This window comes from Taudactylus pleione, unplaced genomic scaffold, assembly GCF_031769625.1.
Source record: "Taudactylus pleione unplaced genomic scaffold, aTauple2 ptg000010l, whole genome shotgun sequence".
Classification (NCBI taxonomy): domain Eukaryota; kingdom Metazoa; phylum Chordata; class Amphibia; order Anura; family Myobatrachidae; genus Taudactylus; species Taudactylus pleione.
Window position 1 is genome coordinate 10,184,233 of NW_028284413.1, and position 72,089 is coordinate 10,256,321.

General features: G+C 42.9%; 1 protein-coding gene across 1 annotated transcript; it reads right to left on the bottom strand.

Moving 5' to 3' along the window:
* Nucleotides 1-533: 533 nt before the first annotated feature.
* Nucleotides 534-53,694, bottom strand: LOC148542689 (intestinal-type alkaline phosphatase 1-like). Its single transcript, XM_088467442.1, has 10 exons — nucleotides 53,679-53,694; nucleotides 52,524-52,639; nucleotides 47,117-47,291; nucleotides 37,349-37,521; nucleotides 34,905-35,039; nucleotides 6,895-6,964; nucleotides 6,596-6,730; nucleotides 5,098-5,289; nucleotides 1,471-1,587; nucleotides 534-787 (listed from the first exon to the last, which is right to left on the bottom strand). The coding sequence occupies exons 1-10, from the start codon at nucleotides 53,692-53,694 to the stop codon at nucleotides 534-536; spliced, it is 1,383 nt and encodes a 460-aa protein (XP_088323568.1).
* Nucleotides 53,695-72,089: the final 18,395 nt, after the last annotated feature.

Consider the following 72,089-nt stretch of genomic DNA (forward strand, 5'->3'; position numbering starts at 1 on the left):
AATAAATAAATACATTTAAATAATAGTATCTATTCATGGAAAAATGATTTATTCTAGTAATAAATAATTTTTTTCTACATAACTAATGACTTCCTGAGATGCCAATAATGACTGAAGGACAGAAGCGGTACTTCTACCATCCCTGTCATTGATAAAGCTACTGCCAGCAATATAAATCCTTCCTAGTTCACATTTAGTGGCAGAAACTGATGACTTATTACATTCAAAATATTTGATATGCTCATGAATAAATTAGACCAGAATGTTTAGGAGAAGCGCATATTTTTAATAAGGAATCATATACAAGAAAATTACATAGGTTTACAAGACCCAAGTAAATATATAGAAAAATGTAGCAGTTGCAATAGCAATGATTGGGAAAGTAAGCCGATACCGTTTGCTCATTTAATAGTCAGTGCTGCAGCTTTTTTGTGCACAGATGTATTTCCAAAAGCTGTTAATATATGAAGTTTAGAAGCTCTAATCAAAAATTTCAGAATCACAGGACGTTATTAAGAAAGATATTACTGATCTCACCACAAGAGGGCTCCACATACAGTGATCACTAGCAGCATGGTGGGAGAAGAATTAAGTAAACCTGAATTTGGAGGACAGTCTGTATAGGGTTCCAGACAGGCTGCATAGGCCATGACATGGGCAATGTAACTCTGCTCATGGATGCCATGGAAGAGATGGGCTTGGGGTCCTTTAGCCATAATGGCCACATCTTCCCCTCCATGCGTCTCTGATGAAAGCGGAACAGCCGACTGCTGTTTGTAATTTCCTTCTATGGGAAACAAATATAAATGTGAAGCTGATAACTATGTTTATAAAAGAAATCATAACCAATGCCATGCAGTTCTACAAGATAGAATAAAAGCATATTACATTTACAAGGTAAAGTGTTAGGGAAGTGTAAGACTTTAATTACACATCTACAAGTGTCCACCTGAAGCATCACTGTCCAACTGTCTGCTCACAACCCTGAAGGACAGTGAGCATTTCCCACTATGAGCCTGATTCAGAGGTTTATGCAAGTCTTCGATGTTTAATGATCTGTACATGCTCATATGCATATCTGGTCCTGCAATGTCACTGGCAGTGCCCCAAACACCACAGCATGATTGATATCTTGCTGTCTTTGGGGGGCAAAATGATGGTATGTCAGCCCCATTTTATGGGCATGGCACAGCCAGGGGATACGTCCTTGGCCGCAGCTTCACTGGCCCCAGCAGCGTGGTTTTGCTAGACATCCTGAGTAATCTGAGGGTTACTCAGATGTCCCATCTTCTCCTCAGATGCAGCATCGTATCAGAGAAGCCGGCAGTGTTAATCTTTTCACTTACGACACCTGCTGCAGCTTTTGCATATGTAAGCACAGGCGTTGCGTACAAAGACACAATGATGGTGCCACTAATGTAACACTATGAATCAGGCCCTATTAGCAGTGAAGGAATAATGAATCCATACCTATGTTAATATTGGTAATGTTTTCTCGTAATCCATTTACAAGCTTAAACCCAGGTCCATTGCCATACAGCAGGCTGGTAAAGGGATTTCCATCCATGGCTCTATCTGGAGCTTGTCCTGCCAAAAAAATACAGAATAACCATTTAAATGTGTTTCTGTACAAATATAAAAAAAATAAACTCAAGACAAAAACAGTTGATTAATTTACATATGCAAATATTTGTTTCTAAATGATCATTACAGTAGCTCAAAATATATTCAGAGTCAGAAATCATGACATTAAGCTAATAATACAAAATAAACCTTCCCTAATGTAAGTTAATGAATGTGGCGTAACTAGGGTTTTTGGAGCCTAGGGCAAGTTAAAAAAATTCCCCTTATGCAGTGCTCCTGTAGTAGTGCCCCTTATTCAGTGCCCCCACTAGTGCCCCTTACACAGTGCCCCCAGTAGTGTACCCTTATACATTGCCCCAGTAGTGCATCCTTATACAGTGACCCCAGTAGTGTACCCTTATACAATGCCCCCAGTAGTAGTCCCCCTTATACAGTGCCCCCAGTAGTGCACCCTTATACAGTACCCTAAGTAGTAGTCCTCCCTATGCAGTCAACACTAGGCAGTGCCCCCAGTAGTAGTCCCCCTATGCAGTGACCCCAGTAGTGGTCCCCCCTATGCAGTGCCCCCAGTAGTGCCCCTTATACAGTGCCCCCAGTAGTAGTCCCCCCTATCCTGTACCCCCAGTAGTGCCCCCAGTATTGGTCCCCCCAGTAGTGCACCTAGTAGTAGTCTTCTCTATGCTCTGCCCCCATTATTGGTCCACCCTATGCAGTGCCCCTTATACAGTGCCCCAGTAGTAGTCCTCCCTATGCAGTGCCCCCAGTAGAGGTCCCCCTATGCAGTGCCCCCAGTAGTGCCCCTTATACAGTGCCTCCAGTAGTAGTCACCCCTATGCAGGGGATGCAGTCAGAAAGCAGACGGTCAAAATGCCGACCGCTGGCTTCCCGACTGTCAAATTCCATCCGGGTACTAATGACAGGGATCAAAATCCTGACGCCTGTCATTATACCTATGCCAGGAGCCCGATGCCCGGTATACCGAATGAAGGTAAGCCGGACGGCGGGTGCGGACAGCCTAAGGGTTAGGTTAGGTCTCCCGGGGGGGGGGGTAGGGATAGGTTAGGGGAAGGGGGGGTTAGGGTTAGGCACCCCGGGGGGAGGTTAGGGTTAGGCACCCCCCGGGAGACTTAGATTTAGGCTGCGGGGTCGGGGGGGTTAGGTTTAGGCACTTGGGGGGGTTGAGGTTAGGCACTAGGGGAGGAGGTTAGGGTTAGGGGGGGTTAGGTTAGTTATACTTACCTAAATCCCCTGTCGGAATCTTCACTGCTGCTGGTCTGCCGGCATCGGGATTCATACTGATTCCCCATGCAGTGCTCCCAGTAGTGGAAGTGCCCCCAGTAGTGGTCCCCCCTATGCAGTGCCCCTTACATATATCATACAAAGAAACTCACACAAAAAAACAACACTTGAATCCCCGCTCTTGCGCCCGCCACCATCCGCTCCTCCTTCCTCCCCCTTGGCACTAAGGGAAAGATGTCATGACGTCTCTCCCATCACCCATTGCGGGAGCCGGAAGGTGGAGCTCATGAGTGATCTCCAGCCCGGCTCCACCAGTGGGCGCAGCAGCCAATGAGAGCCTGTCTGACTCTCATTGGCTTCTAAAACAAACGCACCACCACCGGGTAGTACAAGTGTACTACCCGGTTCCTGCGGCAATGTGTTTGTTACTGTGTAGTGTGGTCTGTACTACACTGACTTGAAACCCTGTCCTGGACCGCGGCCGGCAGCGCGCTCCCCCCCCCCCCCGCCGCCATTCAGATGGCGCCCAAGGCACGTGCCCTGCACGACCCCCCTAGTTACACTACTGCTACAAAGTTACATTAATTATTATAACTTAATCAATTAAACACAAACAGGATAATGACAAAGTTGTACATCTATAATTTAACTAATACAGAGGTTTCCCAAACTCAGTCCTTAAGACACTCTAACGATCCAGGTTTTAAGGATAACCATGCTTGGGCACAAGTGACTTAATTAGTCAATTTGATTTAACCATCTGTGATCAACCATGGATATCCTTAAAACCTGGACTGTTTGGATGTCTTGAGGAATGAGTTTAGGAACATCTGAACTAACAATTGCATGGAATATTCAATGTGAACATTTGAAGACTGCAATAATGAACAATCAATACTACGTGATTATTCCAGAATTCCACCCAGAATTCCATATTTACAAAAATGCCAAAGGATATAGTATATATATATATAGTAAATATATATGTACCAACCCCTTAGAAGAAGTCAGGAGGAGACAAAACGCGTTAAGGAGCTCTATTCTCTTGCCACCTGAACTTATTTCTCCTGAATGAAGATAAGCATTTTAACATATTTATTCCCTTTTTTGCTGCTCTAAATTTATTTATTATAGTATATTCTATATTATAGAATATTCCATACATTATAGTATTCTGGTATTTATGGGTTGGGTTGGCTACAATGGTTTGTTTATGGCATCCATTTACCCACGTATGCACTTCCGGGTTTGAGCTGTGGGAGGTGACTAGTTGATTGATGTGGCTATATAAATCGGCTCATTTGGCAGGTGAACTCAGGGTCTCTGAGGTGGAACTATGTTGGTGATTATTATGTCTTGACAAAGGTCAGTCCTGACCGAAACATTTACTTTTTACTATGCACTATGTGAGTAATTAAAACAGCTTTTCTACAACTGGTGAGTGCCCATTCCGTTTGGACTCTGTATATTCAGGACATTGATGTCCTTAGTGGAGCATCCCATACTTTGACATCTATATACAGTGAGTGCAGCTTTTAGGATTGTTTATATATATATATATATATATATATATACACATTATACACATACTGTATATACACATAAACATATAGTTTGCTCCAGCACTCACAGAATTCATATATCAAAGCGTCAGGTGCCTTCAGAGTACTACACAACAAATATCTACAGCAGGTGCGGCACTCACGGCAATAAATCACTCCTTTAGACCATCAAATTGTCACAGAGAGAAACAAGGGTGCCACACTGTATTAAAAGTGATTATTGTCCCGGGACCTACTGCTGGATGCCTTCTTCTGAGAGCTATCTATGGATAATCTTGTGTCTAAAGAAACTCCATTGGGTATTTTCTATGGCTCTCTTTGAATGTTTATTGTCTTTTATGTAATAAACAACATGTTATACTGTATCACATGGTTATGGGCCCTTCTTTTTTAAGTTTGTGATCTTGCAGGAATTCTCAGAAGATTCTCATGTCAATTTCTTGTGGTTCCTAACCACGGGGTGTTGCATCAAACCTTGGAGAGAGATAAAACAACAACCAATCAGCTCTTAACTGTCACTTTACAGGCTAAACAGTTAGGAGCTGATTGGTTGGTACTTTATCTCTCTCCAAGGCTTAGTACATCTACCCCTTTATACACTTAATATATCTCCAAGGTTTGAGACATCTCCCCACAGTCCTCACGGTAAACTAATAGTCCAGGTTTTAAGGATATTAATAAGTTATACCAATTTCGCAATGGAACCACTCACCCAAAATACTGTTGCCACGGTCTGTGTAGCCACCAAAGGTGAAGACGTGGGAGTGGTCAGCGGTCACAACGGTCAGTGTATCAGATTCTGAGGTCAGCTGCCCGCCCCTCTGAATGGCTTTGTCAAACTCAACAGCCTCAGTCAATGAATTTCTTGCATTTGAGTCATGGTGACCATGGTCAATTCTACCACGTATAGAAAACATGTTAACAATGTTAGCATGTATAATACTTTAAGTATCATTGGACCATAGCAAAGAAATGCTGCGATAATAATACGACCCAAATATACTGTTATTATTAAGGATTTGTCAACCATTAGCAATGAACCTGCGGGGTCGATGACATAAGCGCCATCACGTGCTGAGCCGGTGCTTTGAGATGAAATCATCTCCAAGCACCAGCTCTCTCTATGCTGAGCACGGGACATGATTCGTATCAACACGGGTTACCCGTTCACATTGCACCGTAAGCCGGGTTGAACACGCATTCAACCCTGCTCGTTACCCGGGTTGAAATGCCTGGGTTATTTTAACCTGGCCCTTTCACAATGAACAATAACCTGGGTTGCTGCGCGTTCACATGCAATAGCTTGGGTTATTGCTGGCAGAGCAAAGGGCAAAGGGGTATTAGTTGCATGTTAGCATTTGTGGGAAAGGAAGCATTACATGTGTTCTGCTGTTTTAATAATAGAAAATCAAGAGAGGGGGGAAAAGCAAACTTTCTGCAACTATCATCCAGCTGTTGACTAAGTTGCTACTCAGGGCTGTAACTAGGGGTGTGTGAGCGGTGCAGCCGCACAGAGTGCAGGGCTCTGTGGGTGGCACCGTCACTGCCCTGCGGCCCTTGCCTCTGGCTAGTAGGGTGCATGGAACAATAACCTACAGCGAGTATCGCTGCGGTAGGCACCCTGCCATGCAGGGGCGTAACTAGACCTAGTAAAATTTCCACTGGCACCCTAGGTCCCCGGCCCCCCCTCGGTCCATACCCCCCCCTCCTCCCCCTCCTCACTCCCCTCTCCTTGACTTACCTGCTCCCTGGTTGCTCTGTGCAGGGCAGACACAGGTCCTCTCCCGTTCGGCTCCATCACTCCTCACTGACTGATGCTGGGAGGAGTGGGCCAGGCCTGTCAATGAGGCAGGACGGAGGCGGAGCCGACAGGAAAGAGGCGACCACAGAGAGGGGTGCCGTGACCTCCGAGCAGGTAAGTCAAGCAGAGGGTAGTGAAAAGGTTGCGGAGGGGAGTGTGGGGAGAGGGGGGGGCGGATCGAGGCCTGGCAGCCATACCCCCTGCGCCTACGGTAGTTACACCACTGCTGCCATGTATACAGCTGCACGGAGCTTCTTGAAGTTGTTACTTCTCAGCTTTTGTGTTCAGATCTATCCAAACCCAGTTATATACATACTCCGATTCCTTGCAGACCAGGTCACTTATTGTGACAATAAGTAGTTATCAAAAATTGTTTTAGTTCAGCTTTCTCCCCACACAATATACTTATCTTCTACAAAGAGAAAGAACCCGTTGGGATTCTTGCTCAGTATCTTAATGGCCTTCTCAGTCATCTCAGTGAGGGACGGGTCCATGTTAGGATCACGATCAAGCTCATACTTCATATCTCTTGGCTCAAAAAGACCTAAACAATTTCAATCATATAATGTATATAGCAATTACACAACAGTGCCGGTATTATAAAAGTTATGATAAGTACAAGTCATGTATTATCATCCCATATCCCCAGAGATTGCTATAATATATATCGTACTGTATGTACATCATATCATCATGATATTACACTACCAATAAGATAATCAGTTCCAGTTTCATCCACAGCATCAAGTTGTTGTTTGTTCCACACATATCGTGACCCCTGCAAATAAACAAAAAAGTGACATACAAATGTCAGCTACATGCTGTTTCATTACAGAACTCAGAAATAGTTGGTTGTCAATTGTTTTGAGTATGGGATACCAGCGCTCAGAATCTCGATATCGAGAACCCCCTCCCTACCCCTAATCCTCTCTCCCCGGTGCCTAAACCTAAGCACCTCCCCCAACCATCGGGATTATGACCACATCCCTTTCATAGTGCCAGACACACCAACAATGCATAAGTATATGTATGTATATATCTATATATCTATACATCTATAAATATATATATATATTTATTTATTGTGTGTGTGTATATACATATATATATATATATATATATAAACACATCTATATATACTTTTCTAATGTAATATATTAAATAGGTGCTCAGGATTCCTTTAAAACAGGCTTGTCAAACTCAAAATACCAACCAGGCCGAAAATTCAAGGTCAATGTGGGCCGCAACAAAAAAAAAAGTCATATGCAATTTTGAAAGGTTTATTAACTATTATTAATAAAAAAAACAGTTCAGTGCCCCCTGTAGTAGTGCCCCTTATGCAATTACCCCCTGTATTAGAGCCCCTTATGCAATGCCCCCTGAAGTTGTGTCCATTATGCAATGCCCCTTATGCAGTGCCCCCAGTAGTGCCCATTATACTGTGCCCCTTATACAGAGCCCCCAGTAGTGCCCCTTATGCAGTGCCCCCAGTAATGTCCCTAGTAGTGCCCCTTATGTTGTGCACCCAGTAATGCCCCTAGTAGTGCACCCTTAAGCAGTGCCCCCAGTAGTGCCCCTTATGCAGTGCCCCAGTAATTCCCCTAGTAGTGCACATTATGTTGTGCCCCCTGTAATGCCCCTAGTAGTGCCCCCAGCAATGCCCATAGTAGTGTACCTTATGTTGTCGCCCCAGTAGTGCCCCATTTAGTGCCCCTTATGCTGTGCCCCATCCCAGTATAGAACAGGTCCCACTCACATGTGCAGTACTTACCTTTCTTCACAATGGCCGCTGATCACTGCTCCAGTACACGCCGTCATCACTCTCACCCCCGCGTAGACACTGCCGCTGACTGGATCTAATTAGATCCAGAGCGGCAGACGCAGGCTCCTCTCATCGTGTGTGACGTCATGACATCACCTGTGCGCTGCATCACTGAGACGCTGGCCTCTGAAGAGATCAGAGGCTTCTTTAGTCTCTGATCGCTTCAGAGACCAGCGTTGATAGTTTTAAATAAAGTAAACACTGCCCGATCGGAGCTGAGCTCCGATTGTGGCAGGGGTGTGGGCTGCATATTATATAGATTTGGGCCCACACTGTCGGGCCGCATATAATGTTTATTCTGGCCGCATGTTTGACATGCCTGCTTTAAAACAAAAACAATAAAATCACACACCCAAGTAATAATAAGGTGAATTGCAAATGTATTATTCATCTCCTTTTTTTTTTTTGCAGCCTGAAAAGTAGAGATGTGCGTAGACCACCACATTTTGGTTTTAGTTCTAAATCAGCGTAGTGGTTTTGCTCTGGTTTTGCCAAAACCACCCTCATGTGTTTTGGTTTTGCTTATTGTTTGGGATTTCTTTAAAAATATATAAAAACAGCTAAAATCAAGTAACGTGGATTTGTTTTTGTTCCTATAGTATTATTAACATCAATAACATTCATTTCCAATCATTTCCAGTCAATGTAAACCACCTCACAGCTCACAATATTGTTTTCACCAATATTGGCCAAAGACTGCAGCAAGCTGGCTGGCTAAACTAAGCGACAGAGCAGTGCCACAAACACATGGCAGTTTAAAAGAATATATACTATCACATATATGAAAAACAATGGTAAGTAAGTGCAGCTCCCATCAAGTTAACTTCTCTAGCAAACATACACAAGAGCCTGTTTGTACTGGATTGCAGGTGCTAGTTAGTGTCTGACAAACATATACAGTGACAAAGATGCCTGCAGTTCTTTATGCCCTTCCCACCCACTCCAATTACCTACACCTCTCTGTAATGGTGACTAATATGTAGTACTGCAGCATGAACTACAGCCAGCACCCTCTCCATACACTCTCCTGTGTGAAATGGCACCTGAAATCACAAGGGAGAGACTTACATGCAATCCGAAACACGCAAAATCCATTTTTGGGATCCAAACTTGGCGAGAAGCCCCGAGTCGGGACTCAAGGCCTAATTCAGACCCGCTCGCGAGCGTAGGACGCTCGCAAGCGGGTCGATGGTGCCCTAATGCGCATGCGCACAATGGAGGGAGCTCCGTCGTGCGCATGCGCGAGACCCGCATAGCGACAGCCAAGCTGTCGTTCCGGGTCTCGCACCAAAGGGGGCGTGCTGTCGATGGTGAGTGACAGCACGCCCCCTTTATTGGGCGTGCCGGGGGCGTGGCTGCCAGACGGAGGCTGTGATGTCAGTGGGAGTGATTTTGGCTCTGATAGAGCCAAAATCACTCCAGGGCTTGCGGCCACGAGACCCTACCTCAGGGTCTCGTCGCAAGCCCGATGGTCGCGATGGTCTTGACCTTCGCGACCATCATCATGGACGCTCGCATAAGCTGTGGGTGGTAACCCATAGCTATGCGAGCGTCCAAGAGGCCACTCCATTTTTAGGTAGGAGGGCCCTGATTCAGAGCGAGCGCTCTGGTCAGAGCGTCCGGCTCTGAATCAGGCCCTCAGTTCTACTCGGTACCCCAAAGTGAACCAAGCCTCGACTCGGTTCAGCTTGGAAGCCCAAAGTGATCCAAGCCAGGACTCAGTTAGACTTGGAAGCCCAAAGTGATCCAAGCCAGGACTCAGTTAGACTTGGAAGCCCAAAGTGATCCAAGCCAGGACTCAGTTAGACTTGGAAACCCAAAGTGATCCAAGCCAGGACTCAGTTAGACATGGAACCCCAAAGTGATCCAAGCCAGGACTCAGTTAGACTTGGAACCCCAAAGTGATCCAAGCCAGGACTCAGTTAGACTTGGAACCCCAAAGTTTGGGCGTGTTCAGTCTTAACAAAACCAAACTACTCATCTCTACTGAAAAGTTGTACCGTTCATATTGTTAAAGCAATTCTGTGCTGACACAGGTCAAAATGAGATCAAGAAACGCTCGTCTCATGGGAATATATAAGCGCTCAAGACAGCATGCAATGTTTTCTGAGCATGGCCCATTGACCTGTTTGTGTCAGCAATTTCAACCCTACACTTTTGTAACTAGAAAAGCATCCAACTAAGAAGTCTTATGGTAAAAAAAAAATAGGATTATATGTAATTGTTTGGAATCATTCACTTGCATACTGAATATTACAGCTAATGCCTCAACACATTTTCAAAGCTCATACTTCACTACAACAGTGCTGCAGTTCTCTTCCAAACATAAGTGCTGCAGAGAAGCCTACTGTATACTGTATATACTTGCATGCAGGGCCGTTTCTAGGGGCAGGCGACCCGTGCAATCGCACGGGGCGCGCTGCCTCCTACCCCTGCTGTAGAAACAGCATGTTAACTGCCAGGCGCCCGCTGAGATTCAGTTACCAGCGGGCACCCGGCAGAGCAGCTGGAGACGGAGACGGAGGCTCCTGCTTCCGGCTTCCGGCTCCCACAATGTGCACTATGGGAGGACGTCATGACGTCTTTCCCATAGTGCAAAGAGAGGAGCAGCCGAGCGGAGCGGACGCCAGAGCGGGGCTGAAGGTAAGTGTTACTGTTTTTTTTTTTTTTTTTTGTGTGTGCAGGCAGCCTGGACAATACTTGGGGGGAGGCACTACTACTGGGGGCACTTCTGCTGGAGGAGCCACCACTACTGGGGGCACCTGGGCACAGCTACTAGGGACATTACTCTGGGGGCACTTCTACTGGGGGAGACACCACTACTGGGGGCACCCGGGCACTACTACTGAGGACATTACTCGGGGGGGCACTTCTACTGGGGTTATTGCTTAGGAGGCACCACTACTGGGTGCATTACTCAGGGGCCAGGGGCACTTCTACTGGGGGCACTACTACTTGGGGCTTTTCTACTTGGGGCACTACTACAAAGGGAGCATTACTATTGGGGGCACTAATACAGGGGCATTAATACTGGGGAATTTATAAAGGGGACACTACTACAGGGGGCATTACTATTGGGGGCAATACAACTGGGGACACTACTACTGGGGCACTACAACAGGGACCATTACTATTGGGGGCATTACTGATGGGGGCATGACTACAGGGGACATGACTACAGGGGGCACTACTAATGGGGGCTCTGCATAAGTTACACTACCACTGTGGACACTGCATAAGGGGCATAAATACAGGGGACACTGCATAATGGGCACTTTTGCCTGAGAGCCAGTGGGGAAGCCTAAGACCTGTCAGGATGGAATGGCAAGGGAGGGGGCTGGAATGAAGTCTGTATTATGTGAATCATGTTTTTTCAATGTGTTTTATGTGGTTCTGGATTTAATAATGTATTTGAGGTGGATGTGGTTTTAAAACGTAGTTTATGTGCCTCTGGCTTTTCCAATATTTTATGTGGAAGTGGTTTGTTGCAGTGTATTTTATGTGGATCTGGCTGGGCTCGCTCCGAACGCGACTAAAACCGGGTGTGATGCAAGGTCATACTTCTGCAAATGTCACACCACAGGCATGTACACAGAAATGCGGCGTGGGCTTGTGACAGCTAGGCCACACCCCATTGTGCGCATGCTGTCTATCGTTTGTTTAGCTACATATATTTTTCAGCGCTTTGCCTCTGACAGGTTTGCCACCCCTGGGCTCAGTAGTCACAGTGGCATTTTGACTGCTCGCACTGGGAGCCTCAGACCCTAGAAACTGCCCTGCTTGCATGCTGTGTTTCAAAGTGAAGGCAACAGAAACATGTACAGTATAAAAATATTTGTAGGTCATCTTATTATCAGTTGGGGTATTCGTATTAAAGCATTTGGTGGACTTAACATTTAAGTGGCGCAATCTTGCAACACCTGCGTGTGCCTTACAAGGCTGGCCATCCAGCACCAGCTGATGGGCATAGAGGAACGTGCTAACGATAAAATTATTTTAAGCATTTTGCACTGTCCTGCAGTATAAGAGCAGATAAGTGGATGTTCATGACCAGCAGTAAGAAAATACCCCAATGGAAGCGACATCTGGGTGGGAATTTGCTAAGTAGTGGGTTTGCGATAGAGCCAGGATTTCTGCATTTTCCTGGTGGTTTTGCATCCTGCCAATTTACTAAGCTAAAAACAGATGCAAAACTACACTTTAGAGTAAAAGAATGCAGCCCAATATGAGATCTTTATTCTAAGGTTTCCTCCACACACCTCTCCTGTTAAGGAAATTCCAGAATCTCTGGTAAAACACTTGGGGCGGTATTTAATTAGTTTCACATCGGCGAGAAAGTTTTGCCTGCCCGACTTTTCGCCTACATCGCGTGATTTGGATGCAAAAACTTATTGTGCACACCTCCGCTATTTGCCATATTCAATTACAAACCAGGCGAAAACGCCAAGTGGCGAATGCAGAACAGGCTGAAAGTACTGTCACAATTGGGGAAATCAGTCTGAACCCCCTAAAAAGATGCATCAACATTGGGGATCAATGTAGAAGTGTTCCAATAGCCCTAATAAGGCTATTTGGGGTACTGAAGTTGTTGAAAAATCTTGTTATTAGCGTCCTTATAAAAGTGGTGAAAGCAGTACAAAGCAGTATTTTTTGGTGAAAATAAGTAGTCCAGTCAAATTTGAGGTACTTGAAAATGGGTACTAGCATGTCTCTAAAGTGCAGTTTTTAAAAACTTGAAAAACACACCCTCTGGGGGCGTGGCCTGGCTGTTAAAGAAGACGGACGCACATGGCCGGGGCTCCTGCTGAGAGTGGGGTGAATTACCACTTATAGCCTCCCTGACGACCCCTCCTTTCCCCCCTGTCCTCCTGCAGCCTATGAACATCGGTCGGTGAGGTTCGCGGAGCCAGGCCGTGTTGTTTAACATAGCCGCAGGTTGCAGCCCACTGACCCGCCGGGAGCCGGGACCTCGATATTCGGCCGTGAACCAGGGACGTTCGTGGCAGTGCCGTTACCCCTGCAGCGTGTCTCTTTACCTGGCCCCCTACTTCCGCTGACTACTGGGAGCGAACTTACCTGCTTCTGCCGGACAAGACCTCCTGCATGCTGCTGCCTGCCGAGACTGCCTGCCGCGTCCTCCACATGACTCGGTCTCCTGCCGGGGACATACTCCACGTGTGAGCAGTCGGGCCTTGCTGCAGGAAGCTGAATCTGAGGTCTCTGTGAGTAACGGGAGAAGTGGCTGACTCTCTTGTTGTGTCCTGTGGGCCCTTTGTCTCAGTGGTCTCATTCCCTTATTGCTGCTGCCCAGGGGTGTATCTACCGGTCTGTGCGCCCCTGGCAAAATAATGGACTAGCGCCCCCCTCCCTCCAAATTTTCTGAATAATTATATTCTGTCTCCCCAGCCATCCCCCTTCATTCTCCACAGCCATATCCCTTCAGTGTCCCCAGTCATTAGCCTTCCACTTTTTGTGTCCCCAGAATTTTCTATTCTGTGTCCCCTGCCAACCCCTTCTGTGTCCCCAGGCATCCCCCTTCATTCTCCACAGCCTTTCCCCTTCTCTCTCCCCAGCAGTCTCTTTTCAGTGTCCCCAGGCATCCCCCTTCATTCTCCACAGCCTTTCCCCTTCTCTCTCCCCAGCCAACTCTCTTTTGTGTCGCCAGGCATCCCCCTTCTACTCCTCCCCCCATATCCAGCCCCCGCAGCCCACACAGATACTTACCGTATCTTCCTGCTGTGGTGTGGCTGCGGCAGGCTCCTCAGTGAGTACAGCAATGCGGCGCGCGTGACGTCATGACGTCACGCGCGCCATGTGTAAAGGTAAACTTTATTAGTCAGCTGCTCTGTGCTCAGCTCCTCCACAGAGGACGAGGAATAGGAGGACGCAGCCCTGCAATGGAGGAGCTCCAGCCCCTGGCACACAACGAGCCTCAAGCTATCAGAGTCCCGGGTCAGAGCCATGCCGCTGCCCTCCTCCCAACACTCCCTTTCCGGGCATCCGATCTCCGGGTCCTGCAGCATACCCACACAGGCTCCCTTGCCTGAAAACACCTACATCTCTGCTCTGTCCCCCTTGGAGGCAGCCGCAGCATCGTGGGCCTGGCCTGACACCCTCAGTGCCCCAGACGAGCCTCCCCCTGGCCGGTGCAGGCGGGCGGCTACAGGGTCGTATCTACCCTGTAGCTGCAGGTGACACCACCGGGCAGCGCCCCCCTTTGGCCGCCGCCCCTGGCGAGTGCCATCCTGGCCAATGGGTAGATACGTCCCTGCTGATGCCTTCCCCTTGTATATGAGTGCTGGAATGTGAGACATGTTGGCTGGAACAGGGTTTCCATTTCCACACTGGCTTTCGTGATACAGATGTTGAGGAGTTCTGGAGCAAATTGAATATCTATTGTTTTTCCTTTAATACAGCGTACAACACTGGACTTTTTCCTGGTTTAGCTGGATATGTCATAAAAGGCCTTTAATATCCAAATATGCTGATGCAAGTTTGGCACTGCTCTCGGACGGAGTTCATAGATTACTCCAGAATTGATATATTTGAGATCAGATCTCTCATCTGCCCATTCCTATTACGTTTTTACTCCAATATCTCTGTATTGTTATCTCTATTTCTGAAGCAGCTCTGACCTCCAGTGGCCATATTGTTCTATTTTATCAAATATGTGAGATGATGTGCGTCATGTCCATTTGATACAGCTGAATGTGGTAACCCCAATACCCCTCTACATAATGCTACGATAGCTGAATGATTCTTTATATTTCTATATAATAACTATCAGAATCCCATTTGACTACACACCTGTGAATCCTTGATATAAGAGGTGCTCATCTAATTAGGTCTATCCCCTCATGGCTCCGAAAAGAATTAAAGCTGCCAAATCAGCTCCACCTGTTCATTTCTTTAGCTCTTCCTCCAACCCTACTAAAAACCGTCCCCAACAAACATCACCTGAAATTACTCCTGCTTCTCAGACCTTGACTAAATGAGTAAGCAGCCCTGCAACACATCCTCAAGAGGACTTGGATATACTAGATGGTCCAGTTACTCTGAGATCCATTCACGCTATGCTGAATTCATTTAAGATGGAAATAACTTCAGAATTAAAATCGAACATTCAAGCATTACGGGCTGATATATGTGAGGTTGGAGATCGAACTGACCACCTAGAAACCAAGATGGAAGAGCTCGTCGCATCGCATAATGATCTGATATCAGCTCATGATCTACTTCAAGAGGACCTGAATGCTATGCGTGATAAAGTGACCAACTTAGAAGATCGCTCAAGGCGCAACAACATAAAAATAAGAGTTATTCCAGATTCTGTCACAAATGCAGAACTCTACGATTATGCAACAGACCTCTTTCAGAAATTGCTTCCTACTGCCTCTTCTTCGGACCTCCTTATTGACAGGATTCACAGACTTCCTAAATCGAAACAGGCTACAGCCCATTCTCCCAAAGATACTCTTCTTATGGTACATTTCTTCCACATTAAGGAACGCATTATTAGAGCTGCTCTGCCTTCCTCATCTACAGCTGAATGTCTGGATAATCTTCAGTTGGCAACACTTGCTAGAAGACGTCTTTTCCACCCAATTACGGTGGCCCTATGCAAAGGAAATGTGCAATATAGATGGGGATTTCTTACCAAACTGATCATGTCCAGAAATGGTAAATATACCGTCATACATACACTCCCCGGAAGATGGCCCTGCTATTCTCCAGGATTGGGGCATTGCTATTGACAGTTCTCCTAATCTAGAAAAAAATATAGGTAGGAACCTGCGCTTCAATTTTATGGATGCTGCACTTCAATCCACTGAGGTGGTCACACAACACCTCACAAAATGGCATAAACAATAAAAATGGGAAAAAGGCGCAACCTTCTAGAATATAATAAACAATAAATATAAATAATCCCAATTAAAGTCCACAAAATCACTAGAGAAGTGAAAAATGTCCTCCTTCAATTTTCAGAGTGGGGTAATTCCGACAAATGAGATCCTCATAGTTGACATGCAAAAAAAGGGGAAAATCGCAATATAGCGTAATATATTGATTTTAATCACATAAAAGTTAACACAAAACGTATATCCAACATTTAAAATCCTCCACCAATATCAAAGCAGCGTACCAGAGGTGGCGGTGTATAATGCACACCCATTCACGTATAAGCCAAACAATCCAAAGTCTCCCGGGTACAACCTGGAATGACAGCTCCTGGATGTGCACTCTTTGCTTAGATGTTAAAAATCCACTGGTGCTGTGTTCCTTTCACCAACGCGTTTCAACTCCTATCTGGAGTCTTTTTCAAGGTGTATGTGGTTGTGGTTTAGTCAGTACCTTAAATATCCCCTACTACCCTCTTATAGGTTAATCTGGGTAGGAGGAGTTCAATAATATAATACATTTCTTCAAATGTGCAAATAAAACAATCATGATACCTTTATAAATATAAGCATATCTAAAAACAATTCTATAGATCTACAATAAAAATGAATAATATAAATTGCACTTTCATTCTAAAAATACATCGTTCAGTGGGGACGCGTCACTTCCTGTTTGTACAATACCCGGAAGTGTGCCGCTAATTCCCCCGACTTGAACCAACCTTGTGGCCTCAGCAAGGACCGCGTCAGCCTAGAAGTCCTTCCAGCAAAACAATCCCCTCCGCAGCGTCACAACCGGACGCTTTGCCAGCGCATGCCCGCCGGTACACGGGAACAAGCCTGTCCCATGTGCCAGAAGTCGGGTGCCGCAAGGCATCCGGTAGGGAGATGGTCCATACGTCACATCCGGAAAGAGCACTGCAGCGTGCTGTATGTAAACAATGCATCACTTCCGATGTAAACAGACCCACTCTTATACATAATACATAAACAGGGTAACAATAAAAAACCAGGGAACAATAAAAAATGGTGCTAAAGGAACCATTTAGGTTCAAAATCGACGTTTAATCCATTAGGTGCTAAAGTGCCAATTTCATAAATAGATTTCATCTTTGTTTTAGCTAAAGAAGTTTCCACATCTCTTTTTCTCCAATGGCCTTCTACTTGTTGGATTCCTATCACCAATTTCAAATATTTAACGGAACATTGATGAACTTCTTTGAAATGTTTAGAGAGTGAGTGGTTTTCATATCCCTTTTTAATGTTCCTAATGTGCTCGGCCCATCTTACTCTTAAAGGCCTAGATGTTCGGCCAATATATTGGAGGCCGCAACTGCACTCAATTAAATATACACAATTCTTATTATTACAAGTGATAAAGTCACGAATCTCCTATTGTAAATTTTTTGAATTGGCACAATATTTTTCTATTTTACTTGACTGGTTCTGATGATTTTTGCACATAATACACACACCACATCTATAAAATCCTTTGCTTTTGACTCTCCCCTCTCTTTTCTTATAAATTGCTCCTTTCACTAATTTATTCTTCAAGTTGGGAGCTCTCCTATAGATAAATTTTGGATTCTTAGGGACAATAGATTTGAGTATGGGATCTTCTTCTAAAAGATGCCAGTGTTTTCTTATGATTTTTTCAACCTCCTTATGTTGTCCATTAAAAGTAGTTATAAAAGGGAGAGAAATCTCTCTTTTAACTTTTTCCTTAGTAATTAACAACTCTTCCCTATCAATATTTTATCATTTGTTCTATTACGGGATCAATGTCAGTAGTGGTGTATCCTTTAGATAAAAATTTTGATTTAAAATCTTCTGCTTGTTCTTTAAAAACTTGGACATCTGTGCAGTTCCGCCTTATCCGTCTAATTTGTCCCTTAGGGATATTGTTCAACCATAGGGGGTGGTGGTTGCTCTCAGTACTTATATAGGAGTTACTGTCAGTCGGCTTACAATAATTCCTAGTATGTAAAGTGCTACCTTGTATATATAAGACTAAATCTAAAAAACAAATTTCCTCAATACTGGATTTAAAAGATAAATCAATATTAAAAGAATTGCAATTAAGTCCAGAACAAAACGTATTAAGACTGTCTAAATCCCCCTCCCATATAAATAAAATGTCATCAATAAAACGATACCATTTAAAAATGTTGAGAATAAAATTGTTATTGGTCCATATAAAATGCTCCTCCCACCATCCCATAAAAAGATTTGCATGTGCAGGGGCAAAACGTGTCCCCATGGCTGTTCCCTTCCGCTGTTGGTAAAATTTCTCATTATACCAAAAGAAGTTATTTTCCAGAATAAACTTAATACCCTCACAGACAAAGTTGATTTTACACAACGAAGAATCACTCTTGGTGAGAAAATATTTAACAGCCTCTATTCCATGGGAATGGTCAATAATAGTATAGAGCGAACTAACAGCTGTGACCAATATATAATTATCCTTCCATTTTACTTCTTTTAATTTATTTAAAACGTCAGTGGTATCTTTTAAATAAGATGGAATCTTTAAATCCTCCAGCTGTAAACAGTGATCAATAAAATGGGACAGGTTTGAGGTGGCAGAGTCTGTACCTGCCACAATTGGACGTCCTGGGGGATTAGTACAGTCCTTATGGACCTTGGGGAGAATATAGAATATTGGAATAGCAGGTTTTTCAATATACATATATTTTTCCTCATTTTCCGTTATAGCCCCTTCTATTCTATATTTTTGTAACATACTTTTGAGATTTTTATTTATTTTGTCACTAGGATTAGTTTTCAGAGGTCCATACGTCTCTCTGTCATTGAGCTGCCTCATAACTTCTTTACCATATTTAACAGAGTCCATAACTACAATTCCACCTCCCTTATCGGCGGGTTTTATCGTAATATCTGAATTTTCACTCAGATTTAATACAGCTTGTCTTTCCTTTGGGTTCATATTTCCAAATTTGCCCCATTTAGGTTGGATCCTATTTAATTCTGCCGATACAAGTTTATTGAAACTCTCTACTAAACAACCTCTTTGAAAGATGGGATTGAAAGTGGATTTGGGTTTAAAGATCTCAATTTCTTCCGACCTCTCCCCCTTTTGGCTCAAAAAATACTTCTTCAAGGAAATTTTTCTAATAAATTTCTGCAAATCCACATAGGTTTCAAATTTATTGAGTCTATTATTAGGAGCAAATGTGAGTCCCTTTTTCAAGACTATATTTTCTTCATTAGTCAGAGTGTGGTTGCTTAAATTGAAAATTTTTGTTTCTCTCAAATCATTGGGTGTAGATGTTGGAATATTAACTTTCGAAATATTCTCACTAACTTTAACTTTTTTGCTTCTACCTTTCCCTCTACATCCCCTTTTATTTATCTTCTTTTTCATATTCAGAAATGTGTTTTCTTCCCTCTCTGACTCTTTCCTAAAAAATCTTCCTTGTTCAAAATATCAAATTTGTTTTGTGTGGGTATGGAATAATTCGATCTTGAAGGGTCTCTAGCATGCCACTCATCTTTCACATAAAATTTTTCTTTGCCCTGGTTGAAGTGGTATCTATTACGGTAATTCATCCCTCTTCTTGGTATGGTGTCATGGTGATAGTTCCATTTTCTAACAGGAGTATTATACCTATCATCCCTCCATCCAGTTCTAGGTCTTATCCAATTTTTACCAAAGTTGGAATTTCTCCTCACCCTTGCTCTATCCCCTCTCCGGTCTCTATTGTATTTGGAATATTTCTTAAAACTTCCGTATCTATCATGTTCCAATTCATCACAACTGCATATGGAATCAGCTTCATTATCTGTGTCGTAATTGACAATAGGGTTTCTGAATATATTAGACCCGCTTATATTATCATGGGGTACACTCTCTTTGTTTTCTTCTATTCCTTCCTCCCTTTCCACCTTATCCCTTAGGAATTTACGTTTTTTTCTCAGAGTGATTTCTTTCTCCTTTTTAACAATTCTGAATTCCATATTTCTTTCCATGGTCTCGCAATTTTCTGATCCCCTTAAAGGTTCAATTAGAGCAGTAAAATTCACAATTTGTTCTTCTAAATTAGCTAACTCCTTTCTTCTTTCCTGGACAATTAAGTCCATAAGAGAGAAGGAACAATCATTTAAAATTTTATTCCATCTATTTACAAATTCACCCTTCTCTAGTCTGACAGAGGGTGGTTTGTTAATTTTAAATCCTTCTGGAACTAGTTGTTCACTATGTATTTTTCCATAGTAACACTTTCCCACCATGCACGACTCTCCTTAGATAAAATATTCTCTAATTTTTTCAAAGTTTGGAATAAATCTTCCTCCGTTAAATTTGCATGATCAGTGTCTGTGGTAATATCTTCTTTACTATTAAATACAGAATTAATCAATAGTTTTCTCTGATTCCTATATCCTAGCATGATGCTGCAAGGTTCACAAGAATGACACGGTAAAAATCTAGAAAAAAATATAGGTAGGAACCTGCACTTCAATTTTATGGATGCTGCACTTCAATCCACTGAGGTGGTCACACAACACCTCACAACATGGCATAAACAATAAAAATGGAAAAAGGCGCAACCTTCTAGAATATAATAAACAATAAATATAAATAATCCAATTAAAGTCCACAAAATCACTAGGGAAGTGAAAATGTCCTCCTTCAATTTTCAGAGTGGGGTAATTCCGACAAATGAGATCCTCATAGTTGACATGCAAAAAAAGGGGAAAATCGCAATATAGCGTAATATATTGATTTTAATCACATAAAAGTTAACACAAAACGTATATCCAACATTTAAAATCCTCCACCAATATCAAAGCAGCGTACCAGAGGTGGCGGTGTATAATGCACACCCATTCACGTATAAGCCAAACAATCCAAAGTCTCCCGGGTACAACCTGGAATGGCAGCTCCTGGATGTGCACTCTTCGCTTAGATGTTAAAAATCCACTGGTGCTGTGTTCCTTTCACCAACGCATTTCAACTCCTATCTGGAGTCTTTTTCAAGGTGTATGTGGTTGGTGGTTTAGTCAGTACCTTAAATATCCCCTACTACCCTCTGATAGTTTAATCTGGGTAGGAGGAGTTCAATAATATAATACATTTCTTCAAATGTGCAAATAAAACAATCATGATACCTTTATAAATATAAGCATATCTAAAACAATTCTATAGATCTACAATAAAAATGAATAATATAAATTGCACTTTCATTCTAAAAATACATCGTTCAGTGGGGACGCATCACTTCCTGTTTGTACAATACCCGGAAGTGTGCCGCTAATTCCCCCCGACTTGAACCAACCTCGTGGCCTCAGCAAGGACCGCGTCAGCCTAGAATTCCTTCCAGCAAAACAATCCCCTCCGCAGCGTCACAACCGGACGCTTTGCCAGCGCATCCCCGCCGGTACACGGGAACAACCCTGTCCCACGTGCCGGAAGTCGGGTGCCGCAAGGCATCCGGTAGGGAGATGGTCCATACGTCACATCCGGAAAGAGCACTGCAGCGTGCTGTATGTAAACAATGCATCACTTCCGATGTAAACGGACCCACTCTTATACATAATACATAAACAGGGTAACAATAAAAAACAGGGGAACAATAAAAAATGGTGCTAAAGGAACCATTTAAGTTCAAAATCGACATTTAATCCATTAGGTGCTAAAGTGCCAATTTCATAAATAGATTTCATCTCTGTTTTAGCTAAAGAAGTTTCCACATCTCTTTTTCTCCAATGGCCTTCTACTTGTTGAATTCCTATCACCAATTTCAAATATTTAACGGAACATTGATGAACTTCTTTGAAATGTTTAGAGAGTGAGTGGTTTTCATATCCCTTTTTAATGTTCCTAATGTGCTCGGCCCATCTTACTCTTAAAGGCCTAGATGTTCGTGCCAATATATTGGAGGCCGCAACTGCACTCAATTAAATATACACAATTCTTATTATTACAAGTGATAAAGTCACGAATCTCATATTGTAAATTTTTTGAATTGGCACAATATTTTTCTATTTTACTTGACTGGTTCTGATGATTTTTGCACATAATACACACACCACATCTATAAAATCCTTTGCTTTTGACTCTCCCCTCTCATTTCTTATAAATTGCTCCTTTCACTAATTTATTCTTCAAGTTGGGAGCTCTCCTATAGATAAATTTCGGATTCTTAGGGATAATAGATTTGAGTATGGGATCTTCTTCTAAAAGATGCCAGTGTTTTCTTATGATTTTTTCAACCTCCTTATGTTGTCCATTAAAAGTAGTTATAAAAGGGAGAGAAATCTCTCTTTTAACTTTTTCCTTAGTAATTAACAACTCTTCCCTATCAATATTTATCATTTGTTCTATTACGGCATCAATGTCAGTAGTGGTGTATCCTTTAGATAAAAATTTTGATTTAAAATCTTCTGCTTGTTCTTTAAAAACTTGGACATCTGTGCAGTTCCGCCTTATCCGTCTAATTTGTCCCTTAGGGATATTGTTCAACCATAGGGGGTGGTGGTTGCTCTCAGTACTTATATAGGAGTTACTGTCAGTTGGCTTACAATAATTCCTAGTATGTAAAGTGCTATCTTGTATATATAAGACTAAATCTAAAAAACAAATTTCCTCAATACTGGATTTAAAAGATAAATCAATATTAAAAGAATTATAATTAAGTCCAGAACAAAACGTATTATGGCTGTCTAAATCCCCCTCCCATATAAATAAAATGTCATCAATAAAACGATACCATTTAAAAATGTTGAGAATAAAATTGTTATTGGTCCATATAAAATGCTCCTCCCACCATCTTTAGCACCTAATGGATTAAATGTCGATTTTGAACTTAAATGGTTCCTTTAGCACCATTTTTTATTGTTCCCCTGTTTTTTATTGTTACCCTGTTTATGTATTATGTATAAGAGTGGGTCTGTTTACATCGGAAGTGATGCATTTTTTACATACAGCATGCTGCAGTGCTCTTTCCGGATGTGACGTATGGACCATCTCCCTACCAGATGCCTTGCGGCACCCGACTTCCGGCGCGTGGGACAGGCTTGTTCCCGTGTACCGGCGGGGATGCGCTGGCAAAGCGTCCGGTTGTGACGCTGCGGAGGGGATTGTTTTGCCGGAAGGACTTCTAGGCTGACGCAGTCCTTGCTGAGGCCACAAGGTTGGTTCAAGTCGGGGGAATTAGCGGCACACTTCCGGGTATTGTACAAACAGGAAGTGACGCGTCCCCACTGAACGATGTATTTTTAGAATGAAAGTGCAATTTATATTATTCATTTTTATTGTAGATCTATAGAATTGTTTTTAGATATGCTTATATTTATAAAGGTATCATGATTGTTTTATTTGCACATTTGAAGAAATGGATTTTATTATTGAACTCTTCCTACCCAGATTAACCTATCAGAGGGTAGTAGGGGATATTTAAGGTACTGACTAAACCACCAACCACATACACCTTGAAAAAGACTCCAGATAGGAGTTGAAATGCGTTGGGGAAAGGAACACAGCACCAGTGGATTTTTAACATCTAAGCGAAGAGTGCACATCCAGGAGCTGCCATTCCAGGTTGTACCCGGGAGACTTTGGATTGTTTGGCTTATACGTGAATGGGTGTGCATTATACACAGCCACCTCTGGTACGCTGCTTTGATATTGGTGGAGGATTTCAAATGTTGGATATACATTTTGTGTTAACTTTTATGTGATTAAAATCAATATATTACGCTATATTGCGATTTTCCCCTTTTTTTGCATGTCAACGATGAGGATCTCATTTGTTGGAATTACCCCACTCTGAAAATTGAAGGAGGACATTTTTCACTTCCCTTGTGATTTTGTGGACTTTATTTGGGATTATTTATAGTTATTGTTTATTATATTCTAGAAGGCTGCGCCTTTTTCCCATTTTTATAGTTCTCCTAATCTGCCTGCTAAGTCTATACCTCAAGAGTGGTCTTCAGTGCAGAAGTGAATTGTCCAAGTGAAGTCTTTTTTGATATTTCTGATCCCTAACTGCAGTTGACGACAGTAGACTTACGCTCAATTTCATTATGTTTTTCTTCTAAATAACTACTCTATCTTTAGTCTTTATAATTAATATAATGTTGAGATTGAATCTTACTGTTATGCAATAGGAGATAGCTTTATAGATGTAATATTAGTGGTAGAATATGCCATAAATTAAGCTCTGTTGGCTTATATATACGGGATTCTTTTAGGTAATATTTGTTAGATTTATATAGTGAGGGAATTGTTCCATATATTGGGGTATTGTGTGGGTTTTTAAGCTGAGCCCGCTCTCCAACACCTCTAATTATTCTGTCACAGTGTTTTAGTGACAGAAGCTTTAGGTCCTTTATGGATGCTATTTCTGTCTATATTTTGTTATGGGTATTTTATTTATTTTTTATTTTTTATATTTACTTAATTTTATTTTATTCTTATTTTTCTTTTCATTATTTCTATTTTACTGGTGTTTATATACTTATTCCCTGTCGCAAATACCATTGTATAAGAATGATTATAGTTGTCTCATACCATATTTACATGTCTTTTTCCCATGGTTAATTTCTTAAGTATCAACGCTAAAGGTCTTAACTCCCCGCATAAGAGACGCCTAGCTCTAAAATATTTTGCAAACCAGAAAGCTGATGTAGTGGCAAGTCAGGAATCTCATTTCCTTCTACACTCTACCCCACAGTTCACTAATAACGCATATCCGGACTGCTATACTTCTTGTGGTCCGTTTAAAAGGAAAGGGGTAGCAATATTATTGAGTAGATCCTGTTCATTCAAATTGGAAAACAAATGGGCAGACTGTAACGGTAGATATCTCATTTTAGTTGGGAAGATCGGTCCTAAATATGTAACTCTCGTGTCTGCATACGCTCCTAATACTAGACAACCTCGTTTTCTTAAAACATTTCTACTTAAAATTCAGGAGATTAAAAAGGGAGCCTTGTTTCTTATGGGAGATTTTAATCTTGCACCAGATCCTAAACTAGCCAAATCTTCTTCCCTGGACAAACAGTCACTCAACACAGCCCGTTCTCTTGCTTCCTCCTTTTCGCACCTTCTTGCGGAGTTTGATCTATATGACGTGTGGCGGATTAAAAACCCAGGAACTCACGGCTACACTTTTTATTCTGCGGTACATAAATCATATTCCAGGATAGATTTGCTTTTAACTGATAAATGGTCTCTTCAGTTTATATCTCAGATTAATATTTTGCCAATCACCTGTTCTGATCATGCCCCTTTACTATGGTCCTGGTCCCCTTTTTCTAACTCCCCTTGTCTTAGTCCTTGACGCTTACAGGAATATATTCTATTAGATAATGAAGATTCACATATTCTACAAGAAGCGTTGACTTCTTATATTGAAATAAATTTACCTAATGACACTTCTGTAACAAACCACTGGTGTGCCCTTAAAGCAGTTATGAGAGGTGCTGCTATACAAGCTGCAGTTAAGATTCGGAAAACCACTCAGGCTTATCTTGCATACCAATCTGATCTTTTAAAATTGGAGAAGCAGCATAAACAACAGCCATGGGACTCTTTGGTCTTTTCTGCCCTACTTGAGGCTAGGAAAAAATTAATAACTTACATCTCTCCCAGGTTCAACATGCTATTACTAAACTAAATCAAAAGTTTTATTCCCTTGGTAATAGAGCTAATCGACTACTGGCGTGTAAACTTAGGGGAAAAAATTCTATTAACTGGATCAAATCTTTGTCTGGTCCTAATGGACTTATAACTGGCAACCCTAAAGATATCGCTCAATATTTTGCCTCTTACTACGAAAAACTCTATAACCTCAACCAAGACTCTTCTATTCCTCAACCTTCTGAAACCTTGATCAATTCTTTCCTAGACTCTGTTAACCTGCCTCGTCTCTCCTCTTTAGATTCTGAAGCATTATGTTCTCCCCCTAAAGAAATGTTAGAGGCACAAATTATTACTATACCTAAGCCTGGCAAGGATCCGACACTCTGTCAAAATGATAGGCCTATAGCTTTGTTAAACTCTGATGTTAAAATATATGCAAAACTAATTGCTAACAGATTAAATCCTATTCTTCCTGACTTTCTCTGGACGCAGAGAAAGCTTTTGACCGGCTTCATTGGCTCTTTATGTCTCGGGTTCTTGCTAGGTTTGGTTTCTCTGGTTTGTTTTTGAAAGCTATTCTAACCCTGTACACTTCAGCTCGCGTCTATAGCAACGGTTTCTTTCTAATAGCTTTAGGACTAGACAGGGATGCCCCCTTTCGCCTTTGGTATTCCCTCTAGTCATGGAACCGCTCGCTGATGTCTTTTTGCTGACGATGTACTTTTATTTATCACAAAACCGGACACTTCTCTTCCAGCTCTTCATACTATCCTTCAAGAATACTCTGCGGCTTCATACTACAAATTAAATACCTCTAAAACGGAAGTATTAGCATACAATATTGATCAGCCTGCTTTAAGTTCACTTCAGAGTAGCTATCCCTATGCTTGGCAGTCCTCAAGTCTTACATATCTGGGCATAAAAATCCCTTTAAAACTACAAGATGCCATACTGTATAATTATCAGCCCCTCCTAGAACAATTCTCAGCACTTACTAAAATGTGGGTAAATTATGAAATATCTTGGATGGGACGCCTTGCCACCGTAAAAATGATGTTATGCCTAAATTCCTCTATTTATGTAGAGCCATTCCATTTTTAGTCCCAATAAGCTTTCTGAATACATTTTATTCAGTCCTCTCTCTATTTATTTGGAATGGTAAATGTCCTCGTATGGCTAGAACTCGATTGTGTAGATCCAAGGCCGCAGGGGGGTTGGTGGCTCCCAACCATGAACTCTATCAGTATGCCTGTCTCCTAGATCAGATGAAAGACTGGTTGTCCCCTCTGCCATCTAAACCATGGGTAGCCATCGAATTTTCTATTTGTTCCAATTTCCCCCTACGGGCTGCTATCTGGGTTAAACCTGCTGATAGGCCCTCTCAATTTCTTGCTTCCAGAAGTGTTTCTGATACCCTTAAAGTTTGGGACAAATTGATTGGTGCCCAGGGTGAATTTTCCCTTCCATCTTCCATCTCCATATTGGCACTCTCAAAATTAATCCATGACCTCTCTTTGACTAATTGGCATGAATGTGGTATCCTAACGGAATTGGTATGAAATACCGCCGGCCGCATGGCCAGCGGTTCGATTCCCGTCAGCGGCAGCCCGACATGAGCAGAGATCCCGGCAGCAGAAGCCCGACAGCGCTGGAAATCCCGATCGTGGATAGGGAAGTATAGACTAACCTAACCCCCCTAACCCTCCTTAGGGGTGCCTAACCCTAACCTCCCCCCCAAGTGCCTAACCCTAATCCCCCCTCTAAGTGCCTAAAACTAACCACCCCCTTCCCCGCTGCCTAAACCTAAGTCCCCCGGGGGGTGCCTAACCCTAAGTCCCCCCCGGGGGTGCCTACCCTAACCCTCCCTCCCCCTAGCCTAACCCTAACCCTCCCGGGGGGTGCCTAACCCTAAGTCCCCCCCGGGAGCCCTAAACCTAACCCTCCCCCCCGCGGCTGTCCGCTCGCGGCGCCCGGCATCACTACGATCAGGATGCCGGGCGCCGGTCTTCCGGCGTCGGGGAATGCCGGGCGTCTACATATAGACGCCCGGCATTTCACCCTTGCCGGGATATGACAGTCGGGAAGCCGGCTGCCGGTATTTAGGCAGTCGGCTTCCCGATTGCATACCATCCTAACAGCTAAACATCTATATATAGATCAACAACTTAAATCATTCCAACAACTTCGAGATTAATATGATATCCCTAAGAAAGATTTCTTTAAATACTTGCAGGTGAGGCATTAGATACTCTCCAATTCTTCTTTGTCATGTCCCCTTCCCTCTCCTCCTCCATACATACTTTCTAAATTTGCTACTGCTGATCATAAAGGGGGTATCACTATGTGGTATAATATGCTATTATCGCCTCTAGAAGATGGTAGGCTCTCTATACAATCCAGATGTGAATCAGAACTTAATATTTCTCTGACAGACGAGTATTGGATTACTCTATTTACAAATATTTTTAAAATGTCTAAGTGTTTAAACCACTCAGAAATGTTATTTAAGTTATTGCATGGTCTATATTACACTCCAGTTAAATTACACAATATTTGTCCTGATTCCTCTAAGTTTTGTTGGAGGAATTGTGGAAATGAGGGCACCCTTCTACATACTGTATATTCTGGTCTTGCCCCGTGATCCTTTCTTTATGGATGGAGGTATTTCAGTTGATTACCCAGATCACAGGGGAGGCCCTTCCACAGTTGCGTGAAACTGCTCTCTTACATTATTTCCCCCTTTCAGTGCACAATAGTAATAAAAAATTTATTGGGCATATCTTTATAGCTACTAGAGCGGCTTTGGCACAATTTTGGAGGAGATCTGATCCCCCCCTTCTCTCGACAATAATCTCCAAGATCCAGAGAAGTTTTGAAATGGAAACTTTTGGGTTCAAATATTCTATTTTATCTTCATCCCCTTTGAGTCAGTGGCGACCTTGGTTTGATTTCTATGATGCTCACAAATCAAAGACATCTCCTATTAGTATTGTCCGTGTTTCACATTGATAATACATGTAATACGGTGGTTGTATTTCTTTATCTTTATTAGTGATTGTAATGTGTATGTGTTACTATTTTTCTCTTTATTTTCTTTTTATTTCTTTTTCTTTTATTTTCTTTTCTATCTTATCTCCAATTTTATTGATTTGTTATTATGTTCATTACTACTATATTTTAATTTTTTGCTCTGTATAGTAGATTTCTGTATTGATATATATGATCTGTATTGAAAATTTTTCACTAATAAAAATACTTGAGTTGAAAAACAGACCTTTAGCAAGCACCTGCAATCCTAAAAACACCTGACACATCCCTGCAGACCCCTAAGAAGGCTATTTCACTAGTTTTAATGCTTGTCCCCCCACTTTGTACTTTTTTGCCCTCAAAATGAAAGTACTTTTTTGGGGTGTTAAGTTTTTTCCCTGGATTTTTTGATGCAGTTGTCCTTTGGGGGGCTGTCCCAATGGTTCTAAATGGTTTCCCCATGTTTGTACTTAAAATAAAAATTGTGCACTTCTGTTCTCCTACTGTTCTTAGGCGAATCTTTGTCACCTATTACTGTACATTGCATTGACTTTCTGTGTAGGTGAAAACCGTCTGGAATTGAATTTGGAGATAACTTCCGACCACACGAAAAGCCCTGATCCATGATACATTTCCGCGGAAAATGGCTTTTCGCTTCTAATTGAATACGCCCCTTGGTCAGCACAACTTTTTTAAACAAAGACAGTCTTATTGGAGCCCTCTGTCCCTCAACATCTGCTGACAGGGACATCGTTCAATGTACAGTCTCAACTAACACTTTCCTAGATGGCTGGGAGGGATTCTTTGAAGCAAAAGCATTAATGAGAACATTTTAAATAGAAGGAACAAAAACGCACACTAACCTATAAGAACTGAGAGTAGTTAAATTATCTAGTAAAGCCCTAGTTCCACTCACAGGTATTGTTACTTTGAAAATAATTAGAAAATTGAACACCAGTCTTTTATTAAAATAATATGGGAGGTACACAATCCAAACCCTGTGTAGTTGCTGCTACAGAAATCTGGACCTGCACCTTATAAGAACAAGTTCATATTGCCACCATACCTCCCAGGAGAGGTAAACTAGTCATTGCCAGACTGAAAACTTTCTCTAACCTCCACAAGCCCAAAGCTTGCCTCATTTCACAAAATACAACTAACAAAGGAAGGTGTAGACATACTTCTAAGTTATGTTTTTTTTAATCTCTTTATTTATTACAGGTAGATAGCAATAAATAAGAAAAGAAAAATTATATACAGCCATAAAAAAAAGATAATAAAAGGTGTCAAACTACCCTGTTTGTGATTTTGCATACTTCTAAGTTTTAATCCATCTACTGCACAGACGCAATGGTTTGTATCCAGAATCTGGTTGTTCCATTGGGAGAGCCGGACACTTCTTTATGCCTTTCCTCCCCAGTACTATAACTGTCTTACAGAAAATAAAGGCTGACTGAGTCAAGAATATTCTAGTTTCTTCCTAATTTGGCCACAAAGGACTTGCTCAAACTATATTGTACAAGGGTTCTTACAGAACTACATTGAGGAGACATCAGACTTAGGGAGGTAGTAGTTGCTTCTGCTAATGAACTAACACCCAGGGCCGGATTAACAATGGGGCGGGTGGAGCTACAGCTCCAGGCCCACCCACAAAAATAGGCCCACAGGATCCTCTGCAGTTTTGACATTGTCACCACTAACAGCCGCACCGCAAAGCCATTTACCTCCGGCTTTGCTAGGCTATGCCCAACCAGCCCCGGCCGTCCAGAAGCTCTGCAATGGTTGGATATCAGAAGCACCACCCAGGTGTCCAAAGCACTGCCCGTTCAACCAGCTCTATGAAGCCCCGTCCATTTGTTTACATCTGTCGAAGCCCCTCCCACCCACTGCACTTAAGCCCCGCCTAAAGAGCCCTGCACATTCACTTTCCACAATCCCTCCCTCCTCAGCAACTCATTTGGTGGGCACCTGGTTCCAGGCACTAAAAATATATGAAAAGTGGAGCCACAAAGAACTGTCTCGAGAAGACCTGATTAATGGTAGCTGGCTGAGAAACACATGGGCACTTGGCAGCTATAACCATCTGTGAGGTGAAGTCTACATTAATCTAGCAAGTCAGTCACAGTGTAATGTCTGGTGCTGCTCTTCTTTGTGTGATATGACCTTCCCCTGGGGCAGTCTATCTATCTATCTATCTATCTATCTATCTATCTCTCTCATATCTATCTCTCTCATATCTATCTATCTCATATCTATCTATCTCATATCTATCTATCTATCTCATATCTATCTATCTATCAATCGATATAGGCTTATATATTATTCCTGAGTGCTGCAAATTTGATGTATGTATGGATTTATTTTGGGGGCACCGTCAGACGGTAACTTTTTTACGGGAGTGCCGGACCTGCTGCAGTGTGTATATATGGGATGTACTACCAGTGCCAAAATCCCGGCACCAGTATCCCAACCGTTGGCATCCCAAAAGTAAGTATTGTGGTGCAGGGGGAGGGTAGTGTTAGCTAGCGATGTTAGGCACTAGGGGAAGGGTTAGGCACCAGAGAGGGAGGGTTAGGGTGTGGGGAGGGGGTGTTTGGTTTAGGGGGAGGTTAGGTTTAGGCACTAGGGGAGGAGGTTAGGCACCGGGGAGGGTAGGTTAGGGTAGGGGTTAGAAAAGTACTCACCACAGCGACCTATGGGTGTCGGTATTCAGGCTGTCGGGATGCCGCTGTCTGTATTAAGACCAACGGCATCCCGACAGCTGGGATATCATACCCAACCTGAATATATATGTATATATAAAATAAATATATATACATACACACACATATGTATTTCCTATCCTCCTCTGTCCCACCCCGTCTCTATTCCCACTCCCCTCTTCTTCTGCCATGCCGGCCCCAACATACAGGACTGGGGTTCTAGACCAAGTGGAGTCCAGGCCGAGATTTGGTGCTACCCCCTTCATACACCATCTGCCACCCTAAGCTAAGTACACACTAGATGATATTTTGGATGATTTATCATTTTGGGATGAATCGGAATGACAAATTGTCCACATCATCCAGTGTGTATGCACTATTGCGTGCTCCTGTGCATCTTTCGTCGCATGATCAGATCCGCCTGCAGTGCAGGACAATCTGGATATATGGTGGCCAACACCATGGTTCTGGATACGGCAGGGGAACAATATATCTGCTGGTCATACACCAGATCGTACAGTGTGTTACGAACCGCACGATTTATATCGGGCCATCGCTGAGTACACACATTGTCTAGTGTACTCCTTCTAAAATCCTGGGGATGCTTAATATTTGCAGTGGCACACTATAGGCCCTTCATGAATTTCAGCTCCAGGCCTATGTAAACCTTAATCTGGCACTGCTAACACCCTGCACAAGGGCCAGATACCTTTAGATAAGACAAGAATTAAATGATTGGAAGAACTCTTAAATCTTATGACTCAGGGCCTGATTCAACTTCAGACGGAATTGCAAAGCTGCTCGCAGGCTATAGATATATGATGTATTCTCACAAGCAACTTTGCATTTCCGTCTGTGCCGATATGGTAATGCAGCAGGAGGCATTACGTATCCAAGCTCCGTTGTCCAACGTAGCATCGGATAATCTGCGTACCATCAGTCGGCAAAGATGACCCATGGGGTCACGCTGCCGGCCGCCGTAGTTGAGATGAAGAAGCCAGGAAATCTCCATCAGCCAACGGAGATCCTGGCTTTTTCCCTCCCTCCCAACGGCAGCGACACGGCCCCCTACCCTCCCACAAACGGCAGCTGACTGTCAATCACTGACAGTCTGCGAGCAGGATCGCAGACCCATTCTGAGCATATGCAGAACGGGTCATGCGCCTCCGCTGATTCCCGAACATCAGGAATCTACGCTCAGCAGTGCACTAGCATGAACTGCTGAATCAGGTCCTCAGTCCTTAGCTTGATTATCGATCTAGCAAAAACAGATTGGCACCTTATCCTGATTATGAACAGTTGGGATAGAAGCAGTTACAGATTGAGGCATTCCACCTATATCTCAGCCAGGTTGATTGAGTAATTGGTTTCAAGGTGTCTTTATAAGGCTGTCTCACTGGCTGGTATAGCATGAGTCGCTTAGGTTCTGTTCTCTGTATCTGTTTGGGTCTATTTCTCTCAACTGTTTAAAGTTTAATTATTAATTAATGTCATAAATCCTATTAAACCTTCGCGTCTGGGATCCGTTTAGGCAAGCTTGGCAAAAATATTGGCTTGGCATCTGTTGCTGACTGCCTCAGATGACATATAGCTACCATTCCCAGCTCGACGAGTATAGCTACATTAATGCCAGATTTACAGTTAGACTCTTGGGCCAGTAGCAGTTTTCCTACATTGGGAGATGTTCTGTCTGATAATGGGCTTTGCCCGTTTTCATATTTACAGTCAGCTTATAATATCCTGGACTTCTATAAATGGGCTACAGACATAGGAGTCTCCAGGCATGCAGAGGACGCAGTTGCTAATTTATGGACACCCAGAAAACAGTGTTTAAATGGTCTGACATGTCTGCGTTTTCCTAACCACCTCTGTTTCCTTTCCCAAATGCTGACTACCTGTCACTCAAATTCCAAATGAATCCTCTATGAGTAAGTGATCGCAAAAAATCACTGCACATGCGGCTTTCATGTATGCGCAATTGCTAAAAATAACTCAAACTGCGTAAATATTGGCATTGCGTGCGGGTCTGAATCAGGTCCAATCTCTGCAATTAAGACACTGGATTCAGAATTCCATACCTGCCCCCTTAAGGAAGCCAACGTTCCCAGGATATACACTAGCATGGATCACTTCACCTACTCACAAAGGGGGATTACCTGGTGGTATCGTTCCCAATATATGGAAGTTAAACAGGAGAAATATGTCTGTCATACTAAATGGGAGCATGACCTGTCTCAGCCAATTTCTTAGGGGACTTAGGGTTAGGCCACCCCCCGGGAGGGTTAGGGTAGGGAAAGGGGGGTTTAGGGTTAGGCACCCCTCCCCCGGGAGGGTTAGGTATAGGCTGCGGGGAGGGGGGTTAGGTTTAGGCACTGGGTGGGGAGGTTATGGTTAGGCACCACTAAGGGAGGGTTAGGGTAGGGAAAGGGGATTTCGACCCGTCGGGATGCCGTTGTCGGTATTTGATCCAGCGGCTAAACAGCCACCGGCATTACATACCAATTCCTTTCCAGATATTGTTGGAGAAATTGTAAGCAGGTGGGGACATGTTTCATATTTGTTGGAATTGTCCGCGCTTGCAGCTAATTTGGGCAGAGGTCTTTACGTTAATAAGAGAAGTTACAGGAGTAACTGTACCTGTTGACCAATTAGTAGCTCTGTTTCACTTTTATCCTGGGGAAATGACACCGGGGGACAAGTATATTATGGGCCATATTTTGGTGGCCACAAAAGCTGCCATTGCTCAATTTTGGAGGACCGCTGCTGTGCCCAGTTTACCAGTTATTGAGAATAAGATTCAGGAATACTTTAACTTTGATACTCCTCCTCATTATCCCCTCTTATGAAACGGCTCAGATGGAGTGTGTATCGAGAGGCGCAGGGACATATATAGCATATAGGATGTAGTCATGATGCCGATAGACGGGATGCTGGCTGTTCCCAACCCTATATGGGATGTAGTTATGATGCAGGCGGACAGGATGCCGGCTGATGAAAATGCGGCAACGGAACTAAACATGGGCGCCTAAATCCCGACGCCAGTTTAGATACCAATGCTGGAATCCTTACAGTCGGCATTCCAAACATAAGTATAGTGGGCTCGTGTTAGGTGTTAGCTGCGGAGGGGGGTTAGGTTTAGGCACCACAGGGGGAGGTGGTTTAATATTAGGTTACAGACAAGGGGGGTTAGGTTTAGGCACCACTGGGGGGGAGGTTAGGGTTAGGCACTAAGGGGGGGGTTAGGTTCAGGCACCCTGGGGGGAGGGTTAGGTTTAGACACCAACAGTGTGGGCAGGGTTAGGGTGCAAGAAGGGAGGGCTAGGGTTAGAGGCTGAAGGAGGGAGGGTTAGGATACTTACGTACCCCTGTCGGGATACTGAGCATCGGGATGCTGCTGTCGGTATTTTGACAGCTGGCATCCCAACTGCCGGTATTTCATACCCAACCCCTTGCAAGTATGTGTATCATCGCTACATCTCAAGTGTTCTGCACTTTAGGCCAATATGAACAAAGAAGTTAGATATCCCTTCCCTGGGCCTCAACCCAACCTGTATTCTGTTCCCTTTGCTCTCTTTTCCTTTCTCTATCCCTTTTATAATTTGTAAGTGAAACTCTCAATAAAAAACTAATGTGTAAATAAATAAATAAAAATAAATTACCTCTCTCTTACTCAGCCATATATTTGTTAGGTTCGCACCATCCTTGCGTACACCTTCATTTTGTGAACTAGATGGATATTCTGGGTCAGGTGTCCCCCGAGGACTCATGTAGGCTCTTCCCCCTCCTAATATCACCTGCAGGGAAAAACATGATGAAAACGGTGAATTATTCTGATAGGTCACGTATACAGACACACAAACAGATGAAAAAAAATAAGAGATATAGATATATACTGTATATATATATATATATATGTGGTGGAGACGGCGGTACTCACAGGACTTCCAGTAAGTTAAATCATAGGATGCTTAGACCTAAGCATCCTATGATTTAACTTACTGGAAGTCCTGTGAGTGTCGCCGTCACCACTACATATATTGCACGGAGGATATTACCCCCAGGGAGGGCACCAAGGCAAAGTTTAGTTTTTTAACGTGGAGTGCCGGTATTCTCTCTCTATAAATATATATATCTCATTTACTATTGTGTCCGTCTAGTGCTGGCGCAGTGAGAGCTGGAGGGCCATGCCCCCACCTCCTCGGGGTGATGCAGAGTTAAGTCAACTCCTAAAATAACATATAGAAAGATAGATTATTTCTGTGGTGCTGGCCAGCGGCAAATGTGTGTAATAAACCTTTTCTTGAGGATATAAATATTCCATCATTTCACAATGAGCTATATAAAACACTGTCCATCTGGTAGTATATTCAGGTTTATAAAGGTTATCATTTATTTAATAATCAGAGAACAGCAGAGAAATGTCCTGGAGTTTGTACTTCTATTGTGGACATAAAACATTCAAATTGCTGGATTCAAATAGTTCACTTCAGTTGCAGTGATAATAGTTACTAAAAAGCACATGGCATTTATTTAAACAAAAAATTATTAAATAAAAAAAATAACAAAAGTGTAAAAAAAAAATAAAGCATAAAATAAAATCTAAAAACTAGGTATCTGACATAAATCAATCTGAAACACATTTTGCGGTAACATCTGCTTCTTCAGCCAGCGAAAAAGTGGAGGTAAAAAAGAGACAGTGGGATAAGGAGAGACAGGATTAGGGAGGAAAGAAGAGATTGGAAGCGAGAGGAAGAGAGAAGAGCAACAACAGTTAGTAACCTAGCAAATGCTAGCAAATGACAATTCCGAAATACCAGTACATAAATATGTGAGAAAATTCAGAGGCACTCTGTGAATGATGGTATCAAAGGGAATTTAGGGCCTGATTCAGACCCGGACGATAAGATGCGCTCGCATTGAGCGGTTTTTCGCAATCTGCGCATGCGTATGAGATGCAATGCGCATGTGCGAACCAGTCATTGCGATGGCAAAGTGATCGCCATTAGCCCGCAGTTGGGTCGCTATTTTGAGTGACAGATAGTGCCGTTTGTGGGTGGTAACGGGAAGATGCTTGTAAACGGGGGTGTGGATGTGCGAACGCAGGCGTGCCCGACCGTCAGAACGGCGTTTAATGGGTGTGCATAATTAGCAAAGTAGCGTCATTACAAACGTGACTGGGTTGTATATTAGCCTGAACTGCTCGCAATGTTGTGGAGGGCAAAGGCTACCACAAGCACTGCTAGCAGCTCCGATGGCTCTCGTTGGTCCAGATTAATCCTGCAACTGCCGGAGATGACGTGTTTTGCGAGTGGCAAAGGGGCGTCTTTATACAGGTGCGAGCAGATAGTGCGGTCGCTTGCTATTACTTAGTGGGCGGCTTTACGCGATGCAGTGCGAGCACATGATTTAAATAGCCGGCTCCTTTTAGCCAGCGAGCGGATGCAAATAGCGTCCATGTCTGAATCAGGCCCTCATTCCACACAACAGTAACACAGTACCAACAATTCAAGACCTGTTGATATCTTTTTAAATTTGAAAGAGAGATCTAACAGGTCTTGAAATGTTCCTGCAACTGTTGTGTTGAATAAATTTCCTCTGATACTTTTCCTTCCTGGAGTACCATCTAATTTTACACTGGCACCAAAGGTTGCTGTCTTAAGACAGCATTTTTCATACATTAATATATACATATTTTTTTTATTTGTAATTAATCAATTGTGGAACTTGTAGCTTCCAGAATAGAAGTGTAATGTTTTAGTAACTTTCAAGTAGTGTTATATGGATAAAGTGATACTGTTGCTATTATTAAAGACATTGGGGCCTATGTATCAAAGCTTGATGAAAGATAAAATTGTGAGTGATAAATCACCAACCAATCAGCTTCTAATTTACATTTTGTAGGCTGTGTTTGAAAAATAACAGTTGTGATCTGATTGGTTAATACTTTTTCTCTCAGAATTTTATCTCTCATCAAGCTTTGATACATAGGCCCCATATCTCCTTACCACTAATGAAGACAACAATCTGTCAATTCCTACTAATAAAGTTATATCTGTTTAATCTATTGATGTTTCACCATAGCCCACAAGTTTTTTATAATTACATTAATATCTGTGTTTTCTACTAGCTGGTATGCAATGTCCTTGCAGCCACTGTCAATCATACTTTGAGTCATCTCATTGTCTGAATACCAATCCCTATCGGCACTATGGGCATACGCAGCAGCTGGAGAGGCATGTTGGACACGGGTTGTTGTCACAATACCAACAGATTTACCTGTAAATACACATAATTTAAAAATGTAAACAAAATTGCAGGTATAAAGAAAAGAGGACAGAGCCTGATTAATGTGTCATGAGGCCCTAGCCAAAATGCTGTAAATACAATAAAATAAAAATAGAAACAGGTTACAGAAATTCAGCAGCAACAAACCCACAGGACCTAAAACCATAGCCTAGGTTACATAATGGAGTGGCAGGCATAAATTGGTCAACTCCATTAATACAGTAATGTACACTGTGTAAGATGGGAGAAAAGGCTATTCCATTTTATTACTTTAACGCAAATCAAAGCTGATGGAGTGCTCAACCATTATTCAGCCCCGGTCATCCCTCCTACCGTTAAGTGGGAGTTTTTTTGTTTTGTATTATTGAGGTCTATTCATTATCACTTAATTTCTATAAAAGCAGGTAAAAATTTTAATTTTCACCTACTTTTGTGAAAATTAAGGATCAGGGCTATTCATTATAAAGGTAATGCGGGACATATCACTGATACCTCTGGCTTACCAACCCCAATCTGTCCCGCTGTCCCCATCAGTGGCGTAAGTAGGGCATGGCGAGCGGGGCACATGCCCTGGGCACCATGGCAAGCCCTGCAGAGGGGGGCGCCGCCGGCCAGGACATCGTACCCGCACGCCCTCCCCAGCACCACTATTGTGTCCTGAGTCTGTTTTTTAACGAGCAGGCAAGCCCCTCCTAGGCAGCCTTCCTACCAGCTCTATCCTCCTGACCTGCTGGAGTCCTGGACTAGAGCTGCCGTCTGCGTCGGGTGAGGAGTGATCTTCCCTCCCCAGCGATCTCCATCACCGCTGCCCGCGCACACTACAGGTAAGTTCTTGGGGGAAGGGGGAAGGCTAATAGCTAAACTGCTGCGAGGGGGATTTGGGGGAAGGAGATTGGATGGCTAAACTCAGTTGCCGCGGGGGGGGTATTGAATGGCTAAGCTGCCATGGGAGGTGAGGGGGTGTTCATTTTTTGTGTGCGGGGCTGCTGGCTGCATTTGTGTGCGTGTAAGTGTGTGTCTCTGTATAGGTTTTGTGTGTGTGTGTAAGTGTCTGTATATGCTTTCAGTGTGTGTAAGTGTGCCTCTGTATAGGCTTTGTGTGTGTAAGTGTCTGTATAGGCTTTGTGTGTGTGTCTGTATATGCTTTCAGTGTGTGTAAGTGTGTCTCTGTATAGGCTGTGTGTGTGTAAGGGTGTCTGTATATGCTTTCAGTGTGTGTAAGTGTGTCTATGTATAGGCTTTTTTTGTGTGTAAGTGTGTCTCTGTATAGGATTTGTGTGTGTAAGTGTGTCTCTGTATAAGTATTGTGTGTGTGTAAGTGTGTGTCTCTGTATAGGCTTTGTGTGTGTGTAAGTGTGTCTCTGTATAGGATTTGTGTGTGTGTAAGTGTGTCTCTGTATAGGCTTTGTGTGTGTGTAAGTGTGTCTGTATAGGCTTTGTGTGTGTGTCTGTATATGCTTTCAGTGTGTGTGTGTCTCTGTATAGGATTTGTGTGTGTGTAAGTGTATCTTTGTATAGGCTTTGTGTGTGTAAGTGTGTCTCTGTATAGGCTTTGTGTGCGTGTGTTAAGTGTGTGCCTCTGTATAGGCTTTGTGTGTGTAAGTGTCTGTATATGCTTTCAGTGTGTGAAAGTGTGTCTCTGTATAGGCTTTGTGTGTGTGTAAGTGTCTTTATAGGCTTTGTGTGTTAGCAAGTGTCTGTATATGCTTTCAGTGTGTGTAAGTGTGTCTGTATAGGCTTTTTGTGTGTGTCTGTATAGGCTTTGTGTGTGTGTGTGTGTGTGTGTGTGTGTGTGTGTGTGTGTGTGTGTGTGTGTGTGTGTGTGTAAGTGTCTGTATATGCTTTCAGTGTGTGTGTGTGTGTCTGTGTAGGCTTTGTGTGTGTGTAAGTGTATCTCTCTGTATAGGCTTTGTGTGTGTGTCTGTATAGGCTTTGTGTGTGTAAGTGTGTCTGTATAGGCTTTGTGTGTGTGTGTGTGTGTGTGTGTGTCAGTATAGGCTTTTTGTGTGTGTGTGTGCCTCTGTGTAGGCTTTGTGTGTGTGTGTCTGTATAGGCTTTGTGTGTGTATAAGTGTGTGTATCTGTATAAGCTTTGTGTGTGTAAGTGTGTGTCTCTGTATAGGCTTTCAGTGTGTGTAAGTGTGTCTGTATAGGCTTTCAGTGTGTGTGTGTATATGTGTCATGGTTTATGTGTGTATGTGTCAGCGTGTGTGTGTAAATGTGTCAGTGTGTGTATATTTGTCAGTGTGTGTGTATATATGTGTCAGTGTGTGTCACTGTATGTATATGTGTGTGTATATGTGTCATGGTGTGTATATGTGTCAGTGTGTGTCAGTGTATGTATATGTGTCAGTGTGTATGTATGTATATTATCAGTGCGTGTGTGTGTATATGTGTCATGGTGTGTGTGGGTATATGTGTAAGTGTGTCTGTATAGACTTTCAGTGTGTGTGTGTAAGTGTGTCTGTATAGACTTTCAGTGTGTGTGTAAGTGTGTCTATATAGACTTTCAGTGTGTGTGTGCAAGTGTCTCTGTATAGGCTTTCAGTGTGTGTAAGTGTGTCTGTATAGGCTTTCAGTGTGTGTGTGTCATGGTGTATGTGTCAGTGTGTGTGTAAATATGTCAGTGTGTGTATAAATGTGTCAGTGTGTGTGTATATTTGTCAGTGTGTGTCAGTGTATGTATATGTGTCAGTGTTTGTGTGTATGTATATGTGTCAGTGTGTATGTATATGTGTCATGGTGTGCGTATATGTGTCAGTGTGTGTCAGTGTATGTATATGTGTATGTATGCATGTATATAATCAGTGTGTGTATATGTGTCATGGTGTGTGTGTGTATATGTGTCATGGTGTATGTGTAGATGTGTCAGTGTGTGTGTGTGTGTGTGTATATGTGTCAGTGTGTATCTATGGTAGTGTGTTTGTATGTCTGTGTGTATCTGTGTCAGTATGTATCTATGGCAGTGTGTGTATATGTGTCAGTGTGTGTGTATATGTCTGTGTGTGTCTGTGTGTTGAGAGACAACGCGGGGGGAGTGATGGTGTGCTGAGAGTTGATGCAGGGGGGGAGATGATGGTGTGCTGAGAGACGACGCAGAGAGGGGAGGCGATGGTGTGGCTAAGAAGAGATGACACGCAGTGAGATGATGGTGTGGCAGAGAGACAACACAGGGGGAAGGAAGTTACACAGGGGGAAGGAGTCTGGTTGAATCTCTAATATTCCTACACAAACAGGCATCTTCCGGACAATGTGACCTACATGAATATTGAATACAGACTGAAGACGCCGTCGTCCCAGGGAGGATGTATTTCTTAAGAGTTCCACATTGTGAGAAACCACCGTATAGGTAAGGTGCATATGGAATAGAAAGGAATGTTCCCAGACTGGCAAGAAATTGGTGGCGTGTCATGTTGGCCCGCCCCATTTTCAGTAGCCGCTTGGACGCGCTACACTTATTTTCCTGTGTGTGTGTGGGGCTCCAATCTTAAATTTGCCCTGGGCTCCGAAGACCCTAGTTACGTCTCTGGTCCCCATACACTACTATGGGGACCTAACTTCATCAAGCTCTGAAGCTTTACTGTGGGAGCATTCGCCATCTACGGGTGGTATTTGCTCCCTCACCCCCGCTCCTTCCTTATGGGAAGGAGTACCGGGTTATGAAGAGTAATCCGAAACCGCCCCTTTCCAGCTCCTTTCGCCGGGGCTTTATGCGCCTGCGTGAAGCCCAGTTTCCTGGCCCCCGATAATAAACATGATGAATGGCTCCCTTAATTTGAAAATTTTATTACAAATTTTGAAAATATAGCCTACATGGGAAATAATACAATTCACGACAAATAGAAATAGCATAATACAAATAAAAGGAAAACAAACAAGAACATGTCATTGACAATAGCCATATCCATAACAATATAAAAGATAAAAAGTAGGGGTAGGACAAGAGGCGAAAGGAGAAAGGGGAAATTATCCAGAGACAATAAAAATCTTAAAACATTCTATGGTTCATACAAAATCAAACATATAATATTTATTTTAGAAAAAAGGAGAACATTGATGACAAAGCACTATCCAACAGTACAACATTAAGAGAACCAAAACCCACAGAACATTATAAGGGTACTTTGCTCACAGGGGGGCTCGATGTGGGTCTTAATGAGGAATAATATTCAAACCACAGTCTCCACTTAACCAAAGGAGAAGACGTTGAGGTAGAATATTTAAAACCCAGAATTTCAATGTCATAGCTCTTTTGGACATACCGTAAGTAACTACCATAATGTGCGTATCCACTAGCAGACTGTGAAACGACTGCACGATTACAATGTTTTAATTGTGCAGTCGTTTCACAGTCTGTGCTGTGCTTACACTGAATGATCAGTGGTTCAGTGTAGGGACCCTTCCTCATCCCCGAACATGGGCAATCTGTCATTATCGGCAGATTGACCAGCATGTTTGGGCGATGATACAGAAGATGTCAAAAACGACCAGCGGGCATGCGCATCGCTGGTCGTTTTTTACATTAAACTGCCCGGTTTGTGCCCAATTAATGAACTATTCAACGATAACAATGTTGTTATCGTTCAATCGCTCTGTTTAATCAGGTAGTGGATACCTGCCTTTAGAGCAGGCTGGGGAATTAGGATTCTTCCAGTATTGAGCAATGGCTGATTTTGTAGCACAAAAGACGTGACCAGTTACATACCTACAATGGGTTTAGAGAGAGATGGAATAATGATGAAGTAATGCCGTTTATGCAACCATGTCAGAGTGAGAAATATTCTTTTTATAAACGTAACCAGCATTTCTGATATGGAAACCCTCTCACCAGTTAGTTTGCACCTCACCACGGTCTAAAGATACTTATATCATGCAGAAATGTTGCCTTTTCAAGACATGAAGGACAATTTGAACATTACAGCAAATGCCGGACAAGCAGATATTTATAAAAGTCACACGAAGGAATGCTATATTTGGATTGCAGTTGAGTAAACGATTTGGCACTGGTATTCTCCAGGTGGTCAAGACATGTGGAGAGCCCCGAATCCAACCAAAGAGACAGGGAAAGGGCCGGGATTAATTTAGATATGGCTTGCAAGGATAGCTTGGGTTAAGGGCAACACAATATTGCCGTTGATTTTAATAATAGTATCCCAGGCATGTGCTGTAGATGCTGTAGATGTCGGGATCTAGCCAAAGGAGGTCTGTTAATGGTAAAGAGCCAGACAAAAAGTGTTCAAACTCTACCCACGGCTTAGGGATAAGTTAAACCAGTCTGAGAGCTGGGTGAGCATACTGGCTAATTGGTAAAACTCCAATTTGGGTGCTGCTAGGCTGCCCTAGTCTTAAATCGAAACATGCGGTCAGAAGAATGTCTAGGTCATTTCCCTTTCCATATAAAGGAAGAGGAAGCCATATAAAATTGGTTAAAAAATGAACGAGGTAGTACATATGGAACTGCGCGAAAAAGATAGAGAATTTTGGGGTGGAGCATCATCTTTACAGCAGCCAACCTACTCATCTACGATATCTCGTAACTGAACCATGATTTGGTAAGGGTAGTAAATTGTTTTAGCAGTATAGAATAGTTACAATCTCTAGTAGTTTGAATATCCGCAGGGATTATATCACCTAGGTAACCTATAGAGGATTCTTCCCAGGTATATGAGTACAAGGTTTTAAGGGACTAGAGCAATGTTTGGTCAAAGTGGGAGTTTTTGAAGGATATTGTGCTTCTGCCTATTTACCATAGCCTCCCTGCTGGTGAAAACTAGCAACAGCTATCGCAGGCTATAGTCTTCACCGGGGGATTCCTTCAAATTCTAGTTATAATGTAATACAGCAACAGTACCACCTCTGTCCTCCGATAGCAAATGCCATCTTGGGATGGTTTTCACCATATGTGCCCATAAGAAAAAAATGTTTTCTTATTAAAATAAAGTATTTTTTTTTTTTACATAATTTTTTTTTCTGTTTAACGAACTTTGGACAGGATTCAGAGATGGGCGGATTTGATGAGCTGCACAAAAACAGCAGTGCAATTCCGTCCAACTCAGATGCTAATGCAGAATGAGGTGTCAGACACACCCCAGTTTCCAGGAACGGTGACCAGGCATGTCCGCACTTTGCCCCCAAAAAACCGCAGCATGTCTATCATGTCCCATCAACATCAGAGATGTACGTTAATCATCGGATTAATGTACATCTCTAAATCAGGCCCTCTATCATTAAACTTTGTAGATTCAGGAATTGTAAGTCTGATTTCCAGTGGCACCAGATAAGCCAGCTCATGTATGTGCTATGGGCTTCTATCGGGAGAGGGCTGTGAGAGAATTGGATCACTCCCAGCAACCACTGCTGCACGTGCGTCCTCCTGCCCATGAGCAGAAGGACGCTGTAGGGGCTTCTGGGTCATAGATCCGGAAAATTATCAATCACAAAGGGCTGCTCTTACCAAGAGAGCGGTCCTTTGCGGGGTTCTTCAGGCATACCGGTGTTGCTAACGCCAGCATGCATGCGAAGGGTGGAGGATGCATCGCATCCAGAATGCGATGTGCTATGCTCCCCGCCCCAGGTTTATGGAATGATTTGTAAAGTGGAAGGCGCTTAGGCATTAAGAGGCATTTATTAGTTCTACGGTCCTATAATTTCTTAGGGCTGCTATTCGCCAGAATGTATTATAATTAGAGATGTGCGGTTCGGTTTTGGCTACCCAAAACATGTGAGAGCCGAACATAACAGTGTAAAACCGAACAGCTCATCTCTAATTAACCACTTAACTGGCTAATATATTTACCAAAAACCGGTCAAAAATTGTTGGGTTTTTTATGCTTGAATTACGTTAAGAAGATCAATTAAAACTTATCCAAAATGATTTTATTGAAAAAAAATTTTTTAACTACGTAGGGGAGATGTACTAAGCTCTGAAAAGTGATAAAGTGGAGAGTGATAAATGACCACTCACACTCAGGGCCTGATTCAGAGCTGAACGCTCTGACAGTAGCGCTCCCTCTGAATCAGGGCTGCCCTATTTACATGTGGAGCGGCCTTTTGGACGCTCGCATAGCTGTGGGTTACCACCCACAGCTTATGCGAGCGACCATCGGGCTTGCGACGAGACCCTACGGTAGTGTCTCGCTGCCGCAAGCCCAGGAGTGACTTTGGCTCTATCAGAGCCAAAGTCACTCCCACTGACATCATTACTGATGTCAGTGGGGCCGGACTCAGACGGTAGGCGTTCCCATGGGAACGCCTCCGTCTGGCAGCCACGCCCCCGGCACGCCCACCAAAGGGGGCGTGCTGTCAGTCACCATCGACAGCACGCCCCCTTTGGTGCGAGACCCCGAGCGACGTATTTCTCATCGCTCGCCGGGTCTCGCGCATGCGCACAACATCGACTCGCTTGCGAGCGACCTTTGCTCGCGAGCGGGTCTGAATGACCCCCTCAGCTCCCAACTGTCATGTTACAGGCTATGTTTGACAAATGACAGTTGGGAGCTGATTGGCTGGTGGTTTATCACTCTCCAGTTTATTACATTTCAGAGCTTAGTACATCTGGTCCCCATACCATAAAACTGGCAATTTTTATAGTATACTGTAGTGAAGGCTATCGATAGCTGTACCATTGATGGGCGATAGTTTGGACCATCATTAGAAAACCATTGATAGTGCAGACATCGATGGTTTGTATTGCACATCTGCAGAGCGTGACCATCGTTTTATATCAGACGTTGCCACTGATGGGACGTCATCAGTGCTTGCCGTCAGGCACAGATCAACGATGGTTATGTACCATCTATGTTTGATGGCTGTCCCTAGTATACTGTGCATGAACTTTTTGAAAAAAAACAACAGTTTTTTAATATGTCAAAACTCGATACATATGGATAACCGACACTTTCGCGGGCAGCCGGGACTCTGCTATAAATGTCCTGACAGCTGCTTCTCTCTGCAGCTACAGAGACATTTATAACAGCCGGGTAATCACGAGGGGGCCACTGACTATTCCCGGGGGCTGCTTCTGTCTGCAGCCACCTGGTAATCAAAAGGGGGGGGGGGCTGACTGTTCCCGGCGGCTGCTTCTCTCTGCAGTTGCCGGGTATGCACAGGGGACGGCGTGCTGACTTGCAGAGTGGAGAAGCCGCCGGTTAGGGGTGCCGACTTGATGCCAGAAGGTCCCTCTGAGATCGGTGGTTGCCGGAAAATTATCTTCTGGTAGCCGCCCACTAGGCACATCAGAGTGCGCTACCCCGGCCCAGGCAGGCTGTGCGGCTGAGCGACTGCAGGTGACATCAGAGGTCACACTGCGCAGGTCTACGCCAGCTTGCACCTTCAGCAGCACCAACCCGCCCGCTTAAGTGGTGAGACGGTGAGGTACCAACAACTGGTAAGTGCTGCGGTGACTGGCCTGGTAGTGAGGTGAGTGACACAGTGAGTGACATTGGGGTATAATCTTCGAAAACATCCGTTTTCTGGGGGTTACCTCAAATACTAAGTATCCCCCATATGTATTAAGGAGGGACCGCAAATCCCTCCATTACCGCTGGCAGCCGCATTCCCCTTAGGTTTCTATGGGGGAAGCGATGCTGACAACTTTACCAATATCCGGAATGCGATTCATTCCAGATATTGGCCCCCTCTGCTAGCGCCATCTGAAGATGATGTTAGCCACTGTAGCCTATGTGCTACACTGCGTACTATAAGCCGGCGGAACCCTCCCCGGCTATGGCGGATGTGCATGTGCAGTCCACGGGACTGAGCATACGCACCACCCCCTGCACTGGCCGGCAGCTCTCCGGACACATCGCAGGGATGAGCTTCTTTCGGAACCCATGTCCCTGCATGTCCCTGGATGATACATCCGGCCCATAGGATCGCTTTTTGCAATGCGATCATGGGCGTTACTGGCATGCCCTGATCGCATTGCAAAAGTGATCAGTGATAAATGCGCCCCATTGTCACTGTATCACACTGTATCTGGGAAGGCTGAACGGCACCTGCGGCGGGCCGGAGTCCATGTCCCTGCTCTGCCTCTGAGTGACTTGTTGGAGGAGCCTGGAGGCTTGGACTGTCACTGGAGCAAGCTAGGAGGACTGGGTGGACTGTCAGCTCTGCTGAGCCTAAAGCTGAGGAGACTGTCTGTGTGCTGCACTGTTGCGGCCTTCAACTGGAGGGGAGTGGACTGGAGGGCGAGTCAAATTAATTTTTCTTTTCTTAATGTGGTACTGGGCTGTCTGGCGGGTCCATGAAAGTTAGTTTATTCCTGTGGGGGGCTGGGGGCCATGAATCATGGCCCATGACAGAATAATGATATTTTTATTGATCGACTCAATCCCGGGTATCCTGGGAATCCCAGGATCAAGATTTATTAATGTTATTAGTCTAGCACAGTCTATAAAATATCAGAAGCTGATAGGTTGGCATGGGCAACTTCTCCACTTTCTTTCTCTTTAACATTTGATACATCTCCCCTATGCCTATTTATTCTGATTAGTACCAACAAGCACTGACAATTCACCAGAGAAAATATTCATAACCAGGGTTGACTGATTCTCAACAGCAAAAATACATTAACAACCGCTACTCACCTGCTTGCTTTGCTCGGTGAAGTATGGATTTCACCTCATTCCCATTGGCGCTTGTGCATACTCCATATTGTGCAGCCGCACTCACTCCCAGTGTTCCAGAGTTACCCTTCACCCCACACAAGTATGCCGTCCCTGTACCTGCGCTGTCTGGCACCTGTGCATCTACGTTGTACACCTACAGTATAAATTATATAAAATACAGATAAACATTATGCCAGCTCTCCTGTACTTATAAACCAACTAAAGAACTGACTAGACATGATTATGACATATAAACAATATTTACTGTAGCTTGTGGAGATGAACAGGCGTGAATAATAAGTTAGGCTTCTTCAATTAAGTTTAGTTCTGGAATGATGGAAAATCACATTAATTGAAGTGGCAGGTAAAGGCTTTACTAAAAGGTAAACTATTGGCAGTTAGAGGGTGTAATCTGGCTTGGTTAGGAAATATTCTTTCATGGCTCTTTGGTTAGTAATTGATTTATGTATACAAGAAATCAATTGTTCTCCACTATAATAATCTGTTAAGATTGATACAAAGGGGTATACTAAAGTGCAGGTTTATAAAAATATAAATATAAAAATTATACATTCAACAAGAAAAACACAATTTAGGTTGCAATTTTTTGACTATACATTTATGTTGAGGCCACAATATTTGAACTATCTCTAAATCCGTTATCTTTTCTGCAGTGCACATTGCAAAGAAGGAAAAGTAAAAAACATTTTAGTATACATTTTCTGCTGACTTGTACTGTACTGTAATTGTCTTGATATCATATTAATAACCTGTGCATGTGTAAAATATATATATATATATATATATATATATAGATTGTGATACAGTCAGGATAGGGGTCCCTCTCCTGGGGTAGATGGACTCCCTCTTTACACACACAGCAGCCGTAGAAACAGGATACAAGTCAGGGGTTCTCGTACAAACTGGTCGGCCCCAATCTTTATTGCCGAATGCATATAAACGTAAACAAAACAATAACATAAGTCCTAGCCCGGCTGGGCACTAGCTACACAACAGATTCCCTCTCTATAATAATGGTAGGGCCTATTGCCCTCACCATCAACAAAACACATGCACAGTACTTACAAGGATTATCACCAAGTGTCTCTGAACAGTCTGTCTACTCTCCCAGGTGTGAGACACTCAGCCACAAACAAACCATGCTTATATTAGCCATTTCCAGCTGCAAGCCATAATGAGCCTGTTACCAGGCTGAAAGGCCCAAAACCTGGAGCGGCCTGTGGATGGAGCCCTCCCTCTCCTCACATCCACACCCCCAGGACCCAAACCAGATTTTCCAAAAGCAGATACTCTGGTCTGCATACAAAACAGACCTCCTGGGGGTTTTTAAAACACATAGGCCAAAAACCTAGGACAAATGTACCTGCCATTGACCACTTTACCAGTGCTTCTATCACAATATAGAACCTGCTGGATCCATTCCTCTGCACGCTCCCATGTCGTGCGTCGCGCCATCATTGGGTGATGTGGCAAGCCAATTTAAGCTTGCCACACCATCAATCCCAGGTGCCTATGCGGCAACTTATTTTAGCCACAGCACCATCATGAGCAATGGGTACACAAACAACTATACACAGGCATGGGGAGCAAGAATCTGCTGAGTTTAAATAGCCCAGTGCTTCCTCTAATTGATCTCTGCCTGATGAAGGATCCATAGGGATCTGAAACGCATTGCAATGGAATGCATGTGGAACGGAAGAGACATCCAGATAATGTCGCCTTGTGGACATTTATGCTTTCTGCGGTGGTGCCGAACTGCTAAGCCCGGGACCATATGCTAATATATAGCACTAGCCCACTGCAGCATCTACTATTGGTGAGAGGCTGAATATTGGAAATCCTACCTTATTTGATTATCTACTTTTTATCAACTTTGTTTTTAAAAATGTGTGATGCATCTTTGGAATAAATTATTTGTCCCTATATTGGGTAATTCATGCTATTCAAGGTTTGACTCAACTTTGATTTTTGGTTTAAAGACTTCAGTCCTATTTAACAAGTAGCACCGACCAAATACACAAATATTTGTTAAGAACATTGGTCTTATTGTCCACGGGTGATGAACAGGTAAAGCTTAATGACCAGTTTGAAATAACTGGCAACAGCTTCTCAAGAACTGCAGTTAAACAACAACTTTCACAGTGACCGATATGAAAACTACAAGTCAGCAACACAGAATCCAGGCTTCAGTTACTTTAATTTGATATAATCAGGGCTATTTTTCGAGAAAAATAGGTTTAGGAACTGCTGGGAGTGGGGCAGATGTGGGAGGAGCTAAAGCAGGTGTGTAAACCAGTTTTAAAAAAAATAATAATAATTACCTTTAGTAACCCTGCGCCTCTCACCATTGACTTCAATGGTGGGAGCCTTTCATTGACTGAAAGAGGCGGGGGATGACCTCTCTCAGCCAATGAATGCTCAGACACGGCCCTACAAAGGGAAAAGCTGCATCTGAGCTCTTCATTCGGGAGATAACAACCATCGTGGTTGGTACCTGTTTCGTGGGTCTGGTTTTCTCATTTTTTATTTTACGAAGACCTAGGATGCCTACAGGGAGATGAGTACCACTCCAGATAATGTAGGTGAGTATGTGTGAGTGTGTATATATGTATTAAAACTATACTGTCACGGTGTGTGTGCATTGTGTTTATCTAAATATTTCTTTACAGGTACCAGCAGGCCCTTAATGCCCCACATGCTGGTACTTGTGGTTCTCCAAGTACCAGCATGCAGGGGAGGCTTGCTGGGAGCTGCAGTTCTACTCGTAAAGACAATGTTTGCTATTCTCATTTTACACTACACTTACACTATCAACCCCGCACCCACCGCCCACGGGTGCCGGGGATAGCCCTGAGCTATCAGCCTAGGCCTGGGTTTCCCTGGAGAGGGGGACCTCTTTATTTGGGGGGGTCCCCAACTCCCCATGGAGCCCCGACCTGGGCTGACTAGTGGTCAGGAGTAATGTTTTGGCTGGGGAACCCAGTGATAGGGTTTCCCTGACTGTGACATTATCCACCCTCTAGAAAGGGTCGGGAGCTGGTTGTGGAAATTACAGGGGAACCCTATGAATTTTTTCCCCTGTAATTCCAGAACCAGGACCGGATCAGAGCCTGGTGCTGGTTGTGCTAGGTACAGGGGAACCCTACGCAATTTTTTCCCTGTACTTACACAACCAAGACTGGCTATGAAAATTCTGGGGCTGGTTCTGTTTTAAGGGGGGACCCCACGTCATTTTTTTTTTTAAACATTAACTCTTTACAAGCTTGTTACAGTAAGATATATGCATGCATCTCACTGATGAATGTTTGTATCTGTTTGAAATCGAACTGATCATACTGAAAACTAATGCATGAAGTTCTTCTATTAATTTGGGGAGTTGCAGTTCGAGTTTGAGTTCGTTTTCCAATCGATTTACAAATTGAATGTTAGTAAATGAAGGGATCCTATTGTCCTCCTTGTGAAAACATTGATGTTTTTCAGAAATTCGATTTTATTTCAAATTTCTTTTTCTGTTCGATTTAACATTCGGTTTGGCCTTTAATAAATCCCTTCATAAAAAATTGAACCAAAATCGAATGCAAAATCGAACAGAAAACAAAATCAAACCATAGTAAATATACTCCCTAATGGTCTAGGAAGGGGTTAATGATACCAGTGACCAAGGCCACCTACAGACACCAAAAGAAGAGCTGCAGTGGGGAGCTTTGTTTTTAGACCTTTGCTTCCCTCCACTGCAGCACTCGCTGATCCTCAGTTTTTGTCTTCTGCCTCCTCTTCTCAGCATCACGTTGTCTTCTGGCCTCTTCCACGACCGCCGAAGCTGTTCACTTGCAGTCTCCTCTTTTCTGCTGCCACCACCACCACCGAGCTAAAGCTCCTGCTCGGCAGCATCTAATAAAATATGCTGCGAGTGGATAGAGCTACGATGCGCCGAACCATGTTTGGCTTGCCATGGCAGCTTCCTATTGGCTGCCGGTCCGGATGACGCCAAATACAAAAAACCCCCTCTGCCTCTTGTATAGGCTGCTGGTCCATGAGCACTGGGTGGCTCAAGGCCAGTGCCAAACAAACCGCCACCGCATCCGCCACTTCCCTACTGGCTCTTGGAGCCAAGACCCTGTCCCAGTACCGTTCGCCCTCCAAACGCTGCACTGACGGGCGGTTACGGAATGCCATTTCTGATAACGTCATTTTTGAATTTTTCAAAAGACCTTCAGGAACAGCGTTCCGGTGCGTTCTGCCTCAAGAATAGCTCTGGATATATTGATAAATATACAGATATAAAACAATTTGTTGTGTAAGTTATTTATATGCTCATATAAACTTTTTAACAACTAGCAAGAACTGAACAAGCTTGGAGAGATAATAAAGTACCAACCAAATAGCTTTTAACTGTCACATTACAGGCATTGGGGACAGTGGTGTCGCAAGGGGGGTGTGGGCCTCACCCGGGCATCACCTGCCGAGGGGTGACACCAAGGTGCAGACTCCGCCTCAGTGACAGGAGCCGGGTGCTGCACTGAGTATTAAGTGCAGCACTCGGCTCCTGACACAGTGAGGGAGCCGGAAATGCACAAAGGGCAGTCCACACCTCCTGCACCCCCTGACTCTCCCAGTAAAAAGCATGGGAGTTGGGACTATGGGGTTCGGGCCGTGAGGCCCCAACCCCTTCCCGTGTGACCACACCCCTTTTCGGTGCCACATAGCATCCCTCCCCACACAAGGTGACACCGCGGGAAGATGAGAGACAGAGAAAATCCCTGTAAATATCACTTCTCAATATGTACTAAAGGGATTTGTCTGTCTTCTGCCTGCTAGCGCTGATAGCAGGCTAGAATATCAGCACAGCCTTAGACACCTATGGCAGCACTAAGTGACCCAGAGATTATCACGAGGAGATGTCACTTACCGTCAGCACCAGCTTCGGAACCTCCAACTGCCGGTATCTGCCTCTGCTCACATGTAGACCAGTGAGAAGCAGGAACTTCCAGGATGTGACTTTTGTCACTTTTGCCCAGTTATTAATTATTACTTTACAATCACTCTCCTCATCGGGCCTATTTTTAGTAAACATCACGGTAGCCACCTCGTGCTTTGCATCTCTCTTTCATAAGCCTTCTAATGCTGTGACGTTGAAAGAAAATCTGTGTAGATACCTGTCTGTCTGAAACACTTTTGTTCAGCTTTATAAACATACAATTGAGAAAATTCCTACTACTGTAGCAATAGCAACTGGCTTAACACCGAATGAGCAGACAACACTCTCCTCCTATGAAAGGGATGGCTCCCAATACAACAATTGCACTGTGATTAAGTACAGGATGATAATAAGACTGAGAATACCTACACCACATGGGGGCATTACCTTAGAAAGAGCCACATAAGGGAATGTATCCATCTCCAATATATTCTCCTCTCCATTTTTCCCTGCCAGTTGTCCCTGGTATATCCGAGCTGCACTTATTGTGGTGACTCCCATTCCTGAAAGAACACATCAGTTGCTATCACTAAATACAAAAGTAATAAATACAGGTTAAGTCTCCCATATCCAAATATTCCGAAATACAGAATATTCCGAAATACGGAATATTTTTAGCATGACTGAGATAGTGAAACTTTTGATTTTTTATGGTTAAATGTACACAAACTTTATTAAGGCACACAATTATTAAAAATAAAGTATAAAATGACCTATAGGCTGTGTGTATAAGGTGTATATGAAACATAAATGAATTTCATGTATGTACACAAACTTTGTTTGAGCCACAAAATTCTTGAAAATATTGTATAAAATTACATTCAGGCTGTGTGTATAAGGTGTATATGATTCATAAATGCATTCTGTGTTTAGATTTGGGCCCTATTCCTAAGACATTTCAATATGGTATACAAATATTCCAAAATACGGAATATTCCGATATCCAAAATACCCTTGGTCCCAAGCATTTTGGATATGGGAGACTCAACCTGTATAGCAAATGTCACTCATATGTGGCCAATAAAAGGTGTGGTGCTGATTCAGATGTTTGTGTATATTGGTCTGCGTCATTGTGAAATAATTCCAGTTTAGAGGATACAGAGGACTTGTTTCAGGTTTTCATGCTATGCCGAAACGCATGCAAACGGCCAATGTTTTGTCTTCTGTGCATGTGTCTGAGTCGCACCTCGCATGCATTTTGTTTGTACAGTCGCAGATAAAATTTAGACGTGTGCACCAGGATTGGGCATTAACATAAAGTCACAGCTGCAGCAAAAACTGCATCCAACTCAGGATCGGACCCAGTATGTGGGGCATCCCTTGTTCTGCAAACATTTGGACATTGAGTTATTTTATACATTATCAGGACACAAAAAGAAGTATACAGCCATCATGATTAAACAATAAAGCAGGAGACTTTCAAGAGTATTAAAATGTGCACAGTTTATCCTGCAAAAATTAGCTGTACTGATTAATATTCTGTGTGGCACAATTCTGTACCCACTACCACAGTATCAGATGTGGGTGGTCCATCTCACTCACCATCTCCCAGAAACATGATGAGATTCTTGGCTCTGTGGTTGATGGGATTCAGATTTTTCGCTTTGTTCAATGTGTCCTGGGCCTGATCATTCCAATATTTAGGAGACTTCTCGTGCTCTAAAATGCAGCAGGATTTACATTAGCATACAAACACAGTCAGTTCTCCCAAAGTCAGTAACCCCCTATCAGATAAGTATTCACAACCAACTGGTGTATAAATGTACATATATTATAGTGTATTGATGCCTGGGTCAGGAGTTCGGCAAAATTCAACATCTTGGAAATCCTTGATTCGCTGATTCCTAATCTGATATTTTTAACATTTCCAAACCCTCAACAAATCGTCGAGTCGGCATCAGGGAATTGGCCTGTAGATGTATGGCCGACATAAGCTTCACTGACAATTAGTAATACAATCTGTGGAAGAATTCTGAGCACATGTTTATAAACAAAAGATTTCCAATGGGGCAAGGGACACAAAGATGAAGTGACAATGTTTTTGTTCACAACTTTGCCTAAAGCTTTCTCAGTTAATTTCAGTGTACACAACCCAGACTGTCAGTGTCCAGGACATTTCAGGAGTTCTGGTTGGATGCAGGCAAACATTAAAGATATATATGTCTATATATAATAAATATATATATATATATTATATATATATATACACTAATTTTAGAACTGATTATATAAAGAGCTAGATGATAAATTGAGGGCAGAATACTGTATGCTGGAGGTGGATTAAACCAAAATGCTGGGGGCAAGGGCTTCATAGGGTTTACTATTGTGAGATGCAGACCTCTTAGTCTGGTGGATCTTGCTCACCCACCCTTTCCATTGTGTTTATTTGGTGGAAGTTTTGCAAGCTGTTTGGTGGGTAAGTACAGTAGTGCAACAGACTGGGTGCAAGTATAAAGTTTACTTTCAAATATTTGTTTGGGTGCACTCACCTTTGTGATTATGTTGTGAGCTGCACCACCGTTACAGGTTTAGGAGGAGGAGATGGATGTTCTTGTTGTTTGTGCATTTTGGCGGTCTCTGCCTACAATGCGTGTTTTATTATGGTTAGTTATGCATTGTATGGTTATGATGTGTAAATTCTTTTGTTGCCACCATAAATTTCATTAGCTAATTTAATTAAATTAATAAATAGCTAACTATTTTTAATGCCAAATAACTGGTGTATTTTTATTTTAGTATTAAGTTTTTTATTGTTAATTAGTATTAAGTTATTGTGTGTCCCTGAAACGGGGGACACTCTTCAGCTTATAGGATGTTATATGTACGTTATATATGAATTTCCTCATCAACGAAAAACAATTACATACTGTAAAAATCCCTAGAAGACAACAAGATAAAAAAGGAATTCTGCCTTCTATTTTTTTTTACATAAAGTACCTCATTTAGAGTTGGACTTAAGCGTGAGTTGCTGCATTTTTTGCCGCAACGAGCACATTTTGGAAGTTTGCCTGAACACTTAGATGCAGCCACAGCACAATAGGGCTAATGTGCCTAAGATGGCCACCTAAAAGATGCAAATGTGTCTGTTTGGAAGGACATGACCTTCAGGTTGTCAAACCCTGGTGTAACTTGCAAACTGATGATAGTGACAGCTGCGGACCACATCTGATTCGTCGACTATATCTAAGACACTCCCAATTATGCAAAGGTACTGTAGTAAAACTGCTGCAGCTGCTATCTAATATGAGGATTACCGTGTACTGATTACAGTGTACTGCGAAGATTTGTGGATCTTAACCATACATGCCTACCCTCCCTGTTTTCGCTGGAGGCTCCCGATTTTTTGGGTAACCCCCCCGCACCCCTGGAAGGGTAGGCATTTCTCCCACAGTCTGCCCACTTCCTAGTGAAGTGGGCAGAATTAGGAGCATTTCCACGGCGATCGCGGGTGTCCGTGCAGGGGGCGGGGCCTAATGAAGTGATTGGCATCATTTAAATCTAAGCCAATCTTGGGCTTTTAACCACGAGGGGACGGGGCTTAATTACGCTAATTGACAAGACCCGCCCCCGTCGCCACCCACCTGCCTCTCCTCCCAGGGCTTCTCCCAGAGAAGAGATAGCAAAGGTAGGCAACTATGTTCTTAACTGTGTGGGCTAACACTATCTTCAGATGGCATTGGCCGATTACCTGCAAGTGCTTTGTCAGAGGAAGCAGACAGAGATCTGGGAGGTTACTAGTTTGCTATTTTCCTGTTCACACTTGCATTACTTATTTTCTCTCTCATATTATTTTATTTTTTGCTTTTACTATTCAATTTAATTCTTATATGTTAATTGCAATTATTTATGCTTTAAGGTTGAAGTCTCTTCACCTTTGAATAGATAATATTTTTTTTATATATATTGATTGTCTCATCTTAAATTGGGAGGACAATCCCTGTTTTCTAAGAACACCCTAGATTATTTAAATCCTTATACTCTCAGTAAAGAGATATCTGGACTATGAATGAATTTATAAAGGGTGAGTACAATCTTGAAATATTTATTTTGTCCGATTCACCATATGCGACAGTAAATTTTCTTGTAACTCTTTCTGTGTATCCTGATGAACACCTACCAGAAAGCTTGATAGCCACTAGTGCAATCTTCAATCACCGGCAGGTAATGTTGTAATATTACCCAAGGCTCAATTACATTATAGTGATCATACATCATATTGAGTGTATGTTTGTGGACTCACACAGTGTACAGTATATTTTTGTTCCTCTTTATTTGGTAAAATTACAAAACTTCTTGAGACTAAAGGTTGGAGTAGTGCTAGAACACCCGTTATTTGAACATGTTATCTTATTGGTTGAGTTCCAAAAGTTTGAGCTGCATAATCCTAACCTCTGTTGGACTTTTTTCATTGGCGCAAGTTATCTTCACTTCACATTGGGCCCAAGGCAGGATATTATTTTTGGGGCCTAGTCTAAACCATCTATATCTTATTTTATTTACCGTCTTTGAATCAATACTGTTGCAGAAAGTGGAGATGGATATATTCATAAACCCATATCTGTATCCTGGATACTTTCACTCATCGCTTTCATCAAGGACATGATTTAAAGAGCCTGGACCATCTGTTAATGCCTGAATGCATCTCAGCTTGTCCTCCTCAACAAAAATAAACACTATACAGTATTCAATCACCCAAATATAGTATATTGTATTTATATATAGCAAATAAAACAAAATTCTGAATATTTGAACACAGCAAATATATAAAATACACATATTATAAATAGAGATGACCAGTTCGGATTTGAGAAATCTGACAGAACCGAATGTAGGGGTACAGAGTAGTACATGACTGAAATTTGCATGCCAAATTTAAACATTGTCACAAGGCAAAATGCTATTTTCTCAAGTGTTTTTCATCGCATAATCGAATCCAAGGTGAAGCAGATAAAACATAATTTTCCCATAATTCTCTGCTTGCAGTGTTTTTTTTATCACATACTGTATTAGGACACTGTGAGGATGCTCAGCTGCCATTTTGACACTTGCGCCTGTAGGGCTGGCTGCTCTGCAACTTTGAAACTTCTGTTGGAAATTACATTATTTTAATCATCACGGTCTGCAGTGATCTTTGTTTCAATTTCAAAATCAGGACTCCAGAAAGTTAACAGCAACTCCGTCCTATACCCTGTTCTGTGGGTTGCATCAGCATTCTCTGTGACATTGCCTGCGGCTATAGTCAAGTATAACCTGTTATCTTGCTAACCAGACCTAACTTTAAATTATAGTTCTGAATTAATTATTATTATTATTATAATTATTATAATAAATTTGAAGTTGGTACTAGAGACTAAGCAGCCCCTTAACTGACGGCAGTGCACCCTGTGCCTGCGCCACTGCCCCTGGAACGCATGCCGAGGGGGTGGGTGGGTCCGCTATCACAGGGAAAATACGGCACTGCCCAAAGTGTCCTGAGGACGCTCCAAGTGGCTGTACAGCCTGCAGGGTGCGGAGCATCCTGTAGACCAGTGTTTTTCAACCACTGTGCCGTGGCACACTAGTGTGCCGCGAGCGGTTGTCAAGTGTGCCGCGGCGGTCAGCTCAGCACATTAGTACTGTAGTGTATTTTATTCCCGAGGAGGCCAATGTAGTGTGTTGTATTCCTGTGGAAGTCAATGTAGTGTGTTAAATTCCTGTGGAGGCCAATATGTGTGTATATTTTTAAGTGGGAGCCAATGTTTATGTTTTTTCTATTGGTCACGCACACCGCATAGCCGGATAGTGTGCCTTGGTAATTTTAAAATCTTGTGTAGTGTGCCTCAAGTTGAAAAGGTTGAAAATCACTGCTGTAGACACTCCGGGCAGCACTGCAGCAGCAACACTGGCCATAGGGTACCGTGGTGCGCCCCCAGGACACTGCGCCATGTGCAACAGCATCGCTCGCACACCCCTAGTTATGGCCCTGGAACTAAAAGTGAGAGGCAGGTTGAGAGTCTGCTAGATTCTAATATTTTACATTCCTGCTAAAAATTATCTAACTTAAATATTGTTTACACTACTTATTGTTTGCAGTGCAAACCATTGTATTGAAAATAAAATTACCACAGACACCACAACCATTTTTTCCCACACTATCCAATTGAAAAAATGGTCGTGGTCATTTTTACTGCAAAAACCTGCAGGAGAAAAAAAAATTGTGGAAATCAGCCTGTACCCAAAAGAAATAAAAAAAAAAAATATTGAGTACCATAATAAAAGTATATTATGATCCCAAAAGAATAGTTTAAGCTTTAAAATAAAATTAAGAATTCAGATTTTTGCACTTTTTAGAAAAAAGTTAAAAAAATGATACAAAGCTTTTTTTTTGTTCAAATACAAATGATAAAGGTGAAAAAAGTAGAAGTTTGTTTTGAGGTAATTTGAGGCCATTTTTTTCACACAAATAATGACGTAAATATTGGACTAATTAATCTAATTGGAATCTTCCAAATGCCTAATTAGTCATTGGTGGGGCGTATTCAAGGGGTTCTGAAGCAAGTTCTGCATTTTTAACTTAAAACAAGGAGTTTCCCTGACTTTGCACCTGCTCTGGGGCTGCGAGAAATAAGCCATGTTAATTCCTATTGAAATTACCACTGAATTTTTTGCAGCCTATTGAATAGGGAAAACCTAAATGCTGCAGGAAAAAAAACCCGCTCTGCAGAAAAAAAGAAACAATCGCTCGCAATTGAATATTCCCTATAAAATAAACACAAAAAATATTTATCTTATTGGTCTTATATTGTATGCTGAGTTACAGTATATCACAGTTTGTCTAGAAATTTGTCAAAGTTTGGACTACTACATTGGTGTTTGTAAGTGAACTTATCTACCTTCCCCAAAAAAATTCCATTTACCACACTTTAAAAAAAAAAAACACAAAAAAATAGTCTTCTTGTACTTATATTGTGTGCAGAGTTATATCACAGTTTACCTAGGAATCAGCAAAAGTTTAGGCTGCTGGTATTTGCCAGTGAACTTATCTACCACGTCCAAAAATTTATGTTTTCAACACTGTTAAAAAAACACCAAAAAATGTATCTTACTGTACTTTGGGCTATTACGCTGGTATTTTATTTTTGTGAATTGCAATGTATCAGTTACCCCTTTCCCTATCTCACTGTGAGTGGGATGTATCAACCTCAAAAATGCTGTCAAACCTTCGCAAACTGCTTTAAAACCTGGTGTTGCCGGCCCTGTTAGGGCCCTGGGCAATTCCATCTATAGATGTATTAACTTTGAAAGTCTATGAGCTCCTTTCCACCATAAATTCCTTGAAAGGGATCCGAAAGATCCCTCTCTGACCCCCACCCCCACTGACCCAGCCGCACATGCGCAGTAGGACTCCCGAGTCATAAACCCGGGAAGCCTCTCTTCACAAATGACAGATCTTTTTAGAAGTTCCTCACTTATTGGAAGAGCTGTCCCTTGCATAATTAGTCATGCCTACAGGATTAATAAATAACAGCATGCCTGCAATAAGGGACAAGATGTATCGCAAAATGCAATATACGATGCATGACACATCTCGCACAGAACTGATTTTTTTGGAGGTTTGCCACAACCCCCATATGCATTAAAGTGGTCAACAGTGGACAACAGAGAGATCAGCAGCTACCTAACAGCACTACGGGCCCTATAGACTTGATGTGCAGGTATGCATCGAGCTCTGAAAAGCAAAACTTTCTGGAGCTTGTGCCCAATAGGCAATGCCATCTATAGCTGCCTATGACCATAGAAGCCTATGTGCTTCTTTATGCAGCATTCCGCTATCCATCTCGGACCCACCAGTGGCTTGCAAATGCCCTCAGGGTGATGTGATTGGCAATGCAAATGTTATTGTATGATGAATATAGTGATTTGGCCAAAAGAAGAAATATAGCTAATATTCTGTACACTATCCATGGTGGCAAAGAAAGGCTCAGACCATATCCACTTTTTGCTCGACATGGTACTAGTAGAAACAAGCACAGGTCATCTCCTGCAGCTTCCCAAAAATTAGCACTAGCGTGTCCATGAGCTTTATGTGTATGTCAGACAGATCACATCTGGAACAGCATCATCTCACAATTTCTAAATCATCTGAAAATGTGAGAATGCGAAGTATTGAGGAAGAATTAGAAATAGAGGATGTTAATCTGCAACAGAATGATGGCGATAACTTTGTATCTAACAATGACGATGATGACTGTGTTGTACGTGAAAAATATGATGATGGTGATGAATGTCATCAAATAAGGCAGCCACCAGTGGCAGCCACCAGTGGAATCAAAGTACCAGAAAGCTTGTCAAGACAATAGATATCATATTCAAGAAACAGTATAAATTACAGAATAACTGGAGGTTGCAACATAGAACAAGTATGTGTCACTGGATATGCCAGCAACTTGGGTTATGTATGAAACCGGAAGCTACCAGTGTGGACATTCAGCAGCAGGAAAGGTCTAATGCAAAATCAAATAACAAGAAACCCCCTAAAATATATGATAAGGAATTCTCAAATATTGAATTCAGTGAACTTCAAGACATCCAGAAACCAAAGTCAAAATCCGACTGGTGTGAGTGGAAGTCTAAGTCTAAGAAGTGTGGACGACATCAAAAATTGTGGGAGTAACAGTCCTAAGTTTGTGAACACATAGACTGTTGATGTGGTCTGTTTTCAGTGAGAGGAGTCTAACTTATATTGTCTACCAAGAAAGGTGGACTAAGGGCCTGATTCATCAAGGATCACTAATATGATCATGGCTGCAATCGCGCACGCAGATCTGCTGCAAAAGTATGCTAATAATTGGAGTCGCAAAGCACTCGCACGGACAACATGCAGACGCCCACTTCCCCTCTCACACATCCGTAATACCTTGCAATCCAGAAAAAAAATCAGTAACATCAAAGTACATCAGAGCCGCTCACACATTTAAGGCAGGTCTGACCCTACCAGTAAATTGCTAACTTTCCTGCACGCAGTGAGAGCTCAAACTGAGTATGCCATTGCAGTGGCTAATTAATGCATGCCCCTGCAACGGCATTCAAACGCACTGGCACACCTCCGACCACCCACTGTCACCATCCCCAAATGGTACTTCCTGTCATTCACTCTGCGAGGGTTCTGCTTACGCACTGCGATGCATGCGCAGTAGGCAACAATCGCCTGTCCGTGTATGCTTTAGCAGTTGCGATCCCTGCTGAATCAGGCCCTAAAGTCTGTTCATTTTTCTTGACTAAGCCTGGATTTTTTTTTTAGTTTACTACAGAGAAGCTTTTGGTAAATGTTTGTGCTACACGGAGAAGCATTTAGTGAGGGAAAAGTGTTTCAGATGGAGTGCTACTGTGCAGACTCCATATTGGAGCCTCCAGTGAGGCTTCACTCCCTGACTCCCTAGTACTGCACATGTGCGGCACCATCTTGTTTACTGTGTTAGATTTTCACAGTGGGTGAAGCAAGTCTTCCACTTAGCTCTGTGAGACCTGTGATATATTGCCTTATACAACTGCACCACTACACGCCTACGCTCACTAGCTGGTGAGCTGTATGACACCCTGCTCCGGCCAATCTCCGCTCCATAACCAGCGAGAATAACTATTGAGTGTGGCTGTACTGACAATGGTATCAATAAACCACCCTACTGATTAAGTAATATGGGATGTTCGTGGACTCAGGGCATCCACTGGTATGTACACTACAGTAACACCATGGACTCTCCCAGGGACAGACTGGAGCTGTAGATCAGCAAAAATAAAGTGTCTTTTTGCCAAATATATATTTTTGGACTGCAACTGACATGGACATATCTACACCCACTAAGTACAGTAATATATGTTGCCTCTGCGAAACACACTCTCTTGAAAAAAAGTTTGAAATGTTTTTTTTTTAACACAGGCAATAAAATGCTTTTATTCCACATATAGGGGTAAGTGTAATAGGTTCTGAGTTTGGAAAATGTCCAAGTATAGAGCTATACTCCAACATTTTCAGAACTCACCCTATGTAATAGGGTGCGAGTACATGCAAACTAGCATGCTTCTTACATCCTCACAACTGGCAAAACACACATCCAGATGTTTTGCCTTTGTGAGCATACAACTCGGGCAATGTAATGGAGTGTGATTGTTGAACTCGCACACTATTACTGCCTGAAAACTTGTGAGAAAACAGCTGCTTTAGGCTAGCGAGTCCAGCCTGAGCAGGTGCAAGTTACACAGAAACATGCACAGATCCATGAGATCCATGCATGTTTCTGTGTGTTAGAAAAAGTAAACAGTAAGAACAAACAAAAAAAATGATGTGCGTACCCCCCCAAAAGCATAACCAACCTACCATGGTAACCACAAGGTTAATAGAGGTGAACCTTCCGGTTACCATCATAGGCTACAATGTAGCGGTTACCACCATAGAGTTCAATGGTGCTTTCAACCATTGAAGTCTATGGGGGAAAGTGTGACAGACAGGCTGACCGCAGTGCATGAATCACGGAGGCGGAGGCGCCTGCTGATTGGCTGGAGGCTCCTGTGATGACAGGAGTAACGCAGATCCCAGTCATTTGTGAAGAAGGAAGTGTATGTACATACCCTTTCTCCTGTACGACCTGGTTTCACGTGCCCATTTTTTGTTTTTAACCCCTTGGATGCCTACTTTGAATGAAGAGGACATGATCTACACTAGGAATAGGTGAGTATGGAATTTTGTTTTTACAGGTGTTGTGGATGGATGCTACTGGACAAGTGGATGTGAATGGCTACAGGAATTATAGGTGAGTATGAGTGAGTGTGAATGTGACTGTGCATGTATGTTTAAATAAAATTTAACTTTCACGGTGTGTGAGTCTTGTCTTTATTTTAATATTTCTTTTGCAGGTGATCTAGAGGTACCAGTGGGCCCTTAATGCCCCACATGCTGGTATTTGTGGTTCTCCAGGTTCCAGCATGCAAGGGAGGCTTGCTGGTACCTCTAGTAATCCAGTAAAAGCCAATATTATTAATTCTATTTTCTACACACACATTTACAAAATCAGCCTGGCACCCACTGGGGAGGGGTGCCGGAGATAGCCTTGGGCTATCATTCCAGGCCTGGGGTGTCCTGGAGAGGGGGAACCCCTTTATTGGGGGGATGCCTACATCCCCAGGGATCCCTTGCCTGGGATGACTAGCGGTCAGGTAAAATGCTTTGGCAGAGGGATCCGGCGAAAGAGTACCCCAGCACTGGCATTACACACCCACTAGAAAGAGTTTGGTTCTGGTTGTGGAAAATATAGGGGACCTCTACTCATTTTGCCCCCTGTATTTCCACAACCAGGCCTGGCTCAACAGGCCTGGTGCTGGTTCTTAAAATACAGGGGAACGCTACACATTTTTTCCCCTGTATTATAAGAACAAGGACAGGTTCAACAGAGCCCAGGGATGGTTCTGCTTTTAGGGGGGGATACCACGTCATTTACTGTTTACTTTTATTGTTTTAACACAGAAGCCTTTATGGATCTCAATGATCTGTGAAGGCTTCTGTATAACTCAGACCTTTTAATGCTAGTCGCATTAAAAGGATCCAAGCTTTCATAGGAGAAAACTCACACACACTCACATAATGTAATATCCGCAAACTCACTAGTTCGTAGGCTATTACATTTGGCAAGTTGGGGGACAAACTCAGACCTTTAAATATGCGAGAAGGTCCGAGTTTGTCCCGCAGGAAAAACTCGGACCCTATTACATTTACCCCATTATTTTTAGCCTGCACTTGACAGGGACACGTCTACACCCACTAAGCACAGTGATATAAATTGCTTCTGTGAAACACTCACTCTTACAAGATACAACTTTAACTAAATTATAATAAAAGACTTGACATTTATTTTTTTGTTTTTGCAATTATAATTTTTTTTAACAGGAAAAGAGGTCTTCTTTCTTTGGGGTACAGCTCACTCAGACACAGCACAGTAATTTTTGGGCAAATAAGCTTGAACTTGCAACCACACTGTACCTGCCTTCATACACAGGTGACCGGCAATACAATATTATATACTGTAGTGTAGACATATATCCTTGTGAAAAACAAGTGCAAACTCACTTTAACAAAACATACACAATCACGGCAGCCTGTTTGCAGCACTAGAGTGCAGATGCTACATTAACAATATTAATAGCAGTGTAGAAACAAAAAAAAACCTGGTGGGTGCCAGGCTGATTGTGTAAATGTGTGTGTAAAAAAATAGAATTAATAATATTGGGGAAGCACAGACGGTGTAATGGCTATCATTACTGCCTCACAGCACTGAGGTTATGGGTTTGATTCCCACTTTGATGCCCTAACTGTGTGGAGTTTGTATATTTACCTTGTGGATAATCCAGCCCTGATAGTGTTTGTACAATTTTGTTCTTTTAAATGAAGATCTAACTTACCAGGAGTTCCACAAATAGCCACCAAAATGTCATTACAAGGACCAACACTCCCTGTAAGCTATTGATCTTATGCCTCTATAGATGTTTTACCAGAAGAGAAGGCCCATGTGCAGTCTCCATCCAGGTCCCTATTCACGCTGGCGCAGGTGCTGAGAATACTCTGACTAAAGATGAGTGGGTTGGGTTTCCTGAAAATCAAACCCATCCAAATTTTGCATATCCAAATACTTCCGTGCCCAGGCTTGGGTTTTCTTGCCAGACTCAGAATCCATAACGAGGCAAAATGTCATCTTCTCGGCTTCGGATCTCGCGTGTTTTGTATTCGATAAAAGTCCCTACCTCGTGATTGCATTAATGAGGATGTTGATGATGAGGATGTTGTTTGTTTAAGTCAAGCACCAGTGCCAGCAGTTCTTGTCCATGATAAGAAGAAGGATATTGTCATGCCTGGGCATAAGAAAAAAAATCCACCTCTTATGTGTGGAATTATTTTTACCCGAATCCTGACAACAATTGTCAATCCATCTGTAGCAGTTGTCAAGCCAACATAAGCAGATGTAGGAACATTAACCATCTTGGATCCTCCTCCCTGTTACATCATTTACAGCGAGTCCATGCAGAACTTTTGGAAAAAGCTTAAAAATCTGGTAACATAATAACAAGACATCCAGCATCAGATAGTTTCCAGCTAGATCCCAGCTCATGCAATCTGCACTGCCAACACCTTCATCATCAGTCTCCTCATTAAAGATTGGAGGTATTCCTCCTGCATCCAGTTTGTGAAAGTTAACTGACTCCTCCCCTATTAAGGATTGCCCAGAAAAATCCATGCATGCTAGGGCTGTCGATGGTGAATCTTCATCCCAGAAGGGGACCAAGATGACTAGTTTTAAACAACAATTGACTGTGAAACAATCTTTGCAAGAAAAAGCAAGTATGAAAGCAGCCAGGGGGTATCTATAATGGGTGCAGGGCGTGCAGTGCACAAGGGCCCCTGGGTCCAGGCTGGGCCCACACCCTGCATCCATATCTTTTAATACTCACCTCTCCAAAGTCCCACATCGGCTGTCACAGCCCTGCATAAAATGCCTGGAAAATGGCCGTGCGGCCAATTCTCCGCCATTTTGTGCATGCGCAGTGGGGAAATTGCAGAGAAAATAGTGGTAGCGCCATTTTCCCAGGGACCTGTGCATGTGCAATAGACTCTGGGCACAGACTAGTGCACAGAGTCTACTGCAGCTGTCAGTCTGCCACCGGGGAGAGAGGAGGGCCCTGGACGGGGAATGCACATGTGCCCCCTCCAATCTTAATACACCTCTGAAAGCAGCCATCCATTTGCACAGTGGATCATTGAAGCCATGATGGCTATATTAGCATTGGATCTGCAGCCAATATCCACCATCAATGCATCTGGTTTTAGACAGTTAATTGGGTTCCTGTGTCTCCGCTACCAAATTCCATCTTGATTCCATTTTACAAGAACAGCAATTCCTCGACTGTTCCGGAACATTAAAAGAAAACTAGTTCTTGGCCTACAAAATGCCTTTGTACAACGTGTTCACAGTGTAGCTGTGAGAGAGAGTTCTTTGCACTCCTGAAACCTAGACTTGTGCTCCAGTGCTTGCCCTAGCTCATTGTCGGACTCTGGACCCCTGCATTGCCTGCACTGCTCTGCCTTGTGCTCTGCTGGAGATCAGCCCTGCACCTTTCACCAGACCCACTCCTGCCTGAACCTGTCTCCTCAGCTAACCCATTCCTGCGCAGCCATCATCACAGCATTTCCGGATATCCCCTTCAGCCACTATTCAGCAAACCAGGATTTCCACTTCACTCTCAGTCTATCTGGATTCATCTCTGTCACTGATCTGGACATTCGTTTACACCCACTCACTACAATTCCCTTCAGCCACATATATCAGTTTGTTTATTACTGGACTTTAGTTTATCTTATTATTCATGTCTATGAACATTCACATTAAACAACCCACCTTTCAGTTTATAAACCTGTTCCGGTGTCTGCTCCTGTTTCCACCCCGGGTCCACAACAAACACTGGAGCTCATTCAGACCTGCTCGCAAGTTGCGTTCGCTCGCTTGCAAAATGGGTCCGGATATTTAAATGAAGTGCTCGCACTGCATCGCGTAAGGACACCCACTATGTTTTAGCGAGCTATGGCAAAGTGCAATCACAAGTGTCTAAAGATGCCCCTTTGCCACTCACAACACATATCATCTCCGGGAATGTAGGATTAATCGGGACCATCGTGAGCCATCGGAGCTGCTCGTAGCACTTGGGGTTGCCTTAACCCGCCGCAAGCACAGCGATCAGTGCTAGCTGAAATACATGCAGGTAACGTATACAATGAAGCTACTTTGCTAATTATGCACACCCTTTAAATGGCGTTTTGGCTGCCTGACACGCCAGCGTTCACACATCCACTCCCCCATTCACAAGCACCTTCCCCTGTTACCACCCACAAATGGCACTATCTGTCACTCAATGCAGCGACCTGATAGTGGCTTACGAGCAACCAAAATCAGATCGCAATGAATGGCTTGCGCACACGCAATGCAAATTATACGCATGCGCAGATGGGTGAAAATCACTCAGAGCGAGCGGGTCTGAATCAGGTCCACAGTCCCTAACAGTCAGGCTTAAAAGATCTGCCCACAATTATTGACACCTCTACTGTGATTCAATCTGGTACACTAACTATCAATAGGATGGTGTAGGATTATTTGAATGACAGTGTACAAATTAGCATGTCACACAATAAACTTAATTACTGGGATGAAAAAAAGGCAATTTGGAGTCCCTTGTACAAACTACCTTTTATGTACTTAAGATGTCCACACTCTATTGTTTACACGAAAAGAGTGTTTAGAACAGCCGAGAACCTGGTGAGCGATTGGCATAGGAGGCTACTTGCTCAAAATGTAGAAATACTCAGGTTCATAAAAATTAACAATTGCAACAAAGTACAGAGACTTCCATAATGGTGGCTTCCAGTAGTGTTGAGCTAAAATTGTGTGATGAAGATGAAACTGATGAGGGTGATAAGGGTGAGGATGATAATGACATCTTCCCAATATAGAGATGATTAGCTGCCTTAAGACCATTGGAAGCTTGCTTTGTGGGGGCCGAAACAATCCAAGCACTTCAGCAACAAAAGTTGCAGTCCCTCTCCCTGAACTGCTTGGTTTATAAAGTGTGCATGTCCTTTTTAATATACAACATAAGGGTGGTTGGGAGGGCTCAAGGACAATTCCATTGGTGGACTACTTTTCTTTTATTATGGGCTGTTTGGGGGCATTGGTGACAGACTTTTTTGCATAGACAAATATTTTTATTGGTTATTTCTCACTAGTTTGCAACACATTTTTAACCAGAAATAATCTGGTGCCTCACAAAATATAAAAAAAATTAACAGAATTATGGAGCAAATTTAATATTTAGTACTATGAACAAGATAGAGCCACATTTAATTTTTTTTTTAAATTAATCAATCGATCATTCGGAAGTAGGGAAGAGGGTGGGGTTGTATGGACAGCTTCTCTTGCAACTCTTGTCAAGAATCCTTGGCTATATTAACGATAACATTTTATTGTTTTAAGGCCTTTTCTTTTCTCGGTTGCTAAAAAGAAAATTTGCGCAAATATAAAATGTCAATTAATCATTCAATGCTTTACCTGCCTTCCACTGCATACTTCACCCACTTTTCCCTGTACTGCCCTTTGGCCTATGAGCTAGTTCCCCTCTTATTCAGACTCTCTGGTGCACCTCATAAATTTACTACAGGGGTTGTTACCCAATTAGAAAGGAGGGGGGGTAGTATGGTCACCTTCTCTTGCAACCCTTGTCATGAATCCTTGACTATATTAACAACAACATTGTATTCTTTTATGATCCTTTCTCTTCTTAGTTGCTGAAAAACAGAACTCGCAAGGCCATGTCTGAAATTAAATTTTCTTAATGGATCAATCAACCAGCCAATGCTTTACCTCCCTTCCACTATATACATACTCCACCTCCATTTCCCTGTACTGCCCTCAGACCTCTGGTCTAGTTCTTGATTAATTAAAATAATATTGCTTTATATGGGGTCATATAGTTTGTTAAACAGCCATACTGTCTGCCACTACTGTGTAGCAATGTTTCATAGATGTGCTATATTTTTTTAAACTGCCATGACAGCTTTTGGCCAGTATTGGTGAACAATATTTTGAGCAGTGATGTAATTGATTGGAAATTACTGGAAACTAATGTTATTGAGGTTAATAATACTGTAGGAACAAAAACAGGCCCAAATGACATGTTTTTAGCTATTTAAAAAAAAAATGTAAATACAGATCCAAAACCAAAACTAGTGAGGGTGGTTTTGGCATAACCAAAACTTGATGATGAATTAGAGCCAAAATCAAAACACAAGGGTCCACACACATCGCTGACCAAAGGCGCATGTGTCCAAAGGGGGGGGGGGAATAGCCGCGTGAGTAAGGGGCGTGGCCTCACTGCATGTTCCTGTCTTCATCATTCTGGTGACGTACCCAGAATTCCTGCAGTTGTTGGGCTGCCCCCAGGCTCTCCTCACACTGTAATCAAATGTTGGTACATAACAGGGCACATGGCCACACTCCCTTTGGTATGCGAGGATTAACTAAGTGCTGCACTGGTTGTCACCACCCATAGGGCCCTATTCATTATGCTAAATATATGCCCAGTGATATTAAATTATTTGAACTCGCTGCAAGTTCAATGCAAGTATCAGAAGCATTCATCATGCCTCCTATACTTCATTATCATTTCCGAAAAGCTGCTCTTTTGCGGTGACAGTTTTTCGGAAATAAGGCACTTTTCTCCTGCTGCTTTAGTCTTCTTTCACTCTTCGCAGCCTGTCTTGAAGCTGCACATGCAGGCTGCAAAGAGACTATAAAGTGAAGCAGCAGGAGAAAAGAGAAGATGGAGGAACCAATGGTACAAGAAGATAGAAGGATTACTTACAAACATGGCGATGTCAGATGCAGACTCTCTTACCTAAGATGCAGGGAACAGCAGGTTCAGGTATTCAGGCAGGTGAAAAGGTCTGTGGAGGGTGCAGGGTAAATCCAGCAGGTTGGAGCAGGCAGGGTTCAGGCTAGAAGCGTATAACAAGCAGGCAGGTAAGGCACAGGTACTCTCTTTCAGCCGCAGCTGAGAAACACGTTGCACTGGCAATGGAAGGAAGGCTCTGGACCTTCCTAAATACTCAGTGCCGCGCTGTGACTGGCTGGAATGAGCACATGACCTACCAGGATTGGACAGCCGGAATCACATGGCCGCAGGCAAGATGGCGGCACCCGTGCCAATGGAACGGAAACACTGCTTGACCACCAGGCCTAGTGACAACGTGCCCGCACAGAACCACGTGCAGCCAATGCCCCTCGCCAAACACCAGCACCGTTGCCAGAGACCCCCTGCCATAACGACCTCACAGGTAATACCCGGTGACTACCATGCCGAGAAATCCTGGTTGTGACAGGTTGTGCATGTGGGGTCGGCACAATGCAGACAATCTACACTACTTTAACCCCCCTAGTCCCACAAATAATGTCTAGACTGGTTTCAGAAACCTTTTATATGAGTTGGTGAAATATATTTTTATGCTCTGAGCAGTGGGCCCGATTCAGACCTGGCCGCTAAGCTACGGACGCACTCTATGGGCGATTGTTGCCCGTCTGCGCATGCATCAAAATACACATGCGCAAACCAGTCGCTGCGTCTGGGAATCATGCGCTCGTAGTACATAGACTGGACTCTACCTTGAGTGATATATAGTGCCGTTTGTGGCTGGCAACAGGGGAAGGTGCTTGTGAATGGGGGAGTGGTGCTGCGAACGCAGGCATGTCTGGGCGTCAAAACTGAGTTTTATGGGTGTGCATAATTAGCATGGGAGCGTCATTGTACATGTCACTTGGTTGTATTTCAGCCTGCAGTGATCGCAGTGCCTGCTCCGATGGCTCCCGATGGTTCTGATTAATCATACACTTCTTGGAGATGATGCGTGTTAAGAAAGAAGAGTGGGCGTCTTTATACCGGCGTGCGTTCGCTCTGCCGTCGCTCTCTAAGACATAGAGGGTGTCCTTACACCAGACAGTGCGATCGCGGAAATTGCATACCCAGCCCCTTTTGGCTGCAAGAGAGCGCAGCTTAGCGTCCGGGTCTGAATCGACCCCAGTGTGCCATCCTGAGCAGCTGGCCTGAATTTGTGGATTGCCCTAATAGGCCCAGGCTAAAGGAATAAAATGTGTAAAGTTGGCAGGCTAACTATTCTTTGACCATCTTATATATTTATATTATAGGCCTTCCGGGTGGTGGTTTTTGTAGCAACATAATTTTTTTTATTTTCACTTTATAGTTTGGTTTCTGGAAGGATAGCTGCTTTTCTATTATGCAAATGAATGTGATTGAGACTGGGAACCTGGATGAGAGAGATGCAGCAACAGAGGCCCAGTGGATGGAAAAATGTGTATTAACATAACAACTATGTGGAACAAACATGAATGCACATGATGCCTTCAGACCTTTGATTCATAGGGAACAGTGACAAGATAAGATGATAATCAGTTTCAGAATGAGGCCTTAAAGAATGTTTTATGGCCAGTCAGAGTGCAGGTTTAAGGATGTTAGTATATAAATAGTAGTTGCACAGATTTTTAAACTCCTTATAGTAACTCTGCACTGATACGGAAGTCCTATATTATAAGCTTATCACTGGAACCACACAATGGGCCTGATTCTGATTTGGGAGTAAAGTAAGAAAGAGCAAGTAACTGTGCATCTTGGTAAAACCATGCCGTACTGCAGGTGAGGTAGATGTAAAATGTACAGAGTGACATTTAGATTTGGGAGGGGTTTGTCCTAGCTCACATCTAAATTGCAGTGTAAAAATAAAGCTGTCCATTATTTGTGGGCTACATGCAAAAGCAGCCAGTATTTACCCCATATGTAAAAATAAACATATGTATTTACACCCCTTGCAGTGGTTTCTCCAGGTGCACAGTTACTTGCTGTGTCTTATTTTATTCCCTAATTAGAATCATGCCCAATAATACAAGACAACGTGCATATAATATACCTTTAGAAGGGCTCATGCTGGACTATTCACTTAAGGGTCTACCTTTTTATCCAGCCTAGCGCATTATATTAATGGGTCTCCTCTTCGGCACCAGAGTTTAGATAGTTTGTACCCTTCCACTCACAAATTTAGCCAAGTGTCTGGGGATCCTGTGAACTTCAGGCAGAGCAGTTGATCAGACTGTCACCATGGTCTTGACATTCCCTTATGTCGTAGTTGAGAATAAAAAGACTCAGCAAAAATTGACCCTTATCAATATGGGACTGGACAACTTTCCTTCCTGGCTCCCTCACTTTCTCTCCTCAGACCTTCTCTCCATTATCCTAGTTCACGTCAATATTCCAATTGATATCCTCTGCTTCCAAACTCCTTACCCTCACATCTTCATTTGGTCTCTCCCGATGGACCTC

Excerpts from the sequence above, each read along its gene's own strand:
- LOC148542689 (XM_088467442.1), bottom strand. Across the intron at positions 37,522-47,116 it reads TCACCGAGCAAAGCAAGCAG|GTAAATCTGTTGGTATTGTG; the intron begins GTGAGTAGCGGT and ends GTGTATTTACAG. Across the intron at positions 5,290-6,595 it reads GTTCTTTCTCTTTGTAGAAG|GTGGTAGAATTGACCATGGT; the intron begins ATAAGTATATTG and ends TGTTTTCTATAC.